This window comes from Salvelinus namaycush, chromosome 25 (assembly GCF_016432855.1).
Source record: "Salvelinus namaycush isolate Seneca chromosome 25, SaNama_1.0, whole genome shotgun sequence".
Lineage (NCBI taxonomy): Eukaryota > Metazoa > Chordata > Actinopteri > Salmoniformes > Salmonidae > Salvelinus > Salvelinus namaycush.
In genome coordinates, this window is record NC_052331.1 from 25049616 (window position 1) to 25121704 (window position 72089).

At 42.5% G+C, this 72089-nt stretch overlaps 2 protein-coding genes across 10 annotated transcripts; one reads left to right on the forward strand and one right to left on the reverse strand.

Annotated features, from left to right (window-relative positions):
• Window positions 1-1530: 1530 nt before the first annotated feature.
• LOC120020394 (ATP-dependent 6-phosphofructokinase, platelet type-like) lies at window positions 1531-39421 on the forward strand. 9 transcript variants are annotated; one of them, XM_038964008.1, is made up of 22 exons: window positions 1531-1738; window positions 14269-14342; window positions 17057-17134; window positions 17775-17964; window positions 18186-18351; window positions 18514-18558; window positions 18798-18906; window positions 19572-19667; window positions 20720-20812; window positions 21167-21292; window positions 21601-21665; window positions 21906-21975; window positions 24963-25109; window positions 27813-27883; window positions 28015-28102; window positions 34170-34322; window positions 35153-35317; window positions 36784-36845; window positions 37155-37266; window positions 37456-37555; window positions 37772-37877; window positions 38071-38868. In XM_038964008.1, exons 1-22 carry the CDS (start codon window positions 1645-1647, stop codon window positions 38210-38212), a joined length of 2352 nt encoding a protein of 783 aa, XP_038819936.1. In that variant the 5' UTR covers window positions 1531-1644; the 3' UTR covers window positions 38213-38868. The 9 variants fall into 9 exon arrangements, with proteins under 9 accessions (XP_038819936.1, XP_038819943.1, XP_038819944.1 ...); XM_038964010.1 differs by lacking the exons at window positions 1531-1738; window positions 19572-19667; window positions 34170-34322 and adding exons at window positions 19223-19318; window positions 23515-23524; window positions 28822-28974 and having other exon boundaries at window positions 14271-14342; window positions 21906-21979; window positions 24965-25109; ... (1 more) ...; window positions 37777-37877; window positions 38071-39421; XM_038964012.1 differs by lacking the exons at window positions 1531-1738; window positions 19572-19667; window positions 34170-34322 and adding exons at window positions 19223-19318; window positions 23952-23961; window positions 28822-28974 and having other exon boundaries at window positions 14271-14342; window positions 21906-21941; window positions 24945-25109; ... (1 more) ...; window positions 37777-37877; window positions 38071-39421.
• Window positions 39027-59084, reverse strand: LOC120020393 (presequence protease, mitochondrial-like). The gene is made up of 27 exons (XM_038964006.1): window positions 58892-59084; window positions 55625-55730; window positions 55346-55452; window positions 54969-55120; window positions 54730-54844; window positions 54546-54642; window positions 54233-54393; window positions 53372-53498; window positions 52991-53079; window positions 52669-52797; window positions 52350-52463; window positions 52168-52264; window positions 50919-51053; window positions 50504-50642; window positions 47175-47291; window positions 45592-45721; window positions 45107-45227; window positions 42780-42856; window positions 42445-42610; window positions 42191-42291; window positions 41966-42086; window positions 41689-41745; window positions 41285-41397; window positions 40813-40935; window positions 40318-40463; window positions 39823-39925; window positions 39027-39636 (listed from the first exon to the last, which is right to left on the reverse strand). The coding sequence occupies exons 1-27, from the start codon at window positions 58936-58938 to the stop codon at window positions 39543-39545; spliced, it is 3084 nt and encodes a 1027-aa protein (XP_038819934.1). The 5' UTR covers window positions 58939-59084; the 3' UTR covers window positions 39027-39542.
• Window positions 59085-72089: the final 13005 nt, after the last annotated feature.

Here is a 72089-nt window from a genome sequence, read left to right on the forward strand (position 1 = left end):
GATGTTTACTCAATATGAGTATTTATGAGTAGCACCCAGAACCTAATCTTGGGTGAGCACTAACAGCCTGTCAACGAGAGACTGCTCATTGTGACATGCAGGACCAAAACTGCTCGGTGCTGTATGTGCAATATCAAACAATGGCATTCCAAGAGCTGTGTGGGTTCTCCCCCCTCCTCTCCCTCTCCATCACCCCCAGCACCAGCCTGACCCAAGGCTACTCTATATTTAGAAGTTCTGCATCACTGCTTGTCATATCGACTCAGAGTATAACATACACACGAAAGGCTCTACTACTACCCCACCTGGACTTTCATTAATATTTTAGGGCTTTGTAAGGAGAGGCTTTCCAGGAATAATATAACATTTAGGCAGACAATAGCTTTGTGTCAGTATGGCTGTGTTCACACAGGCAGCCCAATGTGAACTTGCTCACTAATTGGTATTTTTACCAGTAAGATCAGCTCTGAAAAAGAGTTGATGTGAAAAGATCTGATATGATTGGTCAAAATACCAATTAGTGGAAAAAGTGTCAACATTGGGCTGCCTGTGTAAATATAACCAATTAGGTAATGTGGTGTGGGGCAGAAGAATATTGCATGCTACTGACATATTATCCTTGTGTCTGTTCTTCATCATCCATGTCCTTTCTACCAGTAGGTGTGCCCCTCTCTCTTTTCTGGCCAAGCAATTGATTCTTCACATAAACATTCTATAGCCACCCCTCTCCAGAGTAGTATCATTCCAGTCTGGACGAAATCTGAAAATAAGGATGCCTGGATGGTAACAAGCTTGGTGGGGGCTATGTGACCATTAGTGACATCATTATTAGTATGACAGCGGATAGTCTGAGTCTCTGAGATGCCATCTTGGTTTCTTGCTCATGATGGGGCTGTGGCCTGTTATGTAATATGATGCAGTAGGTCTAGGCTGAAGGAGTGATGCAGGACAAACTAGTTATAATCAGACAATATTAGAGACTATATTTCATTACATAGTAAATTCACTTTGAGGTTAAAACTCAACTATGCCTATGGACAGATTTATAAAAAATAAAATAAAAACTAGTGAAATGCCAGCTTCTTCATTGCTCCCTGTTTAACTGTTCCTAGTCCCTACCTCGTCGTTGTCCCTACCTCATCGTTGTCGCGCTAGTAATTTCTACCGGCCCAATTGGTCAGAATAGTTGGAGGAATATACGTGATGCAGCATTCTATTGGATGACACCGCTGTCAATTAATTACAAGAGGATCACTTTATAGGCTCTCCGCTGGGTTTTGACTAGATGGGATACAGTTTATATCAGAATTGAACAGATTTTGTTTAAGCAGCAAGTTAAGATAATTAACTTATCAGGTTATGATAATTAGGTTAAGGTTAGCTAAACCCCCCCCCCCCCCCAAAAAAAAATAATACTTTAGACGTTAATTTGACACAAACTGTATCCCATCTAGCCGTGACCTCACTGGTGCCATCGGTGACTGTCAGAAACGAGTCAGCGAAGCAGGGAAAGGAAGGGGGCGTTAACCACTGCATTCATTTACAGTCGGTCTCTCAAATACCGACACCTATTTAATTGAAAAACCTACATACCAACAACAAATAAGACTTTTCGTATATAATCTTGTGAAGGATAGAAGAGCCATGGCGAAGCGGCAGGACACCAAGAAATTCTTTGAGAATCTTTCCGGTGCTGGAAAATCCATCGGCGTTCTGACAAGCGGAGGAGATGCTCAAGGTATCAGTTACTGTTAGGCTACAAGTGGATTAGAGTGATACTGTAACAAACGCTGGAATTGTGTAATCATTACGATACTAAAAGGGAAACAAAGTGTCGAATTATTATCAGTATTAAAAGTGCTGTCATTGTGTTTAGCCTAAAGGAACTCAGTATTTTGTTCTCATATGTTTGTCTTAATTATTCAAAAGATAATGTAGGCTAGTTGAGTATTGACCCAAAAAAGCTGTTCAACATGAAATAAAAATTCATAATACCATTATTTGTGGAGTATGTAGGCAATTGGTAGGCTATTTTTGGTTAGAATTGTCACACAATTGGAAAAGGGATATGATGCATTATTGTAATCAACAAAAACACGGAGCAAAAAAGTGTATCATACTGAAGGGTCGGTGCTATCCAGTAAGGGATATTTATGGTTAAGGTTAGGGTTAGGGTTAGGGTAAGAGTGTGGACGTCCCAAGAATCCCGGATAGCACTATTCGACACTGAAGCCTGCATTGCGGAATTCCATTCGTTGATAACCTATGGCGCAGATATGTCATCACGTCTGCAGGCGCACGCCCTGGATGTTAAACTCAACATGCCAATTGCAGAGAGCTAAGCATATGTGCATAGTAGCAGTTGCGATTTTAGCATGTAAATCTTGGTGGGGCAAACTCAACAACAACAGAAAATTGGGATCCATGCCAGCAAAGCCACAACACAACACTAAACAATACATGAATTGCACTATAACCGTGACAAACGGTGCCCACAAACTGGTAGGGCCTACATAAAGCTGTCCCAACAGCAGAGCTTTCTTTTCAGCATCATGGAGTGAATCCTTACCACTGCTACACCTGGCTATCAGAGGAGCCTTGTCTGGCAGCTAAACAGTTAATTCTGCCTCATTTACTGCCTTAAAAAAAACAGCTGATATAGCTGACTTGCTTAAACAAATGTGGTTTCTACTAACAATTGAGATGTACAAACTATAGCATAAGGGGACGACAAGCGGATAAGAGGCGATTTGTAATTTCGATTAAGACATTAATGAGCGAGCTAGGACGGACGTAGTCAATATAACTATTTGTTCAGCACTTTTGAAATGTACATTAATAGAATTAAGTTCACGGGCCATTCTTACAGTATTTTCCCTGTACACCAAGACAGAACCGTGGGATAAATGAAGGGGGCATATAAGCAGACAATGAAAGCTCTTAAAATATTCAATGATTACATTTCTCTAAAACAGGGTATAGGCTACATGTGCACCACCAAGTAAGAACAGTAGGCTAGGCTATGAGGGGGAAAGGGACCAAATTAATAGGGTGAGCCACATGGGCTACTAATAGCTTATTACACAACATACACATAGTATTACTTTCTTAGCTACAGTATACATATCTCCCTGGCATATTACATAATTTATGTAGCAGCATACAATATATTTTTGGACTCATCTTGTTGTGCTGTGCTCACTTGAACAGGAAGGTGGCACGGCGGTCCTTCTTGTGGGCAAATTTTGTCATCAAAGTCTGGCATTTTCTGGAATTATGTTGCTTTCAAGACAACTGGGAACTCAGAAAAAAACAAGGCCGATTCATGACGTCAGTGATCTTCAGGTCGGAGCTCTAGAAAGAAGCCAGAGTTCCTGACATCCGAGTTGGATAATCGTTCAAAATATATTTTCCCAGTCCGAGCTAGTTTTTTTCCAGCGTTCCCATTTCTCTTGCATGTGCATTTGTATCCTTTTAAGCTTGGAAAAGAGACCCTTAAACCCAGACTTGGACAACACACCCACTCCACTGAATAGCAGGCTAGTGATTGCTTAGCAATGCTTGCAGTTAGCCACTGATTCCTTCGAAGCCTCTCATTGTTGAATTTCCATCTTGTTGTGTAATGTTTATGTTCAATGGCCGATGAGCACCGATACGTTTTATCTATAATTTATCTTCATATGAAAAGGATTTGCCAGTAGATTGTTGACTTGATTCATGAGGATGACTGCTTGTCTAGCTTGCTAGCTAAGATTTTGAAAGTTTGATGTTGACATGATCAGTCCAATCAAAGCTACAGTAGATATAACGTGATTTGATGTAATTTTATCTGTGGTCAATGACCTTGAGCCTTTGATGGGCACTTCTAATGTAACTGTATGTCAGCACCAAAGGGGTTCGAATTTTAGAGTTCTCTCCGTAGATTTTGCGGTGACGTAGTGTCCCCGTGAGTGACAGAACACTTAGCCAATCACGGCGCAACAAGTGAACATTACCAACCCCTACGCTCCGTATTTTCCGCTGGCTCAGTGCTTTCACCACAGAAAGCACTGAGCTAGGCTGAAACACCTTCATTTTGGAGCTGCCTTACTCAAGAAAGCAAAAAACAGACCATGTTTGTGTGCGGCTTTATTAACTCAATGATTCTTTTTTTTTTTCTTTTTTACATTGTTTGCTATCTGATATTAGCACGTATTAATGCCACAATAGCATGCAAAACAGACATTTTTTTGGGCTCTGCCCCACCTGCCCTGAATGATGGGTTGCCACTGCATACTAGCCTATCAATATTATAATGTATTTAATTTTATATCAGCCTATTTCAATGTGACTATCATTATAAAGTTCCCTGTGCATTAAAACCTCTGAGGATAAGGTTAACATTTGTGCCAGCCTGGCAGGAAGTGGCGGGGGGCTGTGTCCCAAATTACCAATATAGCGTACTACTTTTGACCAGGGCCCATAGGGCTCTGATAAGAATTGGTGCACTTTACAGGGAATATGGTGCCATTTGGGACACAACCACAGTGCACCATATCATGGGACACAAGGAGAGGTGGCTGCCAATTAAAACACATCTTGACTATTGTAGCGCGCATGGCATGACTAATCGGCAGACAAGCATGTGAAGAGGAGGATGGGGATGAGAGTAGGGTAGACCTACGTGAGGCGCAGCAAGTAGCGGAGTTTTCCCCTGGGTTTCTCAACTCCGAAATGTAGCCTACATCTCACAGAGTTGAGACATTTGGCTACCTCTATGCGTCACTATAATGTGGAAACACAACTGACATCTCAGTAAAGGACTGTGGTAGTAATAAGTGTGACTCAGCCCTTCATTGTTCCATGCCTGGCCCTGGCTGTCATTCACTAATAATATTGTACTCTCTTTACATGGACTATCTTATTGGCAGACTACAGCAGGCTGAGATTTCCACTGAATTTATGATACTGTAGTACATTTGCAACAATAGCCTACTGTATCTGTCATTAAAGTGTGACATAGTGGGGAGTAGAGTAGTAGGCTACTCCCTTTCTCATCAGAGTACTAGTTCTAAAAAGCCTACACGTGTAACCATGTAATGACGCGTTATCTCTTCACAGCTTTAAAGATTGTTACCTGCATGGCCCAAATATTTTCACCTTGCTCAAAGCCTTCAAACACACTGTTGTGTCGCTGTGTTTCATTGGCCTGCTGTTCTTTACTTTCCTTGATCCTATCTTGAAGGGTCAGTAGTGCTGGAAGGAAGAGGTTGTATGCATATGTCTGTTTTGAGAAATACACTGCATCCTGTTGCTGTAGAGCAGGGATCATCAACTAGATTCAGCCGCGTCCAAATCATTTTTTTTGAGTGGCTGGTCGGTGGGCCGGAACATAATTAGAAATAATTTTTTGACTCCAAATTGACCACAAGAAGCCCAGACAGAAATAATATTTAACTAAAACATAATTTCAAACCTTGCTTACATTTGTATACGATATCTCTATTATGTGTAGGAATACATGGGAACAGATTACCAAAATTAAAATCACTAGGGACGATTTCCTGGTGTTGTTACTGTCTTCTATGTCCAACAATTAAAATGCAAAAAAAGAAACTTGGGTGGGCCAAATAAACTACCAGTTGGGGAACCCTGCAGTCAGTTGCGTGCGTGGGTAAAATCACTGGGGAAGTCAAGCCCCCCCCCCCCCCAAAAGCGATATTATAACCTATGTGTTGTGATAATTGTGTTGTTTGCTGTAACGGCTTTCGTCGGTGGAAGAAGGAGAGGACCAAAGCGCAGCGTGGTTGGTTAGTGTCCATCTTAATTTAATGATAATCAAAAACTGAACACTACAAATTACAAAACAACAAACGTGAAAACCGAAACAGTTCTATCTGGTGCAGACACACAAAGACTGAAGACAACCATCCACAAAACCCAACAGAAAACAGGCTACCTAAATATGGTTCCCAATCAGGGACAACGATAGACAGCTGCCTCTGATTGAGAACCATATCAGGCCAAACACAGAAAACCAACACAGAGATAGAAAACATAGATTACCCACCCAACTCACGCCCTGACCACACTAAAACAAAGAAAATACAAAAGAACTATGGTCAGAACGTGACAGTACGGAGGGGAGGGGGGGGGGGGGGGGGCAAGGTGCGGATTCCGGCCGCAAAACCTGAACCTATAGGGGAGGGTCTGGGTGGGCATCTGTCCGCGGTGGCGGCTCTGGCGCTGGACGTGGACCCCACTCCACCACAGTCTTTGTCCGCTTTAGTAGCCTCCTAGGAACGGCGACCCTCGCCGCCGACCCTGGCCTGGGAACCCTAATAAATGGGCCCACAGGACTGAAGGACGCCTCTGGACTGAAGGACGCCTCTGGACTGAAAAAACTCCTCCGGACTGAGGGGCAGCTCCGGACTGAGGGGTAGCTCAGGACTGAGGGGTAGCTCAGGACTGAGGGGTAGCTCAGGACTGAGAGGTAGCTCATGACTGAGAGGTAGCTCAGGACTGAGAGGTAGCTCAGGACTGAGGGGTAGCTCAGGACTGAGGGGTAGCTCAGGACTGAAGGGCAACTCCGGACTGAGGGCAACTCCAGACTGAGGGCAACTCCGGACTGAAGGGTAGCTCAGGACTGAGGGGCAGCTCAGGACTGAGGGGTAACTCAGGACTGAGGGGTAGCTCAGGACTGAAAGGCAACTCCGGACTGAAGGGCAGCTCCGGACTGGCGGGCGGCTCTGGCAGCTCCTGACTGGCGGGCGGCTCTGGCAGCTCCTGACTGGCGGGCGGCTCTGGCAGCTCCTGACTGGCGGGCGGCTCTGGCAGCTCCTGACTGGCGGGCGGCTCTGGCGGCTCCTGACTGGCGGGCGGCTCTAGCGGCTCCGGACAGACGGGCGGCTCTAGCGGCTCAGGACAGACGGGCAGCTCAGGCGGCGCTGGACAGACGGGCAGCTCAGGCGGCGCTGGACAGACGGGCAGCTCAGGCCTGCTGAGGCGCACAGTAGGCCTGGTGCGTGGTGCCGGAACTGGTGGTACCGGGCTGGGAACACGCACCTCAGGGCGAGTGCGGGGAGCAGGAACAGGGCATACTGGACCCTGGAGGCGCACAGTAGGCCTGGTGCATGGTGCCTGGAACTGGTAGTACCGGACTGAGAACAAGCACCTCAGGGCGAGTGCGGGGAGCAGGAACAGGGCATACTGGACTCTGGAGGCGCACAGTAGGCCTGGTGCGTGGTGCCAGAACTGGTGGTACCGGACTGGGAACACGCACCTCAGGGCGAGTGCGGGGAGCAGGAACAGGGCATACTGGACTCTGGAGGCGCACAGTAGGCCTGGTGCATGGTGCCGGAACTGGTGGTACCGGACTGGGAACACGCACCTCAGGGCGAGTGCGGGGAGCAGGAACAGGGCACAGTAGGCCTGGTGCGTGGTGCCGGAACTGGTGGTACCGGACTGGGAACACGCACCTCAGGGCGAGTGCTGGGAGCAGGAACAGGGCATACTGGACTCTGGAGGCGCACAGTAGGCCTGGTGCGTGGTGACGGAACTGGTGGTACCGGACTGGGAACACGCACCTCAGGGCGAGTGCGGGGAGCAGGAACAGGGCATACTGGACTCTGGAGGCGCACAGTAGGCCTGGTGCGTGGTGACGGAACTGGTGGTACCGGACTGGGAACACGCACCTCAGGGCGAGTGCGGGGAGCAGGAACAAAACATCCCGGGTTGTGAAGGTACTCTGGAGACCTGGTGTGTATAGCCGGCATCAATTGTTCCGGAACTTTAACACATGTTTCAGGATGAGTACTAGGAACTGACACAGGTGGCATCAGACAGCTAACACGCTCCTCAGGGCGAATGCCGTGCATACTACGCCAAACCAACAGCTCTCTCTCTTCACTCTCCTCCAATTTCATCAACAACTCCTTGGCTTTGGAGAGGACCAAAGCCCAGCGTGGTTAGTGTTCATCTTAATTTAATGATAATCAAAAACTGAACACTACAAATTACAAAACAACAAAAGTGAAAACCGAAACAGTTCTATCTGGTGCAGACACACAAAGACTGAAGACAACCACCCACAAAACCCAACAGAAAACAGGCTACCTAAATATGGTTCCCAATCAGGGACAACGATAGACAGCTGCCTCTGATTGAGAACCATATCAGGCCAAACACAGAAAACCAACATAGAAATAGAAAACATAGATTACCCACCCAACTCACGCCCTGACCACACTAAAACAAAGAAAATACAAAAGAACTATGGTCAGAACGTGACATTTGCTCTGTAACCTGTTAGTTCATATGCCTTGCGACCAATATATATATATAGACCTAAAGGCCGAGACAATAAGACAGTGGCAGAATAAATTCAACCACACCTTTGTTTTATCGCAAAACCGGATAGCAACCTCCTGGCGCACCTAGGGCTGCGGGGGTCACGAAAATAACTGTCGGTCTCACGGTAATTAACATAAACACATTTACCATCTCCTGGCTTTCACAAGCCACTGATGCTGACCTTCTGAACATCTACATTTTAAAAAGTCTAATAAATACATGTAATATAGCCTACACCTCCACAATAAATACATTATTTAATTTAGACAGGTCTAAAGAAGCATGATATGAAGAAAATGTTGTCTATTTCAGAAGAACAGAATAGCATACTCTGAGTTGTCCTTATGTTAGGTCCTGATCTGGCTAAGCCAAATGGCTGTGGGCTACAAAAGTGAATTTAGCAGACGAGATTTGCTTAGAATTCCATGGCATTATTTTATAGTATGAAGAATACAATTGAACAAAGCTGAATAAAATAGAAACTATCAGGAATCAAGGTAAGACCCAAGTGCAGACTGTGTGAAGTAACAATGTTTATTGTAACCACAGGGACAGGCAAACGACAGGTCAAGGCAGGCAGGGGGCGATAATCCGGAGTAGGAGCAAAGGTACAAGACGGCAGGCAGGCTCAGGTAAGGCAGAGTTCAGTAATCCAGAGGTGGAGCAAAGGCACAGGATGGCAGGCAGGCTCAGGGATAGGCAGAGTGGTCAGGGGGGTGGGTACTTGGTCAGGACAGGCAAGGGTCAAAAACCAGGAGGACAAGAAAAAGAGAGACTAGGGAAAAACAGGAGCTGAGAAAAAACATTGGTAGGCTTGAACAAACAAGACGAACTGGCAACAGACAAACAGAGAACACAGGTATAAATACACAGGGTATAATGGGGAAGATGGACGACACCTGGAGGGGGGTGGAGACAATCACAAAGACAGGTGAAACAAATCAGGGTGTGACAGAAATAATATTTTCTCCAAATGATTTGAGGGAGTGCGCACATGCAGCTATTCTGTGTTGAGCGGTTAACAAAGAAATAGGTATTATTATATGCTTAATTTAGAGTTATTAATGTAACTTTAGTTGTTCTACAAAAGTTGGGCTATATGTTTTGATTTTTAACAGATTGTAAGGCTGCATGATGCGACTCTAATGATGATTTGAAAAAAGTTGTTTGAAAGGCATGATCTCTGATTTGTTTTTTGCCTAGGCTGTACACACTACATCAATCACTCATTCACAATTTGACAAGCACTTGATCATGTCTAGAATTTCATGGCGGCATCCCCTTTGTGTGGCCGTAATGCACCCTAAAAGAATCCATGCCTTTTGCGGCCAGTGAGTGCTGCACACTCAATCACGTGATCGGGTCTTTCTCACAGGCTACAAGTGAAGACCGACACATCGGGGACGCAACTGCGCGCATCCTTATCCAATTCCGAGGTGAACATTGAAGATATTGGAAGAACTGTCCACATTTACTTTTGTCAGCCAACAAGATGAGTAGGCCTAACAAACAGCAAAAGCGCTAGCCTATGTCAATCTACCATCCCCATAGTAGAAAGGTCGACCTATTCTATTCTGTGCGAGAAAAAAATATTCCAACCATAGTCTGGGACAGTTGTGGGATGCGATAGATCCCAAATTAATACAACCACTAGCATCAACATTTTGTTTTACACAATGTGGCTGATGCAACAGATCAGAAAGTTTAGCTTAAAATGTTGATAAACTATTAGGCTATTTCTTCACATTATAAGCGCAGCAATGCGCACATGGTAGTAGGCTATAAGCACAAATGTTCCATTAGCGGAAAACACCATTATTAAAAGTGACCGCAAATGCAATTATGCATGTAATGCTTTTATTATAAAGGTGCATTTTTATGGTGAAAATGATCTCTCCCCAAACTTGAAACTCACACGCTGCTTATGTATAACAATTAGGCTCTACACCCCTTGTAAAGCAGATTAATGTGCTTAATTTTAAGAAGTTATTTGGCCACTTTAGTTGTGATACAAACCTTAATAAAACATATAGGCCTATGGGCTAGGCTACATGAGGTGTTCGACTATGATTCAATTTTTTTTTTTTTCTTATGCTGGGAATCATTCACAAGTGATAATATGTAATTCACAAGTGATAGGCTAATATAGTCACCCATCAGAATATTCTTGATTTAATCTTGTCCTTACGTATATTAAATAATATATGTGTGAAATTTGTTTTGATTTAGAATGGACCATTATCATTCACCTGTATCGAAACAGGAGGATGCTTCCAAATAGCAAATGGAGGATGCAGCATCAGAGCTTGGAGAAGCCTAATTACCGTGACTTTGACTGCCTTCATGACTCATGACCACCGTTGTAGCGGTGATACGGTCACCACAAGAGCTCTAGGCGCACCCCTACATTGCCTTCAATGCTACGGGCGGCAACAATGTTATACTTGTTTGTACCAGACAACATCAGATACAGTTGAAGTCAGAAGTTTACATACACCTTAGAAAAATGCATTTAAACTCAGTTTTTCACAATTCCTGACATTTAATCCCAGTAAAAATTCCCTGTTTTAGGTCAGTTAGGATCACCACTTTATTTTAAGAATGTGAAATGTCAGAATAATTATTTCAGCTTTTATTTATTTCATCACATTCTCAGTGGGTGAGAAGTTTACATACAATTAGTATTTGGTAGCATTGCCTTTTAAATTGTTTAACTTGGGTCAAATGTTTCAGGTAGCCTTCCACAAGCTTCCCACAATAAGTTGGGTGAATTTTGGCCCATTCCTCCTGACAGAGCTGGTGTAACTGAGTCAGGTTTGTAGGCCTCCTTGTTCGCACACGCTTTTTCAGTTCTGTCCACAAATCTTCAATAAGATTGAGGTCAGGGCTTTGTGATGGCCACTCCAATACCTTGACTTTGTTGTCCTTAAGCCATTTTGCCACAACCTTGGAAGTATGCTTGGGGTCATTGTCCATTTGGAAGACCCATTTGCGACCAAGCTTTAACTTCCTGACTGATGTCTTGAGATGTTCCTTCAATATATCTACATCATTTTGCTCACTCATGATGCCATCTATTTTGTGCACCAGTCCCTCCTGCAGCAAAGCACCCCCACAACATGATGCTGCCACCCCCGTGCTTCACGGTTGGGATGGTCTTCTTCGGCTTGCAAGCATTATGGCCAAACAGTTCTATTTTTGTTTCATCAGACCAGAGGACTTTTCTCTAAAAGGTATGATCTTTGTCCCCATGTGCAGTCGCAAACCGTAGTCTGGCTTTTTCATGGCAGTTTTGGAGCAGTGGCTTCTTCCTTGCTGAGCGGCCTTTCAGGTTATGTCGATATAGAACTCGTTTTACTGTGGCTATAGATACTTTTGTATCTGTTTCCTCCAGCATCTTCACAAGGTCCTTTGCTGTTGTTCTGGGATTGATTTGCACTTTTGCACCAAAGTACGTTCATCTCTAGGATACAGAACGCGTATCCTTCCTGAGCGGTATGACGGCTGCGTGGTCCCATGGTGTTTATACTTTAGTACTATTGTTTGTACAGATGAACGTGGTACCTTCAGGCGTTTGGAAATTGCTCCCAAGGATGAACCAGACTTGTGGAGGTCTACAATTATTTTTTCTGATGTCTTGGCTGATTTCTTTTGATTTTACCATGATGTCAAGCAAAGAGGCACTGAGTTTGAAGGTAGGCCTTGAAATACATCCACAGGTACACCTCCAATTGACTCAAATGATGTCAATTGGCCTATCAGAAGCTTCTAAAGCCATGACATCATTTTCTGGAATTTTCCAAGCTGTTTAAATGCACAGTCAATTTAGTGTATGTAAACTTCTGACCCACTGGATTGTGATACAGTGAATTATAAATGAAATAATCTGTCTGTAAACAATTTTTGAAAAAATTTCTTGTGTCATGCACAAAGTAGATGTCCTAACTGACTTGCCAAAACTATATTTTGTTAACAAGACATTTGTGGAGTGGTTGAAAAAAGAGTTTTGATGACTCCAACCTAAGAGTATGTAAACTTCCGACTTCAACTGTAGATGGTTGTCATGTAGAGATACAGAGGAGTACTGTTTTGATCGCTCGGATGCTTTCTCCTGTGAGAAAATTATGAAACACAGAGAGATGAAAGATACATTATGTTATGTGTTTTTATTTTTTTATTTGTACAGTTTGGGGGAAGCCTGGCTTCCCTTGGTATTCATGAAAACACGGCACTGCCTGCTGTAGAGAAATCAAACATACCTAAACATACCTAGTCGATAATCTCTACGAACACTACTTGGCCGTCGTAAAGATACATTTGTCCCTCGCTATCAAATAAACACCTGAATCAAACTTTTGTCACAATCACACTACATTCCTGCTGTGTCAACAGTGGGCTACCATCAGACCAAGCACTTTGTACGAGACTACCTACCACGAAATCTACCATTGTCTACACAGCAGGAATATAGTGCGATTCGGACAAAAGTCCCGCCAGAATCCAGTTGCGGTCAAAGCTAGAAAGCATCCTGTAGCCTACCCTGAAGAGTAGAACATTCAATATGCATATTTTCTCACATGATGTAAGTAAAAACTACTTACAAGTCTTACCTGCCAGAAAAGATCAGTTGGTTCTGTATATAGGGTGATTCCTAAAATGACTTACAGAACCATTGGCCATGCTTCAGGAAATCTTCCAGTGGGATTAAGTGTTAGCTTAATTGTTAGCCTACATTCGATAATATATGTACCATTTTCTGTGTACACACAGGTCTCCTTCATCTTATATTGTTACTGGTCTCCTAGCAACAATGACTGGCACCAGCCAACCCACAGTACCAGAATCAGTGCTCGTTAGCATCGACCCAGACAACAGACCCTTAATATCTGTGCCAGACCAACCATGCACTCTGGTCTCTCTACAGTCTGTTTACTGTGAAGGCATGCTGATTCTGAAATGAAACTCTATATCCTATATAGTGTACCCTATGTGGGCCCTGGTCAAAGTAAGTGCACTATATAAGGAATAGGGGTAAAAACTAGTGCACTATAGGGAATAGGGTCCCATTTCAGACACACGTGAGTCCATTGTTGTGGGCCTAAGAAGCTCTTGGAGGCTGACACTAACAATAATGACATCCAAGGCAGCGCCTGCTCCCGCCCACACTCAGAGTGCTCTGGGAAGCCAGTGAATAGCAGCCTTGTTGTGTGGTGTGGGAGAAGTGGAAGGACATCAGCATAGAGCAGTGTTGGCACCACAGGGCTGCCCTACTGTTCTTGGCTGCGTGTACAGACTAATGAGAATGTAGCTGTAAGCAGTAAGTGCTACACTCTTAGAAAAAAAAGGTTCTAAAAGGGTTCTAAAAGGGTTCTTTGGCTGTTCCCATAGGATAACCCTTTTTGGTTCCAGGTAGAACCATTTTGGGTTCCATGTAGAGCCCTCTGTGGAAGGGGAACCAAAAAGGAACCAAAAAGGGTTCTTACCTGGAACCAAAAATGGTTCCTTAAAGGGTTCTCCTATGGGGACAGCCAGATAACCCTTTTACTGTAGGTACTAGATTAGAGTGTATTTTCTTGTCCGTAATAAGGTGACCAAAGATACTGCATTCAAAATTATTCCCACACTTGTATTACAATATTAACGTTGTTTTGGTGCAACTAAGATGCAAGTCTTTGTAATCATTATGACCAATTTCCACACTGTCAATGGAAAAGGTATTAGATACTGAATCAAGGTCAATGCCTATGCAAGTATCTTTCTCTGCTGGACGGAGCACACCATGTTAACTTGATTTACATGATTCATCCCATCTCCCTGATTAGTATTTTCAGCCTGTAACCTACCAAATATAACATGCATTGTCATATAATGAATGTACTTTTCATTCTCTCTGTCTCTCTCTGTCTCTCTCTGCCTCTCTGTGTTGTTGTTGTGCAGGTATGAATGCTGCTGTACGGGCTGTGGTCCGCATGGGTATTTATGTGGGAGCTAAAGTCTACTTCGTCCATGAGGTGAGATCATGATAGACACTTGTACTTGTACTGTTCTACCACTGACACTGAGACAAATCAACACCGACAAGCTCTGTGCTCATAGGGCAAAGCTTTTTCTTTGAGCAGTAGTGGTTTGGATAAACAAAATGTTACAGAATGAAATAGAACACTAAATTAAATTGGTGATTAAAAGGATCTCTATGCAAAATGTGTAATGTTTAAATAAAACAGAGGAGGAGTGATTCTTCGGTATAAATGTTCAACGAGATGACTTTTATTTCATTTAAGGGTCATGGAAATGAGAAGTAGAGTATTTGAATTGGAAACTTTTGAAGTCATGGTGTTGGTAGCGGGAACAGTTTCCCATACATAAGCAGCTAATTAATATGCTGAGGAAATCATACTTCTGACTCTGGAGGTTATCTAATAATGTTCCTGTCCACTGGGGTCAAATAAAATAAAATTGTATTTGTCACATGCTTCGTAAACAGGTGTAGACTAGAGTGAAATGCTTGCTTACAGGCACTTCCAACAATGGGATCAAATAAAATAATTCCAGGGCTTAAGAATTAAATTAGGTGTGATTCTGTCTCTACAGTTTTCACTTAATGCTTTTATAAGGATGACTTAACGCCTGGTCAGAGGTCTGGTCAGAGGTCATGAGGTCATGATGGAATACTGTATGAGAATATCAAATCAAATCAAATTGTATTTGTCACATGCTTCATAAACAACAGGTGTGGACTAACAGTGAAATGCTTACTTACGGGCCCTTCCCAACAACGCAGAGAAATAATAGAAAAATAATAACACAAGGAATAAATACACGAGTAATGATAACTTTGCTACTGTATATACACGGGGTACCAGTACCAAGTCGATGTGCAGGGGTATTTGAGGTAGATATGTACATATAGGTAGGGATAGAGTGACTAGGCTACAGGATAGACAATAAACAGTAACAGCAACGTGTGTGATGAGACAAAATAGTTAGTGCAAAAAGGGTCAATGCAGGTAGCTAATTAGTAAACTATTTTAACTATTTATTTAGCAGTCTTATGGCTTGGGGGTCGAAGCTGTTCAGGGTCCTGTTGGTTCCATACTTGCATTGGTAGCACTTGCTGTGTGCTAGTAGAGAGAACACTATGACTTGGGTGGCTGGAGTCTTTGCTTAAGTGTCGTCTATTGTTAGAGACTCCAGTGTTTGATGACTGATGAAAGTTATTCCGTTGAGCAGGCTCACAGCACACTCACTGTCTGTGTCTCAAATGGCACACTAGTCCCTCTATAGTGCACAGCTTTTTACCAGAGCCCTATGCACACCAAAGGTAGTGCACTATATAGGCAATGGGGTATGTGTTACGTGCCTCTTAATGAAGGGAGGTGCAGGAATCAGGAGCAGGAGAGCAAGGAAGTCCCAGTGGCAAAATAGTTTATTAGGCAGTCCCAACTCAACTACAACATGGGACTGAAACACGCCCAAATGAGTTCGCCACACACACAGCGAAATAAACGCTACACACGGGGGAGAAACCTCTACTCCTAAACTCATACCTGTTACGATCGTCTAAGGGAGGAGACCAAAACACTGAAACAACCAAAAACAACAAAGAGAGAGAACGAAACAAAACAGTTCTGTCTGGTGCAACAACATAAAACATAAAACAACTACCCACAACAAACAGGTGGTAAAAGGCTACCTAAGTATGGTTCTCAATCAGAGACAACGATAGACAGCTGCCTCTGATTGAGAACCACACCCGGCCAAACACACAGAAAAAGAAAACATAGAACACCAGACATAGAATGCCCACCCCAACTCACGCCCTGACCAAACCAAAATAGAGACATAAAAAGGATCTCTAAGGTCAGGGCGGGAAAATACCAAACGGCACAACTGCCGTGAGAAAAAGAAAACCCCGTGGTGCAGACACGCACCCCTGATAACGTAACCACAGAAAACAATCCCCCACAAAGACTAGCAGGCAGCGGAGGTAAATATACCCACCAAAATCAACTAATAAGACACAGGTGTAAACAATACAGACAGACACAAACGAAAAGGAAAAATGGATCGGTGGCAGCTAGTAGGCCGGTGACTGCCGAACAGGGAGAGGAGCCACCTTCGGTGGAAGTCGTGACAGTATGGGCGCTGGTCAAAAGTAGTGCACTATACGGAATAGGTTGGAATTTGGGACATACGCTCTGCAAGAGGCTAACTGTAACATGTTGTTATCTGCTCTGTCTGACTCAATGGAGGAGGGAGGATATGAGCTCTGGTGTCAATGTCTAAATAATTAGATTACAGGAAGCTTCAAACGTCCCTGTAGTGCCATTGCCATGAGTCTTGAATAAACAACAGTATGCTGTGAGATATATCAGTGTACCTTTAATAAGTGGGCATCATTTGTGCTAGTGTTAAAGGGATGGTTCATCTAATTTTCATGTTTGGGCCAAATTGATCTTACCTCGAGTTGTCTATGTATGCCAGCAGAGACAGCATCCATGATAATATGTTGTTTACTTTTGCTACAGGTAGCAGTTAGCATGATTTAGCATTGTCCTCTCAAAATGAATGTAAGTCAATATCCCTGATGTTATCAAAGATGCGTTGCAGAGTCAACGACTGTTACTATGTAACAACATTGTAATTCATGAATATGTTCATATTAATATTAGGAAATATAGGCCTATGCTGTGAGATAATGTTAATATTTATTTTCTCTATGCAGGGTTACCAGGGTATGGTAGATGGTGGGGATAACATTGAAGAGGCATCATGGGAAAGTGTCTCAAGCATGCTGCAAGTGGTAAGTAGTGCAATGAATGCCTTTAGGCAAAATACTATGGATTTGTTTAACATTATCATCACAGTCACAGGCTATATATATAGTATACGTAGTGGTTAATGAATATTTTGGCCAGAGGCTACAGTATATTATACAGTATATGATGGTTAATGGTTTGAATATATTTGTGGTCCCAGAATTTACAAATGCATGTGACAGATGAGCGCAGCTGCATTTCTGGCTGATGCTAAACAGAGTGGAAGGTGCCCTGTCATTGTGGATTCTGCATGAACCTGATAGTTAATGACAACAAAACACACAACACTAAAAAAATATGTGCGATGTTGAATTAATGACACCTATCAATGTGCTCAATTGTGTCAGATAATATCATCCATTGGTTTGGTCTAGAGCTGTTTTGTTCCATTCATCCTACCTTCATCCACATTTATCCGTCTATCCTTCCAACATTAATTAATTCAATCATCCATCCATCCATCCCTCCATCTATCCTTCACCCATTCATCCAATCTTCATTCATCTATCCACCAACCTCAACCTATCCATCCATCAATTCAGTTGTCATCCATCCATCAATCCATCTTTTCAACTGTCATTCATCCATTCATCTGAATTCTTGGCTGTTGTATTTTCCTGTCAGGGTGGCACAGTCATTGGCAGTGCCCGCTGCAAGGAGTTCCGCAGCCACGAGGGGCGTCTAAAGGCTGCCCACCACCTGGTGCAGCGTGACATCACCAACCTGTGTGTGATTGGAGGGGACGGCAGCCTCACTGGGGCCAACCTCTTCAGAGAGGAGTGGAGCGGACTACTGGAGGAACTGGTCCAGCAGGGTATCTCAATGTTGTAGTCAATGGAGTGGACCAAATGTTCACAGTAATCTACTCCATCACTAATTTCTACGCAAAAAAATGTATTTATATGCCTGACATGTTGTAGTAAAACATTTATTACTATGTATTACCAAAGCCTGTATACAGCCATTCCATCTATGAGTGTACATTACTCAGTAGTGAAGCCAGTAGGTTCATATTACGTTGCATTGTGTATAAAGGTCTGATTGATGAGGAGGCTGCCCAGAACAACTCAGAGCTGCACATCGTGGGAATGGTGGGTTCCATCGACAATGACTTCTGTGGCACTGACATGACAATCGGGACAGACTCTGCCCTGCACAGAATCATAGAGGTGGTGGACGCAATCATGACTACAGCCCAGAGGTACTGACATAGATGATTGTTGTTGAATGGTACATTTCTTAACTTTTAGATGAGCCAACATTTACACAGATAGAGGTACTGACAGATACAGTGGCATATTTATCTCAGTGGTGTTGTTTGTACACAATCAACATTTACACAGACTTCTCTCCTTTCCCTCAGCCACCAGAGGACATTTGTGCTGGAGGTCATGGGAAGACATTGTGGGTATGGAATGGCATTTCATTTCTGCTTTCATTTCCTGCTTTATTCTTGTACTTGCTACAATTTAGCAATGGACTCTCAGCAGTCCTGTTTTGAAAATGTTTGTACATACACAAATGGGTTTGTATTGCATGTATTTATATTTGATATTTTATTGTATACTAAATGTACAGTGTGTGTGTGTGTGTGTGTGTGTGTGTGTGTGTGTGCGTGCGTGCGTGCGTGCGTGCGTGCGTGTGTAGGTACCTGGCCTTAGTAAGTGCTCTGGCCTGTGGGGCTGACTGGGTGCTGATCCCTGAGATGCCCCCTGAGGACGGGTGGGAGGAACAGATGTGTCAGAAACTGTCTGAGGTAACAACACAGACACACACACACACACACACACAGACACACACACACACACACACACACACACACACACACACACACACACACACACACACACACACACACACACACACACACACACACACACACACACACACACACACACACACACACACACACACACAGGTAACATCTGACATATGCAGATCTAACAAATACATTTCAATCTATACCTCACATTGAATAGGATTTACTGCTTAGTGATAACACGTTGTAGTGTATTTTATTTCCTTCAACCATAGCAAAAGCAGCAGTGTTCATTGTGTTTCTTAATGTCCAGAGCCGATCCAGGGGTTCAAGGCTGAATATAATCATTGTCGCTGAAGGAGCCATTGACAGACAAGGAAAGGCTATAACTGTTAATAATGTCAAGGATGTGAGTACCTGAATATGCAACGAAGGGGGAACCAAAAGCAGGTCCTACAGATGTGTGAATAGCTTCATGCTTTACAGATGAAAGGACTCTGTTAAGTGAGAAATGGACAGAGGTAGTAGGCAGATCTGTTCTTTCTCTCTCTCTGGTAGGCATGCAGCTGTTTCAGCATAAACCGGGTCCAGCTTTTGAAAAGCCAAATGCAAAAATGTTCTGTCATGTACTGTATATCTGTGCTTTGTTTGTATTCTTATAGAATCGTGCAGATAAGAAACGGCTCAATATCATTATTGTAGCAGAGGGGGCGATAGATTCTCACAACAAGCCTATCACTACAGACCATATTAAGGAAGTAAGTACTCAGCTGTCCTGTACTGGTGGAGTACTCCTCTGCAGACCTGGGTTCAAATCCTATTTGAAATCTTTTTGCGACTTTTCTATTGGTTTAATTGCGCCAGACAAGCTTAATCAAGCCCACATTAAGTATTTGAAATTATTTCATATTGTATTTGAACCCAGGTCTGGTACAGTACTTCTGTGTGCCGTGGTTACTTCTGGCTGCACATCGTCATCTCTCCATCTCTCTGTCCCATTAACAACATGCTGTCCATGTTTTAACTCTTCATCTAAGTATTTTATTGGATCTTTCTTAGTAATGTGAACTTCTGTGAATTATACTTCTTCCTGTTTGTGCCTTGCAACCTTGTTCTTCATCAGCATACCTAACCTGGTAAGCATAGAAATACATATATAACTAATAGGATCTCTGTTCTGGTAAGAGTCTTATACAGTACAGTTTACTTGGCAGAACAAACGAACAAGGGTTGAGTCCAAAATGGCACCCTATTCTCTATTAATATACTGTACTAGTTTTGACCAGCTCTGGTTAAAAGTAGTGCACTATATAGGGAATAGGGTGCCATTTGGAACACACAGGTGTAAGTGTTGGAGACTCACTTACTATGTACATGACAGGAACTGTTTTGCATGGGTGTACATTGCTTGTGCTTTCCCCTACTGTCTTTCTTCCTAAGGTATAGCATGCCATTGTCATTCTCTTTCTACCATACAATACAAATAGACAATTTTTGCATTCCAAATGGCACCCTATTCTCTATATCCTGGTCCTGGGGACACAAAAGGGTGCACATTTTGGTTTTTGCCTTAGCACTACACAGCTGATTTAGCTCATCATCAAATCTTTGATTAGTGGAATCAGATGTGCACTCCTTTGGGTCCCTAGGACCAGAATTAAGAAACACTGATCTATATAATGCATTACTTTTGTAGTAGTACACTATATAGGGAATAGGGTTCCATTTGGGACATAAGTGTTATTGAATTACTCTGCTAATTGGAGGAAACGTACATTGCTCAATACCTGGCCTTCCTCTCCTACTATAGTTGGTTGTTAGCTGTCTGGGCTTTGACACCCGAGTCACCATCCTGGGTCACGTCCAGAGAGGAGGAACCCCCTCTGCCTTCGACCGGATCCTGGTGAGTGTTACCCACATACTCACATACAATAAAAAGGCACTTATAGACTGGGTTGCTTCCTAAATGGCACCCTATTCCCTATATAGTGCACTACTTTTCAGTTAGAGTCACAGCCCTTTGTGCTGCCGTCTGTCTAATAGCTGAATAATATCCCTGGTTTGTTTGTTTTGGTTAGTAACCATGAGGCAGTTTCAGAATGGTAATCATAATTTAAAGAGCATGTCATTTCATACTGTTATGCAATTTCTAACTTGAACTTGAAGTTATTTTCCCAATGTCCCAGATCACCATTAATTCTAAGTTGACCCCAGTATAAATATGATTTGACCTTTGCCCTCCACCCTGTCTGTCCAGGCCAGTCGTATGGGAGTGGAGGCGGTCCTGGCCCTGTTGGAGGCGTCAGCCAGCACCCCGGCCTGCGTAGTGTCTCTGTGTGGGAACCAGGCTGTCCGTCTGCCCCTCATGGAGTGTGTTCAGATGGTACACTTACACTGTGTGTTCACATGCTACACAGCCCTGCTGGGACCCTGGATTAGTATTCTGTACAGTGTACAGATGGGGATGGCCGCCAGCCAAGATAGTGTGTGTGAGATTGCTTTACTCAACAGTAATGAACACGTATGAAGTGATAGCCTACCCCTTTGTGATGTTTTCAGGTTCTACACCATTTACAGGATGCATCAAGTACTTCTACCTACTGTATACATTATAGATCTATTATGAATAAAGACAATTGATAGGCTGTTGATTCCAGACACATTAACCACTCGTATTTATTTTCTCAATAGACACAAGACGTCCAGAAAGCCATGGACGAGAAGAATTTTGAGGAAGCTGTGAGACTGCGTGGCAGGTATATTATCTGACTCTTGTACCAATTCTACATTCTTCGATAAAATAAAGTGATATCTCTGTATTTCTAAGATGCATATCTTTATTTGGCCAGCAGTCTAGTCTAGCAGGACCATTACAGCTTTACAGGATTCAGATTCATTTTCCTCTTGCCTTTAAAAGTTTATGCAACTTAGTAATGGAGGTTTCTGGACACAAGGTAGATGGATGAATAACAGTATGTTTCATTAATATTTTGCAGGAGTTTCGAAAACAACCTGAACACCTACAAACTCCTGTCTTACCGGAAAGCAGACTCTGAGCTCCCAAATGTAAGTATCCTCAGTAGAGGTCGACCGATTATGATTTTTCAACGCCGATATCGATACCGATTATTGGAGGACCAAAAAAAGCCGATACCAATTCATCGGCCAATTTTTTTTGTTTATTTGTAGTAATGACAATTACAACAATACTGAATGAACACTTATTTTAACTTAATATAATACATCAATAAAATACATTTAGCCTGTTCAATTTGGTTTAAATAATGCAAAAACAAAGTGTTGGAGAAGTAAAAGTGCAATATGTGCCATGTAAGAAAGTTAATGTTTAAGTTCCTTGCTCAGAACATGAGAACATATGAAAGCTGGTGGTTCCTTTTAACATGAGTCTTCAATATTCCCAGGTAAGAAGTTTTAGGTTGTAGTTATTATAGGAATTATAGGACTATTTCTCTCTATACGATTTGTATTTCATATACCTTTGACTATTGGATGTTCTTATAGGCACTTTAGTATTGCCAGTGTAACAGTATAGCTTCCATCCCTCTCCTCGCCGCTACCTGGGCTCGAACCAGGAACACATCGACAACAGCCACCCTCGAAGCAGCGTTACCCATGCAGAGCAAGGGGAACAATTACTCCAAGTCTCAGAGCGAGTGACGTTTGAAACACTATTAGCGCGCACCCCGCTAACTAGCTAGCCATTTCACATCGGTTACACCAGCCTAATCTCGGGAGTTGATAGGCTTGAAGTCATAAACAGCGCAATGCTTGAAACACAGCGAAGAGCTGCTGGCAAAACGCACGAAAGTGCTGTTTGAATGAATGCTTACGAGCCTGCTGGTGCCTACCATCGCTCAGTCAGACTGCTCTATCAAATCATAGACTTAATTATAACATAATAACACACAGAAATACGAGCCTTAGGTCATTAATATGGTCGAATCCGGAAACTATCATCTCAAAAACAAAACATTTATTCTTTCAGTGAAATACGAACCGTTCCGTATTTTATATAACGGGTGGTATCCATAAGTCTAAATATTCCTGTTACATTGCACAGCCTTCAATGTTATGTCATAATTACGTAAAATTCTGGCAAATTAGTTCGCAATGAGCCAGGCGGCCCAAACTGTTGCATATACCCTGACTCTGCGTGCAATGAACGCAAGAGAAGTGACACAATTTCACCTGGTTAATATTGCCTGCTAACCTGGATTTCTGTTAGCTAAATATGCAGGTTTAAAAATATATACTTCTGTGTATTGATTTTAAGAAAGGCATTGATGTTTATGGTTAGGTACACGTTGGAGCAACGACAGTCCTTTTTCGTGAATGCGCACTGCATCGATTATATGCAACGCAGGACACACTAGATAAACTAGTAATATCATCAACCATGTGTAGTTATAACTAGTGATTATGATTGATTGATTGTTTTTTATAAGATAAGTTTAATGCTAGCTAGCAACTTACCTTGGCTTCTTACTGCATTCGCGTAACAGGCGGGCTCCTCGTGAGGCAGGTGGTTAGAGCGTTGGACTAGTTAACCGTAAGGTTGCAAGATTGAATCCCTGAGCTGACAAGGTAAAAATCTGTCGTTCTGCCCCTGAACAAGGCAGTTAACCCACCGTTCCTAGGCCGTCATTGAAAATAAGAATGTGTTCTTAACTGACTTGCCTAGTTAAATAAAGGTGTAAAAATAAAATAAAAATACCGATTTCCGATTGTTATGAAAACTTGGAATCGGCCCTAATTAATCGGCCATTCCGATTAATCGGTCGACCTCTAATCCTCAGATAACCCAAGGCAAACATTTATATTGTACATTGACAAAGTTACTGTGACATTCACATGTGTTTTCCCTAACATTTGTGTCTTTCCAGCGTTTCTCAGATTTGTCTGTTAGGATCAGGTACTTCCTGTTGAGGTGCATTGTGGCTCATACTGAGGTCTTTTTGTGACACTAACAGAGTGTGTTTGTTAAATTGTTTTCTGTCTTGAGGGGATAGGAAGAGGATGAGCTCCCATATAATGTACGTACTGTACTGTAACCTACTATAATATACCAGCTCTAGATCAGTGCTAAGTTCTCCTATATGTACACCGTTTGTGCTATCATGCCAACTTTGTGTGTTTGGCTTGACAATGACAGCAATGGAGTTGGCAAGAGCACAAACGGATCTGGGACCAGGCTTCGTTTGAAATACTAATTTGCTGCATCAATGGCCCTGTAGAATAGAAAAACAAGTAGCTTTTAGGTTAAATTTTTTCTAACGACATCTTTATTTGAATAGAATAATACCTCCATAGGGCCATGATTGAACTAGACAGCTTCTGACGTAGTACATGTAGGATTAGACCATTTTGAACATAAATAGTGTCACAAAATGACAGATGTCTGTTGCTGTAGCCTCATTGCTTATTTCTTCATGGCTCTGCTTAGTAGAAGAACAGTATATCTGTGTTCTAAGAAGTGCCCTGTTCCTGCACGTTCAGTATGCTTGCTGTTGCCATAGTAGCCTACTAGCTAGTTTTGCTGCAGAGAAGTATCAATCAGACACATGCTTGTGATCTGCTCAAAGTAAGAGATTACTTTGAGATTACCACGCCTATGAGGGCACTCATATACGTGGGGTCTATCTGTCCATGAGCACGTTGTGATCATGTGATTGAGCTCAGAGTCAGTGGTCTATGTGAAGTACAACAACAGCCTATACAGATGCAGCATCTTGGAGCCGTAGCATGAGGCCTTGCTAGAGATTGTCTCTGCATGCTGCTCCATTCTCCACGGAGACAACAGCTTTGCCAGGCTTGTAGAGCATCTCTACCCAGTATCAACCACTATGAGCAGGTGTATGTATACAGAGGGGTTTGGTGATATGGGTATCAATGAGCATTTTGAATTTACTGAATAGAAATTGAAATGACCCCAACTCTGCTAGTTTAAAATGTGTATGTATTTTTGTGTGTGTTTTTGTGTGTGTGTGTATTTCTAAATGTGTGTGTGTGACAACTGCGCTGTTGATCCTCAGAGCTCCTTCAACGTGGCGGTGCTGAACGTGGGTGCCCCTGCTGCGGGCATGAACGCAGCTGTCCGCTCGGCCGTCAGGGTGGGCATCACCGAGGGGCACAAGATGTTCGCCGTTAACGACGGCTTCGAGGGATTCTACAAGGGACAGGTACTGGGGTTAAGACACATGATTATAGTCATTTTATTCTTCCCCACTGAGAATTATGGTCTCACTGCCACATGATCAACAGGTTGTTTGCTCACTGTTTAACACATTTGATCATATTTGTCCCCTAGTATTGTTTACACCATTAACCTTGAAAGGAAGTCTACACCATATTTTGAAAGCCATTAGAATAACCAGAACGCATATTTAAAATGATTAATATAAACATGACAGTGAAGCCAGATAAGCTAAAAGTTATAGTGACCTTGTTGACTGGCTTTGCAGAGTAGAAAAGTAGCTGCCTACTGTAAGTCACCTTTCCTCTTGTGTCCGCTGCCACTGACACTGATGGTGTTTTTCAGATAATACTTGTGTGGGGTGATAAAAAGGAGTGCTTAAAGTGCTTACAATTGTATTTTCATTTTTGTTTTGTATTTAACCGCCACTTTAAACGTGTACATGACACTGCAACAAAATGTCCCCTTCCAGGCCTCTCACTCACCCCCTGTCCTTTATCCAGGCCTCTCACTCACCCCCTGTCCTTTATCCAGGCCCTCTTACTCACCCCCTGTCCTTTATGCAGGCCTCTAACTCACCCCCTGTCCTTTATGCAGGCCTCTCACTCACCCCCTGTCCTTTATGCAGGCCTCTCACTCACCCCCTGTCCTTTATGCAGGCCTCTCACTCACCCCTTGTCCTTTATGCAGGCCTTTAATTCACCCCCTGTCCTTTATGCAGGCCTCTCACTCACCCCTTGTCCTTTATGCAGGCCTCTCACTCACCCCCTGTCCTTTATGCAGGCCTTTAATTCACCCCCTGTCCTTTATGCAGGCCTCTCACTCACCCCCTGTCCTTTATGCAGGCCTCTCACTCACCCCCTGTCCTTTATGCAGGCCTTTAACTCACCCCCTGTCCTTTATGCAGGCCAGGCCTCTCACTCACCCCTTGTCCTTTATGCAGGCCTTTAACTCACCCCCTGTCCTTTATGCAGGCCTCTCACTCACCCCTGTCCTTTATGCAGGCCTCTCACTCACCCCCTGTCCTTTATGCAGGCCTCTCACTCAGCCCCTGTCCTTTATGCAGGCCTTTAACTCACCCCCTGTCCTTTATGCAGGCCTCTCACTCACCCCCTGTCCTTTATGCAGGCCTCTCACTCACCCCCTGTCCTTTATGCAGGCCTCTCACTCACCCCCTGTCCTTTATGCAGGCCTTTAACTCACCCCCTGTCCTTTATGCAGGCCTTTAACTCACCCCCTGTCCTTTATGCAGGCCTCTCACTCACCCCCTGTCCTTTATGCAGGCCTTTAACTCACCCCCTGTCCTTTATGCAGGCCTCTCACTCACCCCCTGTCCTTTATGCAGGCCTCTCACTCACCCCCTGTCCTTTATGCAGGCCTCTCACTCACCCCCTGTCCTTTATGCAGGCCTTTAACTCACCCCCTGTCCTTTATGCAGGCCAGGCCTCTCACTCACCCCCTGTCCTTTATGCAGGCCTCTCACTCACCCCCTGTCCTTTATGCAGGCCTTTAACTCACCCCCTGTCCTTTATGCAGGCCTCTCACTCACCCCCTGTCCTTTATGCAGGCCTCTCACTCACCCCCTGTCCTTTATGCAGGCCTTTAACTCACCCCCTGTCCTTTATGCAGGCCTCTCACTCACCCTCTGTCCTTTATGCAGGCCTCTCACTCACCCCCTGTCCTTTATGCAGGCCTCTCACTCACCCCTTGTCCTTTATGCAGGCCTTTCACTCACCCCCTCTCCTTTATGCAGGCCAGGCCTCTCACTCACCCCCTCTCCTTTATGCAGACCTCTCACTCACCCCCTCTCCTTTATGCAGGCCTCTCACTCACCCTTTCTCCTTTATGCAGGCCAGGCCTGTCACTCACCCCCTCTCCTTTATGCAGGCCTCTCACTCACCCTCTCTCCTTTATGCAGGCCTCTCACTCACCCTCTCTCCTTTATGCAGGCCTCTCACTCACCCTCTCTCCTTTATGCAGGCCTCTCTCTCACCCCCTCTCCTTTATGCAGGCCCCTCTCTCACCCCCTCTCCTTTATGCAGGCCTCTCTCTCACCCCTTCTCCTTTATGCAGGCCTCTCTCTCACCTCCACTCTCATCCCCATTTCCTAGGCCTCTAACCCCTACTTTCTCACCCTCACACCCAATCCCTTTCTCTGTCACTCCCTCTTTCTGTCACTCCCTTTTTCTGTCACTCCCTCTCTGTCACCCACTCTCTCTGTCACCAGACCTCAAACAACACTGCCTGGGTCAGTCTTTGTTTCAAGGGCCCTGGGCACTCAGCTGGAGGAAAGCATGAAGGCAGGGATAAGTGATTGAAAATAATGGTGTGCTCCTTCGTCCATGGTCAAATGTTACTTTACCTTGCCCAACACTGAGGGATGAGTGAGACCTTGGTAGAGTACTGTTGGTAGATTAGAGCCTGTGTGCTTCAATGAGCGATAACACAGTACAATCAAACTGTCATACAAAGCAGGATAGATGTTATATGTCTATATCATTGACTGCAAATCTGATGTGCAGGATTGTTTTTTAGAATGTCATTCATTCCTTTAGCATGTTTTGTGTCCCATTGAAATGAACGTAATGAATGAGGATGTTAGCAATTAGGAGAGCTTTATGGAGACTACTCAGAACACATTTGAAACCTCAATCTCAAACGCAGTTTTGTTGTGTTTGTGTCCACACAGATAAAGGAGATCAAATGGGGAGATGTAGGTGGTTGGACTGGACAAGGGGGGTCCATACTGGGAACAAAGAGGTAGGCCAATGAACAGAGCCCATAGAGTGCCATTTGGGACACAACAAGTGTTTAAAAACGTGCAGCATGGAAAGTCAACACTGACATATCGGGTACTGTAGATTAACACAGATTTTCATTCCTAATTTCAGAACCCTTCCAGCGAAGCATCTTGATAAGATAGCTGAACAAATCAGGATACATAACATCAATGCTTTGCTTGTTATCGGTGGATTTGAGGTATGTACAGCACATCACAGCATCAAATGCATTGGACATTGAAATAACAGTTGAATATTATTACAGGTTTATACCACCACTATGCATTACCAAATTGTATATTGTACTTTTTATAAATGTGAAAAGTTTTTAGCATAGTCTACTCTAGTAATCCTCAAATACTTTAAGTACTTGTTAGTTAAATGCATTGTCCGGCACACTGAAAAGATCTTACATTAGAGTCCTATTTGAATCTTAGTAATAGTAAAATTTGAATCTTAGTAATAGTAATACACTCTAATAGTAATACTAATAATAATCTTTGAGAAATACACTGGAATATACTCCTGTCTCATATCTTTTTCTACGTTTGTCACACTGTTGTATTCATTCATTTCACAATCTAAAGTGACAAAATATTCTCCATTATTCCCTCCTATGATTATTAAGAACATATTTCTCCACAATTCCTAGCACCCTTCAGGCTCTCCTCCCTCTGTCCCCCATATCTGTGTCAGTTACACTGTGGGGTGCTTCCTATGTCACACTGTCCATTTTGATAGGCCCGGCTCCCTCACACTGGCTCCGCCCACCTTGTCCTGTCTTTATGGCTGTGTACTAAATGGCACCCTATACCCTATACAGTGCACTACTAAGTAGTGTACTATATAGGGAATAGGGTGCCATTTTGGGATGCTACCCAATTAACTCTAAAGCCCTGGCTCTGCCCTGTACTGTAGGCCTTCCTGGGAGTCATGGAACTGTCCGCTGCCCGGGAGAAATATAATGAGTTCTGTGTCCCCATGGTTATGGTCCCTGCCACGGTCTCCAACAATATACCGGGCTCTGACCTCAGCATTGGCGCAGACACAGCTTTGAATGCTATTACTGATGTAAGTCTGGCTGGGGGTCAGAGGTCGCAAGTTTACGTGTTTTAAGAACACCCTCCAGCCAATCAGAATTGGGGGCTTCACTGATCGCAGCTCGGGCGTGGCATTTACCAGCATCACAACTGGCTGAATGTAACTGAGCGTTACCTAAAGGCACCAAACTGATTTGTGTTGACCAAGGTATGCATGTGCTACTTTATCATCTGAAAGGAAATAGTTAGGTAGAGTTTAAAAAGCCATAGAAGGGCATAGTAAACACTAAGTGAAAGAGTTAGATATAGTATGACAACTTATCCTCTGATCAGTTGCAAGAGACTGTATTGTAAAAACAGCAAGAAGTTAACAGTGATTTTATTAAAGCTCAACCATGTAAAGAGGTACAGTAGTATATGATTAGTAGTGGTAGGAGTAGGATTAGGGATATTAGGGGTAGGGGTGTAATTTGGGGTAGGTATATTAGGGGTAGGGGTAGTATTAGGAGTAGGTACAGTGCCTTCAGAAAGTATTCATACCTCTTGACTTATTCCACTTTTGTTGTGTTACAGCCTAAGTTCTCTAACCAATCTACACACAATACCCCATAATGACGAAGTGAAAACCTGTTTTTAGAATCTTTTGCAGATTTATTGAAAATTAAATACAGGAATATCTCATTTACATAAGTATTCACACCCCTGAGTCAATACTTTGTAGAAGCATCTTTGGCACCCATTACAGCTGTGAGTCTTTCTGGGTAAGTCTCTAAAAGCTTTCCACACCTTGATTTTGCAACATTTGCCTATTATTCTTTTCAAAATTCTCCAAGCACTGTCAAATTGGTTGTAGATCATTGCTAAACAACCATTTTCAGGTCTTTCCATAGATTTTCAAGTAGATTTAAGTCAAAACTAACTCAGCCACTCGGGAACATTCACTGTCTTCTTGGTAAGCAACTCCAATGTAGATTTGGCCTTGTGTTTTAGGTTATTGTCCCGCTGAAAGCTGAAACAATCTCCTGGTGTCTGGTGGAAAGCAGACAACAAGGTTTTTCTCTAGGATTTTGCCTGTACTTAGCTCCATTCCATGTAGTTTTTTATCCTGAAAAACTCCCCAGTCCTTAACGATTACAAGCATACCCATAACATGATGCAGCCACCAATATGCTTGAAGGTATTGAGAGTGGTACTCAGTAATGTGACGTGGTAAGGTTGGACCCAGGTGCAGAGAGAGACCAGACGAGGAATCAGTGGTTAAGGATAAACATAATACTTCACTGAGAAACAGTAGCCGCAGGACCACAGTACACTTGAAAAAATATATAAAAAAATAACACTAAGTCTCAAAAACTCACTCAAGAAACGACCACACACAGTAAACAATTCAAGCTTCTGCAAAGGACCACAGAAAAAAAAAAGACATACCTGAGTCCAATAAAAGTCTCTAGGGCGGTCTCTGCCGCCCTCTGGTGTCAGGAAGAACCATGATAAGTAATGTGTTGTATTGATTTGCCCCAAACTTAACACTTTGTATTCAAGACAAAAAGTGAATTGCTTTGCCAGGTTTTTTGCAGTATTTCTTTAGTGCCTTGTTGCAAATATGATGCATGTTTTGGAATACAGTCTTCCTTTTATTACTCTGTCAATTAAGTTAGCACTGTGGAGTAACTACAAATGTTGTTAATCAATCCTCAGTTTTCTCTTATCACAACCATTAAACTATGTAACTGTGTTAGTCACCATTGGCCTCATAGTGAAATCTCTGAGCTGTTTCCTTCCTATCTGAGTTAGGAAGGACGCCTGTATATTTGTAGTGACTGGGTGTATTGATACACCATCCAAAGTGTAATTAATAACTTCACCATGCTCAAAGGGATATTCAATGTCATATTTTTTTTTTACCCATCTACCAATAGGTGCCCTTCTTTACGAGGCATTGGAAAACCTTGCTGGTCTTTGTGCTTAGGTACAGAGACGAGGTAGTCATTCAAAAATCATGTTAAACACTATTATTGCACACAGAGTGAGACCATGCAACTTATTATGTGACTTGTTAAGCATTTTCCTTATTTTAGGCTTCCCATAACAAAGGGTTTGAATACTTATTGACTCAGACATTTCAGATTTTCATTTTTTATTAATTTGTAAACATTTCTAAAACATAATTCCACTTTGACATGATTGTGTAGATCAGTGACAAACACATCTACATGTAATCCATTTTAAATTCAGGCTGTAACACAACAAAATGTGAATAGTTTCGAAAGGCACTGTATATTAGGGGTTGGAGTAGTATTAGGGGTAGGTAATTAAGGGTAGGGGGAGGCTTAGGGGTAGGGGTAGTATTAGGGGTAGTATTAGGGATAGGTATATTAGGGGTAGGATTGGATTAGGGCTAGGTTGGTTATGGGTAGTATTAGGGGTAAGGCTGGATTAGGGGTATATTAGGGGTAGGTATATTAGGGGTAGGGGTAGTATTAGGGGTAGGATTATTAGGGGTAGGTACAGTGGCTTGTGTAAGTATTCACACCCCTTGGCCTTTTTCCTATTTTGTTGCCTTACAACCTGGAATTAAAATAGATTTTTCGGGGGTTTCTATAATTTGATTTACACAACATGCCTACCACTTTGAAGATGAAAATATTTTTTATTGTGAAACAAACAAGAAATAAGAAAAATAAACAGAAAACTTGACTGTGCATAACTATTCAAGTTATCTAGCCACTGAGATTTTTGCCCATTCTTCAATGCAAAACTGCTCCAGCTCCTATAAGTTGGATGGGTTCCGCTGGTGTACAGCAATCTTTAAGTCATACCACAGATTCTCAATTGGATTGAGGTCTGGGCTTTGACTAGGCCATTCCAAGACATTTAAATGTCTTCCACTCGAGTGTTGCTTTAGCAGTATGCATAAGGTCATTGTCCTGCTGGAAGGTGAACCTCCGTCCCAGTCTCAAATCTCTGGAAGGCTGAAACAGGTTTCACTCAAGAATTTCCCTGTATTTAACGCCATCCATCATTCCTTCAATTCTGACCAGTTTCCCAGTCCCAAATATCCCCACAGCATGATGCTGCCACCAAGCTTCACTGTGGGAATGACGTTCCTTGATGGCCAAAAAGCTCACTTTTAGTCTCATCTGACCAGAGTACCTTCTTCCATATGTTTTGGGAGTCTCCCACATGCCTTTTGGCGAACAACAAACGTGTTTTCTTATTTTTCCTTAAAGCAAGGGCTTTTCTCTGGCCACTTCCGTAAAGCCCAGCTCTGTGGAGTATACGGCTTGGTTCTATGGACAGATACTCCAGTCTCCGCTGTGGAGCTTTGCAGCTCCTTCAGGGTTATCTTTGGTCTCTTTGTTGCCTCTCTGATTAATACTCTCCTTGCCTGGTCCGTGAGTTTTGGTGGGCGGCCCTCTCTTGGCAGGTTTGTTGTGGTGCCATATTCTTTCAATTTTTTTATAATGGATTTAATGGTGCTCCGTGGGATGTTCAAAGTTTCTGATATTTTTTTATAACCCAACCCTGATCTGTACTTCACCACAACTTTGTCCCTGACCTGTTTGGAGAGCTCCTTGGTCTTCATGGTGCCGCTTGCTTGGTGGTGCCCCTTGCTTAGTGGTGTTGCAGACTCTGGGGCCTTTCAGAACAGGTGTATATTTACTGAGATCATCTGTGAGATCATGTGACACTTAGATTGCACACAGGTAGACTTTATTTAACTATTTATGTGACTTCTGAAGGTAATTGGTTGCACCAGATCTTATTTAGGGGCTTCACAGCAAAGGGGGTGAATACATACTGTATGCACGCACCACTTTTCCATTATTTATTTTAGAGAATTTTTTTAAACAAGTTATTTTTTTCATTTCACTTCACCAATTTGGACTATTTTGTGTATGTCCATTACATGAAATCCAAATAAAAATCAATTTAAATTACAGGTTGTAATGCAACAAAATAGGAAAAATGCCAAGGGGGTGAATACTTTTGCAAGGCACTGTATATTAAGGGTAGGGGTAGTATTAGAGGTAGGGGTAGTATTAGGAGTGTAGTACTATATTAGGGCTAGTTCTTTCAGTCTGAGGCCTCTGGTGTCTGTTGTTTTTGCTGGTAAATGTCATAGTGGAGCTCTCAGTTAGGTCCCAGGTAAGTGATAGATAGGGGCATGCACTAGTGACGTGGCATGTTTTGGACCCTGCGACTTCCATTGTTCTCCCTGCACCTTGTCTACTAAACATGATGAGCTGTCTGGTCCCTGGTCTGGTTTAACACAACCCTTAGCTCTACAACACTCCTATCCTGCTATCCAAATGGCTACAAGCCAGGTGGATGAGGTGGATGAGGTGGAGGTTTGGAAGAGAAGGGTATGAATGAAGTAGAAGTAGTAGTACTAACATTTAGATGTTTTCTCTAACCAATCATTTTCCATTCACCCGTCTAGTTGATTTTATTTCTATCATCAACCAAAACTAGATTCTCACTAAGCATCTGAAACGAATAGTCACTATACTCTATTGGAGAAAGAAGTGAATTCACTTTAATAACTTACTTGTTGTAAACAAATACAGCATTTTAATTTGAGTTTACTGACAATCTGTTGCTGATATACAGAAAAAAAGGGAGATTAAGTGATTCATAGAACAGTAATAGCCTATCTAATTGTTGTCTTCAACCAGAACAGACCACCATTTTGTTTTGAACACGATTGTCTGCATGGGTAGTGGACCTTACAGATAACGACCAGCATTTTGCCACTTGCGTACAAACGTTCCCTCATGTCGTGAGGTCAAGTGCAGTGTCGCCAGGCTGCATTGTGACTGACTGAGTCTACTGTTGTTTCCACGACAACACTTCTGTCTGTCTGCCAGCTAGGGTGACCAACCAACCCCACCCCTCTTCTGTCTCCTCTTTGCCAATGGGATGCCAAGCCAACCCCTCTCTTACACGGAAGAGCCTTACACACACAGCTACTACATGGTGTAGGGTGTAGATCAGGCCTTAATAGGGTAACATGTAGTATGATCTGCCTCCCAAATGAGAGCCTATTCCCTTTATAGTGCACTACTTTTGACCATAGCCCTATGGGCTGTATATTGCACTACATAGGGAATAGGGTGCCATTTGGGACACAGCCCATACTAGGGTACCGTGTAGTAGGGTCTCTCTGAGTATGAGATGCTCCACCTAGTGGTGTAACGCGTTTGTGCCGCACCACTTCACCAGGCGTTTGAGTGTTTGCTGCAGCTCTATGAGGCCCGGACCAGCCATGAGGACTTTTGCATCCCGATGTGTGTGCTGCCTGCCACCATTAGTAACAATGTGCCCGGTACTGATCTGAGTATCGGGGCAGACACTTCCCTCAATGCCATCGTGGAGGTAAGGTAGAACTCACATAGCCTGGTCCCAGATCTGTTTATGCTTTTGCCAACTTCATTGGTGTCATTGTCAAGCCAAGCACGACAAGGAGTGGCAATGAGTTGGCATGATAGCACAAACAGACTGGCACTCAGGCTAGAACACAGCTTTTAACAGGGGTGAAATGATACTGTACCATTTGAAGTTATCAGTGATCACTAGATTTGTATTATTATGTGGTCTGCTTTCCTAGACATCTACAAGTCATAATTATTAGCTCAAAAAGTAGTTAACTTATTGGACAGATGTGCGACCCTAGTTGACATTGTGAAACTATTGTGGGAATATAGACTGACAACAGACAGATATTTCCCATGATTTCTCTTCCACATTCACTCACACACGCACACAATGTAAACAACCCCATTTGTGTACACTTAGAACATACATGCTTCACTAGTTAGAATTAGACTTCCTGTTCCTTTACTAACTGGTTTCTGGTTTGATGTTTTGGAAGAATTATTTGAGACTAGATCTGCATCCTGGTAAATCTTGAAATGCTGTTTGTATTTTATGATCGTATTATATTGTGACCTGGAGCATGTTTTGGGTAATTGTGTGAGCATGTTTGATACCAATACACAGCATTTTGTATGTACAGTACCTACTACCCAACAAAACAACATTGTCTGCATGCTATTGATAATTGTAAAATGGGTTGTGTCACAAATGCCACCCTATTCCCTTTATAGTGAGCAACTTGTAATGCACTAAAAAGGGAATAGGGTGCCATTATGGACACAACCTGTGTGTCTATTTGATCTGACTATGAGCATCTGTGTGTGTGTCAGACATGTGACCGCATCAAGCAGTCTGCCAGTGGGACCAAGCGGCGTGTGTTCATCATTGAGACCATGGGGGGGTACTGTGGGTACCTGGCCAGTGTCGGGGGGCTGGCTGCGGGGGCTGACGCTGTCTACATCTATGAGGAACCCTTCGACATCAGAGACCTCCAGGTGAGGGATATTGTTTTACATAAGGTAGAAAAATTAGAGTAACTTTCCTGAAATTCCCAGGTTTTACAGAAATCCTGGTTGGAAGATTCCCGGGATCAGGAGGGAATATTTAGGATAAGACTGCTAAATAGCTACCCGGACTACCTGCATTGACCCTTTTTTCACTAGCTCTTTTGACTCATCACATACGCTGCTGTTACTGTTTATTATCTATGTAGCCTAGTGACTTTATCCCTACCTATATGTACATATCTACCTCAATTATCTCGTACCCCGGCACATCGACTTGGTACTGGTACCCCGTGTATATACAGTAGCAAAGTTATCATTACTCGTGTATTTATTCCTTGTGTTATTATTTTTCTATTATTTCTCTGCGTTGTTGGGAAGGGCCCGTAAGTAAGCATTTCACTGTTAGTCCACACCTGTTGTTTATGAAGCATGTGACAAATACAATTTCATTTGATTTGGAATCCTCCAACCAGGAATTATAGAAAACGTGGCAATTTTGAAATCACAGTTTTATACAGTATACAGTTATAAACCTAAATATTTACATCAAAGTTAATTCATCATTGGAATCCATAGTAACTGATGTACATATAATCACTGATGTACATATAATCCCTCAGTGCAACGGGGCCTCTATTTTAGGAGTGCTCAAGTGACCCAGATTACAGTACATTACAGTACGTAGCTATGGTGGTTATTAATAGGTAGAACGCATCATCATTCCAGGAGTGTTAAGCTCTGATCAAGACAGATCTCATTGTTATAGTTTGAGGAGGCCTACTCAACAGCACTAGTGTTGTTGTCGTGCTAGTTGTTATTGTCTGAGAGACATTCTGCTGTTGTCAGGTACACAAATGTTGTAGAGCCCTTCAGATCATGGATAAAATATGCAGTCTCCTTCTAAGACCAGACCAATGACAGATGAAATAATTTGTATTATTTAATGCAATGAATATTATATATATGCTACATTATTATTTAATGCAATGAATGTTATATATATGCTACATTATTATATAATGCAATGGATGTTATATATATGCTACATTATTATTTAATGCAATGAATATTATATATATGCTCCATTGTGGAACAAGGTGATGTCGATATTTACACATGTGTTGCAAAGAGCACACACTCATTATAAACAACAGATAATGTTGAGTGTAATTCAGTGGTCTAGCATATGTTCCATCGGCATGGTGTATACTGTAGCCTACTTTAATTGGAGTGAATGGCGACAACTCATCTAAGTAGGGGACAGAACAGCAGTAAGAAGTGTGCCACCTCCTGGTCACCAGAGCACTCTGCAGTACTCTGTCCCTGAGACACAGCAGAGAAATGAGCTTCGTTCTGCAGCTCGGAAAGCTCATGTAGGTTACAGATAGAGGTGGAATACTCTAGAATACTTCAGACTTATCACAGATAATGTGAGGCTGTTCTCTCTGCTTCAGTCCAACGTCGAGCATTTGACAGAGAAGATGAAGACGGGTATCCAGAGGGGCTTGGTGCTGAGGTGAGGCAGAGCTCATGTCTAGCATGATAGCCTCTTTACAAATGTACAGTATGTTAGGAATAAAGGCATACATGTACGTAGCCAGCTATGTATGATAGTCTTACTATCTTTATGCCACACTGTGTAGGCTATTAATACAAATTGTTATGTGTATGTTAAAATACTCTACTTTTTGTGATGGTCTATCGAGGCTCTATAGCGACCACTCAATATTTCTCAGTATTACTGAACACAGTAGGAAGAATCACCCTGTAACGCAGCAGCAGGACAAATGGAACCTTGACATTGTGTGTGTGTGTGACGTTACAGGAATGAGAACTCCAATGAGAACTTCACCACAGATTTCATCTACCAGCTGTACTCTGAGGAGGGGAAAGGAGTGTTTGACTGCAGGAAGAATGTCCTTGGACATATGCAGCAGGTGTGGTTACAGACACACACACACACTCACTGTTGCCCGATTGCAACTGATACCAACCAGTCAGATGTGAATTGAATGACGGCATACTGTATATTGATCATGTTACTGTGTAATCCACATATTACCTTACAGTTTATTATGACATGAACCTGACCTGAGTAAAACAGATTATTTATTTTATTTCCAAAGGGAGGTGCTCCTTCCCCATTCGACAGGAACTTTGGAACGAAGATTGCAGCCAAAGCGATTCAATGGATTTCAAGAAAGCTCAAGGAGTCATATAAAGAAGGTAGAGTACATGTTCTGAATTTAATACTAAAAATACAACAACAAAAAAATACAAAAAAGATGGGGCCTTTTTAGTTTGCATATTGGTTAATATACATCCGAAATGGCACCATTTCAACTATATAGTGCACTACTTTTGACCATGGTCCATAGGGGGAATAGGGTGGAATTTGGACTCAAATAAGTGTGCCCGACTGTATTTCTTCTCCTTGTGCAGGGAAGGTGTTTGCTAACACAGAGGACACTGCCTGTTTGCTGGGGATGCGTCGCAGAGCCATGGTCTTCCAACCAGTGGTGCAGCTCAAAGACCAAACAGACTTTGTGTAAGACAACTTTTACATGTTGTGTAGACCATGGTAGCACAAGGTTAAAACATTCTTCCTTCAATTTAACTGACAATGTCCACCCGTATAAAACAAAGTGCCAAATTGAGTGCATTAACTAAAGCTTCAAACTGTTTATTTTATGTCATCATGGTCTCGTGTGTGTGTGTTTTGTCCTATTCTACCCTATCAGCCACAGGATCCCTAAGGAACAGTGGTGGTTGAAGCTTCGCCCCCTGATGAAGATCCTGGCTAAATACAAGACCAGCTACGACGTGTCTGACTCTGGCCAGCTGGAGCATGTGACCCGGGTCAGGCCCAAGAAGGTGGACTGAGCTGACCAGCTAGCTTCGCTGACCAGCACCTAGTCTGGGTAGGCTAGACCAGCACATAGTCTGGATAGGCTAGTCTTTAGCTAGGGCTGCTCTGAGCTGATCCATTCAGTGTAACTTAGCTCCAATCATGGTAACTCTTACCAGCACTTTCACTCTGTCCCATACTCATGTCCCCTCAGAAGCTACTTAGGGCTCAATTGTCCACCCTTCTTCTGAAGTATGCACTTGCACACTTTCTCATATGGATTTTACACTGGTAGAAACTGCTTTCAGCCAATGCTTACACCAATCCTATGCTTTTAAATTCATGATGGGGAGTGTGCAAGTGCACACTTTTGGAAAAGGGTGGAGAACTGGGATGTAGCCCTAGTCTACTCCCATAGATGCTTCTTCTTCCCTCTCCGCCTTCTTCTAAAGGGAGAGCTGTTTATCCCACCACCTACTGTAGGTCTACTCCAGTGTTATGTTGTGTTGTCACTCCGTACTTGCACTTTGTATCAAACCTGGGTTGGCATCTAAGAGTAGGTCATGTTAGTTCCGCTGCTGTATTTTGTGGCTTAGTTGAGGATGTGTTTGTGAAACCCATTTTAATGTTAACTCACTGTGTGATCCGAGTGTTTTCTCCAAGTATTAAAGAATATTTATTGTGATGACAATTGTGAAACCTCAATGTGAAGTTCACGTCACCTCTCCTCACCACACTATTCAACATTTGAGGTCAGAGGATGGGCATGGAAATCTCACAGGATAAAGCTGCATGTAGCATTGTGTCTGGTACGGAAGGTATGAGTTCAGGATTAGATAACACATTGTATTACAACATCATGATAATTTAATGGTCATATTTTCATATACATATGTACTCTATAGAAATACAATATTTCAGTAAACAGAAGCCATCGGTGTACATACTTGTACACATTCTGAAGCCAGAGGTAGGGTTCTATGCCATAAAGAAATTCTGACGTATTGAATGAAATGTACGTTGTCATATTTGATACATTATGAATATGGTATTCAGGTGAGGTTAGACGTGATATTATTTATGAGATTATCTGTTTACTGTTGTGCGCATTCAGTTTGCCTACAAAATAGCTTTACACACATACCTCAATGGAATATTAAACTTTGTGTAACACAGAGCCGTAACAACATCAAAAACCAAAGCAACTGTCTGGTTAATTCAATAATAAATGTATATTATAACACTGTAGCAACAGTCCAGTTTTTTAGGACAATCAAGTACCACTGATGTTTACCATCAAACACAGTGCATCTGAAGTCTCTTAATTGGAGAAGATACATGTGGATACTTTTCCCTGATGTCCTGTTATTTTACCACCCATGACGGATCTTTCTTGATGGTGTCATTCTCAGGACCAAGAATAGCAACTCCACATGTCCTCTGTCCAATGCCAAGGTACCTGTGTAAAACATGGATACAAAATATTAAATGGCCATTCTCTTCATATTCACTTTCATTCAAAGTCCAATAATAAGGCATGCTCAGAAAACTTCCAAAAAGGACTAATTCATGGTAAACAGGAGTTGGAGCACAAAAAACAGATTCAACAACACCTGAAATAATATTAAACCAAAAACCACATTACCTGCCAGCCACATTGACCAGGCTCTTGTCTGTGACAGCGAAGAGTCTCTCTCTGTGGGCCTGTTTCAACTCATCTGTGATTCCACTCAGGAAACGGCCCATACCTGCAATATGATATTACATGTCAAGACAAGGATTGACACTTGGTCTTTTTCATCTCTTATCATGGTCTATTTATAACACGTCATTTAGAAGACAGTCATGTTTCTTTCCAAAGTGAGACCCTGGTAAGGGACAACCTCTCTAAGTAAATGCCTGTCTCTGTAGAGCTGTCCTCATGTCATACATGCGTTATAATAACAAGTTACTACAATAAAACTTAACAGGACATACAATAACAGCATGTTAAATGTCAGGTGAAGGGCTCTGGTAGCATCCCAAATGGCACCCTATTCCCTATATAGGGCACTATCTTTAACCAGGGCCTGCAGGGCTCTGGTCAAAAGTAGCACTATATAGGGAATAGGGTGCCATTTGGGACACATCCTCTGTTCACCTTTATTGGAGGGGGCGACGGGGGAGTCCACGGCTGAGAACACAGACAGCTTGGCCTCGTCGATGTCCTGCTGGGTAAACTGTCCTAATCTGACCCAGTCCACACTCTTACGGAAGGTTGACAGAGTCTGCACCGAGTTGGGGTCTCTGAAATCAACACAGGGACATGGAACAATGGGCTAAAGCTAATGAAATATGCCAAGAAGTGATCTAATACATGTATTCAAACAGTACAGTACATTAATTAAAATGTGTAAGTCCCCTTAATGTACTCTGAACATTTCATGACTCGAGGATCAAGAAAATGTATTCAAAATAGCTTGTGAAGTTTTGTGATTGTGTGTTCAATGATAAAATATGGCAGTTTCTTCAATTTCCTGAAAAGTTCTAGTTTTGGAGATTTTCCGCAACATATCTTTCTGCAGCTTTGTCATGTCTTAATCTGTATGACTACTGTTAAAACAGTTGTATTACAGTACATTAATACACTACACACCTGTATGAATAGAAGGTGAATAGTCCTCCTCCCACCCTGGCCCCTCCACCATAGGCCCCACCCTTCTCTCTGATCTCGCCGTGCAGGTACTTAGCAGTCATCATCCGGGACAGGATATTCAGGCTGAGGGAGAGAGCGGGGACGAGCATGGGTAAATACGGGGTTACAACATTTGTAACCTTCAGAAATATCCTAAGTTTTCCAGACATCCTGGTTGGAGGATTCTGGAGTTTGTGCGTATTCCCTCCTGATTCCAGGAATATCCAAACCAGATTTCTGGAACATCAGGGAATTTGGGGAAAGTACGCTTTTTACAACCCTAGTAAATATGAACATGGATCTACAGAAACAGCTAGCATTTGCGCTAATGCTAGTTAGCATAAAAATGGTATCCATGAGTTCATCTGACTCTAGGGAAGTAGATAAAGGGTATCATTGCCAAAATCCCAAACTATCCCTTTAAGACAGTCACCTCGCATAGTCCTCATGGGTGAAGGGCACGGTTCGTATACATTCGCTGACAAAGTTGATTGGGAAGGGCATTGGGAAAAATGTCTTCATCTGGCAGGGCTTGAAGTTGGGCTCCTGTGGGGTGATGATCAAACACACTTACATTAGCTCAATGGTAGATTAAGAAGGTCAGAAACCAATGATAAAAGTGTTACTCAACAATAATAAAAGGAAGACCAAACTAATGTTCAGAGGCCGTATGGATCAAGTGTCTCAGAGTAGGAGTGCTGATCTAGGATCAGGTCACCCTGTCTAACATGTAATCTTATTCATTGCGATCTTAAAAGGCAAAACTGTTCCTCAATCAGTATTCCTACTGAGATGCTTGATACATAGGTCTAGTTTAAAAGTGGAGGCGGTACGCACAGTGATTAGTTTTCTACTTGGGCCAGATCCAGGAGCTGCCAGTGGGTCAAGAGGTCTCTGTTAAGATTAAAAGAACACCTGTCAACTCACAGCAAGATTCAGGTTTTGTCCCAAATGGGACCCTATTCCCTACATAGTGCACTTCATATGAGCCATGGTCAAAAGTAGTGCACTATGTAAAGAATAGGCTGCCATTGGGGACATATCCCAAGTATTTATTTCACTGTGTTACAGTGCAGTCTCAGTACAGTACTAAGATAGTTTGACAAATTCATACCTCAGTGATATCGGACCGGACGGGTTTGCGATCCTTCTTATTGGAAGCAACGTTAGACATGAAGTTATCCAACTGTCCAGCGGCATCAGACATCTTCTGAGGCGTTGAGTTGACCGCACATCTGTCCGAACAACGAGAAGTTGTAATATACTTTACCCTCAAGTCAAAATAGAGAAATTATAGTAAAATCTTGAAGTAGCTGTCAAGTGTAAAGACTATACCCACCTCATGTTCAGTGGGTTGAGAATGTGTCTCTTTATTCTAGGAAGTGTCCGTAGAACTTGGGTGAGGTCTGGCATCTCCGCAATCCTTTTCATGAACTTGACCTGATATTCAAGATACACAAGAAAACTGAGATGTATTTAATTTGAGTGTACAGAAGTGCATTATATTCTCATTCAGATGTTACAATAACCATTTTCCTTCATCATACAGCTTTTTCTTTGCTTCCAAACCCTCATTGTCCTCCCCCCTCGCACCTGCTCCATCCCTCCGAAGATCTCCTGTAATTCTCCTGTTGGGGTCAGGCTGCGAGCCGCCCTCGTCATGGCGTACATGTGACCAGAGTAAGAGATCCCATTGGCTAGTTCCTGAGCCGACATCATGACCAGCACACGCAGACGCTCCTCATCATCAAAGTGCGGGCTGTAGGTCAAGTTAAAGGTTCAAAGGTCAGAGCACAGAGAGAGAAGGGCTTAAATAATATCAATCAAATGAGTCATTAAAAAACAATGGACATGTGGTTTATTAGCGACCATGCGACCATCGATGGATTATGTGCCATGGTATTATTCTGATGGACATGCGAGCCTACCTGTTGAATATGTGACTCCACAGGTGAAACATATCAGGAAGATTCCTCTCCAGACAGGAAGATGAGAGGAGGACTCCCTGTGAATCAGACTGTGAATGAACAATGCTCTTTCTTATAGCTAATTGTGCTATACTTACGTAAAGGTATACATTAGGCTTTATTATGACTGACTGGCTGGGGACTGAGCTAGGGCTGGGCGATATGGCCTAAAAATCATATCTGGATTTTTTCAAATTTATGGGCGATTCACAATATATCGCAATTTTTTGTTTTCTCTAAATAAGCATTGTTGTACAATTAAAGGTCAAATACACTGCATTTCAAACAGTCAGCAATAATCTAATGAATTCAGGGCTTGTGAATTTATACCTAGGCTGAGAATCTAAGCCTTCCAGAAGAAGACCCACTAATAATTTCATTATTTTATCAAAATACACTGAAAACAATATAAACGCAACATGTAAATGGTTGTTCCCATGTTTCATGAGCTTAAATGCAAAATCCCAGAAATGTTCCATACCCCAAAAAATCTTCTCTCTCTCTCAAAGTTTGTTTACACCACTTTTAGTGAGTATTTCTCCTTTGCCAAGATAATCCATCCATTCCAAGTGTGGAATATCAAGAAGCTGATTAAACAGCATGATCATTACACAGGAGCACCTTGTGCTTGGGACAATAAAAGGGCACTTTAAAATGTGCAGTTCTGTCACACAACATAATGCCACAGATGTCTCAACTTTTGAGGGAGCGTGAGATTGGCAAGCTGACTGCAAGAATGTCCACCAGAGCTGTTGCCAGAGAATTTAATATTAATTTCTCTACCAACAATAGGCTGCCCCCAATTTCGTTTTTAGATAATTTGGCAGTACGTCCAACCGGCCTCACAACCACAGCTCACATGTAACCACACCAGCCCAGGACCTCTTCATCCATCTTTTTCACCTGCAGGGAAAACTCATAATGATTGGCTGGGCCTAGCTCCCGAGTGGGTGGGCCTGGCTGCCAAGTGGGTGGGCCTGTACCCTCCAAGGCCCACCCATGGCTGCACCCCTGCCCAGTCATGTGAAGTCCATAGATTAGGGCCTAATGAATTTATTTCAATTGACCGATTTCCTTACATGAACTGTAACTCAGTAAAATCTTTGAAATTGTTGCATGTTGCGTTTATATTTTTGTTCAGTATAGTTTAACCTGCTTTTTTTTCTTCAATATTCACTGATCTGGCTTTCAAGTCTGTCTATGAAAATGTCCTTTTTGTTACAAATGTAACTATAACCATGCATAATGCAAATTCACTAATAATGACTAAACTCTTGTAGCAGGCATTAGGCTACAGAAAATTAAGACAGGTCTCATCAACAATCTCTCAAGCCCACGTGCTAGTAAGTAGCCAGCTAATGTTTATATTCCAAGTTCAGCCAACTTGGATCTATTTGCTAGCTAACAAGGTTGAACAGTTGAATTGCTATGAACACACCCTTCTGTCTGCCTCCAACTGTTTGAAAAGCATGTTAGTCTGTCCACTTTGTTCAAATGTTGAACTCAAGCGGCCTACCTTATTTCTCAGAATGAGAACGAGTTGCCAATTCCTCATATAATTGAATGCTTATTGCACATTTATAAAACACAGACTAGACAGCTAGTATAACAGTCTTTGGCTAAAATGCTGCTAGCAGTACGTGGTACCCCAATGCTGCATGCGACAAACTGAGCATTCATTTGACAGAATCAATGTTCATTGATATTCTCATTTTAGTAGTGTCTGCTCTGTGTGCAATTTAAGTAGTTGAGACATAAAAAGGGTATCGTTAGAAAAGTTTCAATAAGGTGTCAATGTAAAATAATGTGTCAATGTGTTTGTGTCCATATGACCGATTATGTTGGACCAAACCTCAAATGGAAAAGTGAGTTGAAACCGCATGTCAGAGAGGACGATGTGATCTCTCAACTTTGTTGGCGTGAGCGGCAGGGGGAGGGGCTTGGTGTGTAAACCATAGAAGAAGAGGCGAAGCGAAAGGTTTCGCTCTCGATAATGCGTTTGTTTCACCAATGCGTTTCTATGGGCTTATTTTGGACCTAAACTTGTAGCTTGCCTTCCCGCCTTTGGGACAACGTCTCCCATTGTTGGGGCGGAGACGTACATCTCGTCATTATATACAGATCTCTGGTGTAAATGGGAAGTTGCTCACAGCACAGAAGGAGCGAAGGAGACACTCATAAAAATGAAAAATAACAAAACTTTGATTCTTGTGATACAGGCATTTGGAATATCACGCAAAAAAATACATTAGAATGAATCCGATATATCGCCCAGCCGTAGGACAGACCTGTTCATACATATCCATGTTAGAGTAGTCAGGGTTGACTGATGTGGAGATGGACATGCCTCCTGTCTTCAGCTCCATCTGCTGGGCCTGCTGCCTGTAGTCCAGCCCTCCACAGCCCATCCTGGTAACAACACACTTCCATTAGCATGTCTCATCTCACAGCCTGGACCAACACATACGCCTTATCAATCACACCTTACACCCCATCCTAAAATAACACACACCTCCATTACCTGATCACAATTCACACGGCCATCATTAACTGATCACAAATACTACATACCGGTAGCTCAACCTGGACCGACGCAGCACGCCTTCTCACAATCACCTCAGTAACCCAGTCGGACACACATTCTCAAGACAAAAACTCAATACTCATCACAATTGCAACTAACTCCATTACCTTCAAAAGATGTTTATGAAACCAAACCACACGAGCTATGCCTTCTAGACAATTGGTCATATTATATGGGGTCTGGACTCACTTGGTGATGACACTGCAGAAGAGGGGCACATATAGTTTGAGGTCTTCAGGGAGGGTGTTGAGACTACACATAGCCCTGAAGTAGACCATCCCATTGGTTGGCTGCTCACAGTACTGCACTGGGACGCCTCCTAGTGGGGTGAAGAGAGTAGAACAGGACAAATGTCAGAGGGAGACAAAACCATGAGTCCAAGAATTTCTGTCTTGACGTGTGGACCAGTTTATTTGCCAGTCTACCAATACTTGGAAATTGTACATCAAAACATATCTACATTTTGTCAAGTTACAGCCTTATTCTAAAATGTTTTAAATTAATTTTTTTCCTCACAATATCCATAATGACAAAGTGAAAACAGGTTTTGAGAATATTTTTCAAATTCATTAAAAATAAACAGAAATACCTTATTTACATAAGTATTTAGACCCTCTGCTATGAGACTCAAAATTGCGCTCAGGTGCATCCTGTTTTCATTGATCATCCTTGAGATGTTTCTACAACTTGATTGGAGTCCACCTGTGGTCAATTTAATTGATTGAACATGATTTGGAAAAGGCACAAACCTATCTGTAAAAGGCACAAGACAGCCTGTTTGAAGTTTGCCAAAAGGTACCTAAAGGACTCTCAGAACATGAGAAACAAGATTCTCTGGTCTGATGAAACCAAGATTGTACTCTGGCCTTTTTTAAAAACCTTTATTTAACGGCAAGTCAGTTAAGAACAAATTCTTATTTTCAATGACAGCCTAGGAACAGTGGGTTAACTGCCTTGTTCAGGGGCAGAACGACGTAGATGTAGTGTCGGATGTAGTGTCGGGGGTACTGGAGGAGATGTAGTGTCGGGGGTGCTGGAGGAGATGTAGTGTCGGGGGTGCTGGAGGAGATGTAGTGTCGGGGGTGCTGGAGGAGATGTAGTGTCGGGGGTGCTGGAGGAGATGTAGTGTCGGGGGTGCTGGAGGAGATGTAGTGTCGGGGGTGCTGGAGGAGATGTAGTGTCGGGGGTACTGGAGGAGATGTAGTGTCGGGGGTACTGGAGGAGATGTAGTGTCGGGGGTACTGGAGGAGATGTAGTGTCGGGGGTACTGGAGGAGATGTAGTGTCGGGGGTACTGGAGGAGATGTAGTGTCGGGGGTACTGGAGGAGATGTAGTGTCGGTGGTACTGGAGGAGATGTAGTGTCGGGGGTACTGGAGGAGATGTAGTGTCGGGGGTACTGGAGGAGATGTAGTACTGGAGGACAGGAGGACATGTAGTGTCGGGGGTACTGGAGGACATGTAGTGTCGGGGGTACTGGAGGACAGGGGAGGAGATGTAGTGTCGGGGGTACTGGAGGACAGGGGAGGAGATGTAGTGTCGGGGGTACTGGAGGACAGGGGAGGAGATGTAGTGTCGGGGGTACTGGAGGACAGGGGAGGAGATGTAGTGTCGGGGGTACTGAAGGACAGGAGGAGATGTAGTGTCGGGGGTACTGAAGGACAGGAGATGTAGTGTTGGGGGGACTGGAGATGGGAAACACTATTAGAGTGTAATCTCGGAGCCTAGAGTAACTAGAGTGTAGCGTCAGCGTGTACTACAGGTAGTACTGTACCTGCAGTGCCCATCTCTACAGGTGTGACTGCTATCGTTGGCTCAATGTCAGACACATTCAGGGCAGGGAGACATGAGGCATCCTGGATCTTGCTCTGAACCGATAGCAGCTCAAGACCTGAATAGAAAGTCATAAATTAGTGCAAGAATACTGAAAAACGTTTTGATCATGAATGGTTTATAAAGTTTTCATAATGAAGTGAATGAGTATTCTTCATTCTCCTTAAAAGACGGGTGGGTTGTTTAGCAACAAAACCAATGAGTGCCCAACTTTGGGGCAAAACAAGGATTTGTCACGTTCCTGACCTGTTTTCTGTTAGTTTTTGTATGTGTTAGTTGGTCAGGACGTGAGTTTGGGTGGGCAGTCTATGTTTTCTGTTTCTATGTTGGTTTAAAGGGTGACCTGATATGGCTCTCAATTAGAGGCAGGTGGTTTTCATTTCCTCTGATTGAGAGCCATATTAAGGTAGGTGTTTTCACATTGATTGTTGTGGGTGGTTGTCTCCTGTGTCTGTGTAAGTGTATGTTACGCCACACGGGACTGTTTTCGGTTTTGTTTGTTCGTTCGTTTTATGTAGTCAGTTTTCCTGTTATTGCGTTCTTCACGTTATATGTAAGTTCGTGTCTAGGTCTGTTGACTGCGTTTGTTATTTTGTAAATTCTCTAGTGTTTCGTGTTCGTCGTGTTTTCTGTTTTGTTTAATAAATAATATGTCGAACTACAACGCTGCAGTTTGGTCGAATCACTACTCCTCCTTTTCGGATGAAGAGGAGGAGGAACGCCGTTACAGGATTATTGAAAAAGTGAATTATATTTAGTCTCCAAATGTGTATTGAAAACATAAATACATTTGCACAATGAGCACTTGGTGTCCCTCAAATACATCGTTACAGATATTGGTTAGCTAGCTAGCACATTTTAGCCCTAGATATGACATCAGTCAAAACACCTCAAAACAAGACCTACACTACATATACAAAAGTATGTGGATACCCCTTCAAATTAGCGCATTCAGCAATTTCAGCCACACCCGTTGCTGACAGGTGTATAAAATCGAGCACACAGCCATGAAATCTCCATAGACAAACATTGGCAGTAAAACAGCCTTAATGAAGAGGTCAGTGACTTACAATGTGGCACCGTCATAGGATGCCACCTTTCCAACAAGTCAGTTTGTAAAATTTCTGCTCTGCTAGAGCTGTCCCGGTCAACTGTAAGTGCTGTTATTATGAAATGGAAACGTCTAGGAGCAACAACGACTCAGCCGCGAAGTGGTAGGCCACACACGCTCACAGAATGGGAACACGTGTAGCGCGTAAAAATCATCTGTCCTCAGTTGCAACACTCACTACCGAGTTCCAAACTGCCTCTGGAAGCAACGTCAGCACAAGAACTGTTCGTCGGGAGCTCCATGAAATGGGTTTCCATGGCCGAGCAGCCGCACACAAGACTAAGATCAACATGCGCAATGCCAAGCGTCGGCTGGAGTGGTGTAAAGCTCGCCGCCATTGGACTCTGGGGCAGTGGAAACGCGTTCTCTGGAGTGATGAATCATACTTCACCATCAGGCAGTCCGACAGATTAATCTGGGTTTGGTGGATGCCAGAAGAACGCTACCTGCCCGAATAAATAGTGGCAACTGTAAAGCTTCGTGGTGGAGGAATAATGGCCTGGGGCTGTTTTTCATGGTTCGGCCTAGGCCCCTTAATTCCAGTGAAGGGAAATGTTAATGCTGCAGCATACAATGACATTCTAGACAATTCTGTGCTTCCAACTTTGTGGCAACAGTTTGGAGAAGGCCCTTTCCTGTTTCAACATGACAATGCCCCTGTGCACAAAGCGAGGTCCATACAGAAATGGTTTGGTGAGATCAGTGTGGAAGAACTTGACTGGCCTGCACAGAGCCCTGACCAAGTTCCAATTGTAATTTTCCTAAGTCCCTCTTTGTGGCACCTGACCACATGACTGAACCGTAGTCAACAAAACAAAGGAGATGATTGTGGACTTCAGAAAACAGCAGAGGGAGCACCCCCCATCCACGGGACAGTAGTGGAGAAGGTGGAACGTTTTAAGTTCCTCGGCGTACACATCACGGACAAACTGAAATGGTCCACCCACACAGACAGCGTGTTGAAGAAGGTGCAACAGCACCTCTTCAACCTCAGGAGGCTGAAGAAATGTGGCTTGTCACCTAAAACCCTCACAAACTTTTACAGATGCACAATTGAGAGTATCCTGTCGGGCTGTATCACCGCCTGGTACGGCAACTACACCACCCACAACCGCAAGGCCCTCCAGTGGTGCGGTCTGCACAACGCATCATCGGGGGCAAACTACCTGCCCTCCAGGACACCTACAGCACCCGCTATCACAGGAAGGATCATCAAGGATAACAACCACCTGAGCTACTGCCTGTTCACCCCGCTAACATCCAGAAGGCGAGGTCAGTACAGGTGCATCAAAGCGGGGACCGAGAGACTGAATAACAGCTTCTATCTCAAGGCTATCAGACTGTTAAAACAGTCATCACTAACACAGAGAGGCTGCTGCCTACATAGACTTGAAATCATTGGCCACTTTAATTAATGGATCACTAGTCACTTTAATAATGCTACTTTAATAATGTTTATATATCTTGCATCACTCATCTCATATGTATATACTGTATTTTATACCATCTATTGCATCTTGCCTATGCCGCTCTGTAAATTGCTCATCCATATATTTATATGTATATATTCTTATTCCATTCCTTTACTTAGACTTGTGTGTATTAGGGAGTTGTGTGGAATAGTTCGACTACATTTGAGATATTACTGCAATGTCGGAACTAGAAGCACAAGCACTTCGCTGCACTCGCAGTAACATCTGCTAAGCATGTGTATGTGACCAATACAATTTGATTTGATCCCCATCGAACACCTTCGGGATGAATTGGAACGCTGACTGCAAAACCAGGCCTAATTGCCCAACATCAGTGTCTGACCTCACTAATGCTCGTGGCTGAATGGAAGCAAGTCCCTGCATCAATGTTCCAACATCTAGTGGAAAAGTGGAGGCTGTTATAGCAGCAAAGGGGGACCAACTCCATATTAATGCCAATGATTTTGGAATGAGATGTTCGACAAGCAGCTGTCCACATACTTTTTGGTCATGTAGTGTAGTACCAAGAACAAGATACAACTAGCTGAAACAAGCCACATGGCAGCTTCTTGTCATTGTTGCTAGCTATCTGACCGTTCAGATTCATAACACACAACCTTCTGCCCCATCGATGAGAACGCATCTTTTTCGTGATGTTGTCAGGCAACCCGTTGGCGTATAACTTACCTTTCTCATAGATGTCTTTCTTGTCACTCTCAGACAAAGCCTGTACCTTCTTCTGGAGTTTCTCCTCCTCTGCTTTGACCTGTTTCTCCAGGTACGCCTCATCAGGACTCATAGACAGAGTCAGCCTGTGAGTGTTGTCCTGCATGGGCACAAACAAGATGCTAATGTGACATGACATTACCATGACATGACATGACCAGTAACACTGAACAGTCTCCTACTCAGTGACATGATTAAACTGAAGTCATTTTCTTCTTTCAACAACCCCCTGGTCTATGACCCCTGCATGATGACATCAACTTTCTTGATTAGACTGCTTTATCCCATTACAACTTACTGTTAACATAGGCTATTCAGATGCTATGTATACTGAAAGAAACTCAACTCAACTTATTTCTCCTGTCTGGTCTCTCACCTTGAAGTAGTGTAGGACTTTCTCCTGGAGGAAGCGAGGGTTGTCCTTCAGGGCTTGTCTGAACTGGGCCACACTGTCGCTGATCTTCAGCAGCTGGACCGGGTCTCCATCATGGTTCCAACAGGAAGCTATGTACTGTTAGCAGAGAGACAACACACAGGGTAAAATGTCATACTAATTTAATGAGCAGCACCTAGGTGTGTGTGTGTGTCCATTGTAGTTCCAGCAGGAAGCTACTGTATGTTCTGCAGAGACAAGTATAAAGCATGAGTTGACGACACGCACCCAAAATATACTGAACAAAAATACAACAATTTTACTTAGTTGTCAATTGAAATAAATTCCTTAGATCCTAATCTATGGATTTCACATGACTGGGCAGGGCTGCAGCCCACCCACTGGGGAGCCCAGCCAATTAGAATTTGTTCCCCCCCGCAAAAGGACTTTATTACAGACTGAAATACTCCTCAGTTTCATCAGCTGTCCAGGGAGCTGGTCTCAGACAATCCGCAGGTGAAGAAGCCAGATGTGAAGGTCCTGGGGTGGAGTGGTTACATGTGGTCTGTGGTTGTGAGGCCGGTTGGATATACTGCCATACTGAGAAATGGACATTCAATTCTCTGGCAACAGCTCTGGTGGACACTCCTGCAGTCAGCATGCCAATTGCACACTCCCTCAAAACTTGAGACATCTGTGGCATTGTGTTTTGTGACAAAACTGCACATTTTAGAGTGGCCTTTTATTGTCTCCAGCACAAGTTACACCTGTGTAATGATCATGCTGTTTAATCAGCTTCTTGATATGCATACCTGTCAGGTGGATGGCTTATCTTGGCAAAGGGGAAATGCTCTCTAACAGGGATGTAAACTAATTTGTACACAACATTTTAGAGAAATAAGCTTTTTGTGCGTTTGGAACATTTCTAGGATCTTTTATTTCAACACATGAAACATCAGACCAACACTTTACATGTTGAGTTTATATTTTTGTTCAGTATAGTTAGAGAGGTGCTGACTAATGGAATAGTAAACTTGCCAGAGGGTTAATATGGTCATACTGTATACAGGAGATGCTGCTCCCAGGACAATCACTATGGTATATTTATATTCTTAAGTCTGTCTTCATATACAATTCAATTCCCTTCACATTTCACCTCTGTTTAGAGTGTGTGTGTGTGTATAGAAAACAAAATGTTCATGGTTAAAACATCACAGTGGAGACACCAGACAAACTGTGGCCTTGTACTCACTGAAGCCAGTGACAACCCGAAGCTGGTAGACTGATGTTTCATCTGGATTTCAATCTTATGAAGCAGGGCCTCTATCCTCTCCTCCTCAAATCCATAACTGCATCGTTAGGAGAGAAGTACAGTTAGATTACATTATTGTGATGATAGTGTTACTGTACATAACACATCAGCAGTATACTTACGCAATGATCTCATCAATGGTTTGGACAATGATTTGCTTGACTTTCTCAGTGTCTTCTTCAGCCATTCCTTGCAAGCCTATGCTGAATGATGCCTCTTTGGTGCTCCCATCATATCTGGAAAATAACAGATACTGGTAAATAAAGCATTTTACTGTTCAGTATATATCAACATTTCAAAGAGCTATGCCAATGTGTACCTCACAAGTTCTTTAACTTCATTGAGATAAAGTGCCTGTATTCTGGGACTTTCTATGTCTTTTTAAAGTGTTTTATCAATGTTCATTTGCTTCTAAATCCATCTCCAAAGAGGTTAACCCACCCTACGACAGAGGAGAAGTCTGTTCCTATCTTGGGTTCTATGAGGGTCTTGTAGAAGGGAGAGTTGGGTCCAGAGATCATCAGAGAGGACAGCAGGCTCAGGGTGAAGCCCTCAAATGTGTCTGTGATACTGCAGAGAGAAGGACACCTGAATGAGACCACTACTGCATCGCTTACTGATTTTAAATGACCAAAATGCATATGTAAATCATGACATGCAACAATTGAGGTTAAAGTCACTTTAAAACAAATCAATGTATACTATCCCAGAAACAATTTTAGAGAAACAACTAATAGTGTTGCAGTAGCTCAGTATTACGTACTCTCCTAGCAGGTAGCTCATACACAGCGTGTTCTGTTTGGCTGCATCAGGAGCCATAGCATCGGGACTGCAGGTCACATGGTCCTCTCTCTGTGGAAAAGTCCATTACAATTAGAAACACTTCTGTCCACACAAATGTGGAAATGTCTTTGTCGTCACACATAAAAAAACGGACATTAAAACATCATCAAACAGGACCTTATCAAGATCATTCAAATAAGCATTACGGTGAAATTAATTCAAACTTCCAAACCATAGACCTTGCCAATGTTGCTCAAGTGGAGTGCATAGATTTGTAATATCTGGGAGCTGATGATGAATAAACTAATATCTGACAGCAGGTACTGAAAGAACTACAGTGATACTGAATGGGCAGACGCACAGGCCTGTCCCAGTGGGGTTGGTTAGGGACAGCAGTGTCAGGCTCAGTGCGCTCAAACTTGGACAGAGCCTCCTCCTGGATCTGTTTCAAGTGCTGCTCTAAGGGCAGATCCCCGTAGGTGAAGAACCTGAGGAGCAGAAAAGGGGAAACCATGTTACTGCCAAAGCCCAACAGAGTTGTGTGACAAGACACAGTGCTACTGTACCGAGTATATAATATTGGGGTGTGTGACAGTGTGTTGTGCCGTGCATTGCTAAGTGGTAATGTGTGACAGTGTACTGTACAGGTCATGGTGTATCACAATGAGCAGTAGCTAGTGTTGAAGCATGGTGGTGGTGGTGTATTGTGCATGTCACAGTATACTGTACAGGTCATGGTGTATCACAATGAGCAGTAGCTAGTGTTGAAGCATGGTGGTGGTGGTGTATTGTGGATGTCACAGTGTACTGTACAGGTCATGGTGTATCACAATGAGCAGTAGCTAGTGTTGAAGCATGGTGGTGGTGGTGTATTGTGCATGTCACAGTGTACTGTACAGGTCATGGTGTATCACAATGAGTAGTAGCTAGTGTTGAAGCATGGTGGTGGTGGTGTATTGTGCATGTCACAGGTCATGGTGTATCACAATGAGCAGTAGCTAGTGTTGAAGCATGGTGGTGGTGGTGGTATTGTGCATGTCACAGTGTACTGTACAGGTCATGGTGTATCACAATGAGCAGTAGCTAGTGTTGAAGCATGGTGGTGGTGGTGTATTGTGCATGTCACAGTGTACTGTACAGGTCATGGTGTATCACAATGAGCAGTAGCTAGTGTTGAAGCATGGTGGTGGTGGTGTATTGTGCATGTCACAGTGTACTGTACCTTGCATTGCTGGGGTGGTAGTGTGTAGCGTGGAAGTGCTTCAGTTGTTCCCAGGAGAGGTCAGGGATGGCCAGGGGTTCCCCTCCAGACACCACACCGTATGTGTGGTCAGGATACAGCTTGTTCTGGAGGTGCTGGGAATATACCCTCTCATTGTCTGACTGAAATCACAAACAGAGAGGAAATGTAAGATTCCAATGTGACTTCTATTTGTCCATCTCCTGACCAAATTATTCTGTAATTCTCACAAATGAATCACAATAAATCTAAATAACAAATCTCTAAATAAATAGTTTGGAACGAAGTAACTCACAAAAGCGCCCTTCATTTCATTGAAGACAACTCCTTTGAAGACCAGCGGGGAAGTAGGATCTGTAGGGTCTTCATTCTCCAGTCTCCATCCCTCCTGCCTTTAACAAAACACAAGGATATGAATGCAGACTTCTGATGTCACTGATTTTGATTAAAGAGGCAGCTATTTAAAACACCACACTTACCAAAAATCAAGTTCTCGTAGACAAGGGAAAAACACTGCATCCAGATACACGGAGAGGAGATTCTGGAAGTCTTTCCCGTTTTGTGTGGAGAATGGATACATAGTGAAATCACTAGCTGTGGAGAAAAAAAACAATGACATTTCAGACACCATGCGTGCACACACACACACACACACACACACACACACACACACACACACACACACACACACACACACACACACACACACACACAGTACCTGTGAATGCGTTCATGAAGGTGGAGAGGGATCTGTTGAGCATCTTGAAAAAGGGGTCTCTGCAGGGGTACTTCTCTGAGCCACACAACACTGTGTGTTCCAGGATGTGTGGGACCCCTGTGTTGTCCATTGGGGTCGTCCTGAGCTGAACACTGCAGAGGTGTTACGACAAGAGATGGAAACACTGTCGTTAGAAAAAGCACAGACTTAGAATAAGTATTTTATTACTAAACTAGAACATTTAATTTGATCTAATCTCTTCAACCAGCCGGCTCTCTATCTCTGTCAGGGAAGCAATTGAGTCTGGGGACGAGGTTCCATTTTAACATACAAACTTAGTCAAATAAAGCATACTTCCGCAAATGTGGGATTATTACCTAAAGAGATTGTTCTTGTCATCTCTAGCTGCGTGTAGATACTGGGCGCCTGTGTTGTCATGGGTCAGTTTGACAGCTGTAAGGAACAGGTCAGGGACAGTAACCACCTGCAAAAACACAGGAAGATAAGATCCCATTTATCCTGACTTTATGCTAAACCTTGACTAGAAGTGTATGTGAATTTATCAGATCAGGATTTTACTCTTGTTGTGGGTCTGTGTTTTCCAATCCTATTGACCCAAAGGGATTCACATTTTAGTTTTTGGCCCGGCATTTTACCTCCTTAACTGTGAAGCCATGGATCTTCTGTCCTGCCTGGTACTGCAATGCCCTCTCTGTTGCTGAGGTGCTCCTGAACCTCCATGAAGGATTCTGCCCCTGGAAACTGGATTTGCCAAGAGAGAGATCATTGCTGGCTTGCATCAAATGATACCATTTGAAAGGAAACACTTTGAAGTTTGTGGAAATGTTAAATTCATGTAGGAGAATAAAACACATTAGATCTGGTAAAAGATAACAAAGAAAAAAACATGTATTTTTTGTTTTTGTACCTTCATCTTTGAAATGCAAGAAAAACCATAAGGTATTATCCCAGTCAGACGCCATTTAGATGTTGGCCACTAGATGGCAGCAGTGTTTGTGCAAAGTTTTAGACTAATTCAATGAACCATTGCATTTCTGTTCAAACTTTTGCATCAAGACTGCCCAAATGTGCCTAATTGGTTTATTAATACATTTTCAAGTTCATAACTGTGCACTCTCCTCAAACAATAGCATGGTATTATTTCACTGTAATATCTACTGTAAATTGGACAGTGCAGTTAGATTAACAAGAATTTAAGCTTCTGACATTATCAGATATGTCTATGTCCTGGGAAATGTTCTTGTTACTTACAACCTCGTGCTAATCACATTAGCCTACGTTAGCTCAACCGTCCCGCAGGGGACCCACCGATCCTGTAGAGGATTTATTAACTATATGATTCCATAGGTGTTATTTCATAGTTTTGATGTCTTCACTATTATTCTACAATGTAGAAAATAGTAAAAATAAAGAAAAACCCTTGAATGAGTGGGTGTGTCCAAACTTTTGACAGGTACTGTAGTTTACAATAAATACATCAAATATAAAAAAAAAATCAAAATTATACCACAATTTAAAGAAATCATAGACTGCTTGGAAATGACTGACAAAAAAATATTCTCTACACAAGCAATATTTACCTAGATATTTCTTCAACTTTTGGACATCACATCTGGAACAACTGCCCACTGCAGCCATTTTTCATGGTAACTAAATGAACATGCTCTTGACAAAACTATATTAATGAGGAACTTGCCCTCAGTGGTGGAAATTACACCATTACCAAAGGACAGGTATATTTTGTGTAAATAACAATATAAAGGGCATACTCACAATACATATTGATATAGATTTTATTTAATTGACTCTTTCTCTAGTAGATAACATTATATGTGTAATTATTAATGTTTTCTCATAGAAAAACATAGTAGAAGCTCAAAAGTCTGGGTAAGGGACAAGGGCAAAACAGTGAAATGTAGGTCAAAAAAATGCAACTGAAAAGTAGATAAAATACTTGATAGATGTGTTAAAAAATATGGGGCGATTGTAGTATGAATTTAACATATATTTAAAAAAAGATTTGACCCCGAGGACATAGAAGTGCCCGTAGTTGCAGAATCACCCATATATACAGTTGAAGTCGGAAGTTTACATACACTTAGGTTGGAGTCATTAAAACTCGTTTTTCAACCACGCCACAAAATTCTTGTCAACAAACTATAGTTTTGGCAAGTCAGTTAGGACATCTACTTTGCGCATGACACAACTAATTGTTCCAACAATTGTTTACAGACAGATTATTTCACTTATAATTCACTGTATCACAATTCCAGTGGGTCAGAAGTTTACATACACTAAATTGACTCTGCCTTTAAACAGCTTGGAAAATTCCAGAAAATTATGTCATGGCTTTAGAAGCTTCTGATAGGCTAATTGACATCATTTGAGTCAATTGGAGGTGTACCTGTGGATGTATTTCAAGACCTACCTTCAAACTCAGTGCCTATTTGCTTGACATCATGGGAAAATCAAAAGAAATCAGCCAAGACCTCAGACCTCATTGTAGACCTCCACAAGTCTGGTTCATCCTTGGGAGCAATTTCAAAAAGCCTGAAGGTACCACGTTCATCTGTACAAACAATAGTACGCAAGTATGAACACCATGGGACCACGCAGCTGTCATACCGCTCAGGAAGGAGATGCGTTCTGTCTCCTAGAGATAAACATACTTTGGTGTGAAAAAGTGCAAATCAATCCCAGAACAACAGCAAAGGACCTTGTGAAGATGCTGGAGGAAACAGGTACAAAAGTACCTATATCCACAGTAAAACGAGTCCTATATTGACATAACCTGAAAGGCCGCTCAGCAAGGAGAAGCCACTCCTCCAAAACTGCCATTAAAAAGCCAGACTATGGTTTGCAACTACACATGGGGACAAAGATTGTACTTTTTGGAGAAATGTCCTCTGGTCTGATGAAACAAAAATAGAACTGTTTGGCCATAATGACCATCGTTATGTTTGGAGGAAAAAGGGCGAGGCTTGCAAGCCAAAGAACAGCATCCCAACTGTGAAGAACGGGGGTGGCAGCATCATGTGGGGGTGCTTTGCTGCAGGAGGGACTGGTGCACTTCACAAAATAGATGGCATCATGAGGAAAGAAAATTATGTGGATATATTGAAGCAACATCTCAAAACAGTCAGGAAGTTAAAGCTTGGTCGCAAATGGGTCTTCCAAATTGACAATGACCCCAAGCATACTTCCAAAGTTGTTGCAAAATGGCTTAAGGACAGCAAAGTCAAGGTATTGGAGTGGCCATCACAAAGCCCTGACCTCAATCCTATAGAATATTTGTGGGCAGAACTGAAAAAGCGTGTGCGAGCAAGGTCTACAAACCTGACTGTTCCACCAGCTCTGTCAGGAGGAATGGGCCAAAATTCACCCAACCTATTATGGGAAGCTTGTGGAAGGCTACCCAAAACGTTTGACCCAAGTTAAACAATTTAAAGGCAATGCTACCAATTACTAATTGAATGTATGTAAACTTCTGACCCACTGGGAATGTAACAAAAATAAAAGCTGAAATCAATCATTCTCTCTCCTATTATTCTGACATTTCACTTAAAATAAAGTGGTGATCCTAACTGACCTAAGACAGGACATTTTTTTACTAGGATTAAATGTCAGGAATTGTGAAAAACTGAGTTTAAATGTATTTGGCTAAGGTGTATGTAAACTTCCGACTTCAACTGTACGTTTTTTCCCCCCACCAGGTTATAGCCTATATCCACATAGAAGGTCCCGTAAAAAAAAACATCCACCCTATGGAAATCAAATGCCCGTTCAACGGATTTGTTCTGGTGCCGGCCGTGAGATTTACTCATAAAGATCATACGGTTATGTGCAGTGTGATGTAACTGAGTCATGATCAAGGGCTAGCTGGCTAGCTAATGTATACTCACCGTAGATTTCGAAGTTTCTGGAGAACTGTTTTACTCTGCCTAAACATTATTTCCTTAATTTAGCGACAATATATCTAATTGGTATTCATCCATGCACGTGCATATCATAATACTATACGCTGAACAGCTTTACTATCATAACGTTAGCTGCACATCCATATCCTCTCATGCTGTAAGTAGTTGACACATTGAAATTGAATTGGACATGTTAACGTGGCATCTGCGCAGATTACAGACAAACCAATACATGCAATGGGCCAAGTCACTCACTGTTATAGGTATGAGTGGGTTCATGCTGTTTATAGATCTACACAAGCTGCGGTTTGCTATTTAGAATTAGCGGACTATTCATTTTAGTGTTGTACAATCTATTTTTTTATTGGCTAAACTGGTAATAACACCAAATATGATTGGGTAAACGTGGTATGACGATTATGACACATCCAAGACGTCGGGAAGTTTTCGAAGGGCAAAACATGGACCAAGATGGCGTCGTTGTGAAGCGGGATTGTTTAATTGTGGAGTTTGTGAGTAATTCTCGCAAATTTGATGACTGTTGTTATTATTTCACCCGTTTTAATTTGTTGCAACAAAAGGTGATTAAGACGAGTCGTTGGTCGCAGTTTTCATGGGCACAACAGATAATATGCGCGCAACACAGGAACACCTTCCTAAAATGAATTAGATGTTTAGACAAAGATTGTGGATGTACCGTCAAGATACTTTTCTCTCCACCCAAACTATGGGTAGTCGTTTTCCACAAATCCACTCTGCAGAGTTTCTAGATCCCGTTTATTATTTCACTGGATTGGTGGATACATCGCAATATTTGTATATATATTTGAATATTCGATGAGAGTTGTTGACGTCAGCCACCTGTTTTCAAGATAGACAGAGGGACTTTGATTACTAGCCTCATTCATAGCCGTCTCAAGACAACTCTGATATAAAGTGTTTTTTTCTCAAAGTTGTGGAGATGTCACACTCGTAACAACCTAAGCATTACGAAACTTCGATTCAATCAAATAAACCTCACTTAGTAAATAAGACATTATGTTGTTGACCAAATTCGACACTCCAAACAAAAAGTCCTTGCTTGATGGGCTGGAGGGAGTCACATGCAAAGGGTCGTCACTAGTTACCACAGCCACAAAGTAAAAACCTCGACTATTTATACAATTTCTCTTCTTAATTTCTGATTTTAGACTTAAGGTTAACCATACCTCTAACCTTATGCCTAACCTTAAATTAAGACAAAAAAGCAAAATTTTGTTTTCATTACATTTGATGATATAGCCAATTGTGACGTGTATGTGGAAACTCAATGCACAGGGTAGAGATGTAATTGCAGGGTACAGTGACATTCTTGAGCTCCAACAGTGCAGGTCAAAAAGAGAAGTGAATTAAATAATAATACATATTTACAACTGTAACAATTTTGAAATGACCCTTGTTGGGTGAGGGCGGGGGGCTAGTCTTGGCTATTCGTGGCTATTCAGCAGCCTGATGGTCTGGGGGTAGAAGCTATTGGCCAGTCTGACAGTTTTTGCCATGATACTCCTATACTGTCTGAGTGATGAAATCAGGAAGCACAGGCCATGGCTCGGGTGGCTGAGGTAGCTAGATAAACAGTCTTCTTTTCCCATTTCTCAGTCTGGCTGTAAATTGCTCTTTCTACCAGCAGATGAAGGCAGAGGGTCATGTCTGTCAGTTCGTGTGACTCTGCAATGTAGCAATTTCAGTCCATTTCTGTATTATGAAGTACGCAGAACATGTTACTTTGTAGCCCATGCTCAATTGTTGCTTTACTGTTTACAATATCTCTGCAGTATGTAATGTTGAAGTGTGTGTCTTTATGCAAATGAAGGTCACAAACTAGGCTATTTGCTCATACACTACAAATATTTCAGTTTATTTCTTGGAGAAAATAAAGTACTCTTCATCACAGCCCCTAATGATATAATACCCTACTGTATTCACTAGGTCTGAATGTAATGCATGGACATGATGGACATGATGGATGCACTCAGGGTTATTCAGAATAACTTCAGTTTCCATTGACAGCAAACTGAAGTTATTCCACCATCAGCATGAGGAGACCTTGAGCTGGTGGCATGGAGCCACTGCCAGTAGCCGAGTGGACCCCTGTGAGTAGTATACCTTATCATACAAGGAACTCTGACACACAAGACATCTACTACACATGAGCTATCCCATTGAAATACCACAGTATCAGTACAACAGAGGTTGTTGTATGTAGAGGAATCAGATTGTATATTTTGAATCTTGACAAATTAAGCTAAACTTGTTCAGAAAAGTGGGCCTTTAAAGATTATGTAGAAGCAGGGGTGCAACTTTCACTGGGGATGGGGGGGGACATGTCCCCCCACATTCTGAAATAGCATTTTCCCCCTTCCAGTTTTATCATTGGAATGTCATGGAATGTGAATGAGGCAACGGTGTGCTTTAGGACCATGTGGACGCCTCCGAGCGGTCGGGGAGGCTGTTTGGAGTGTTTTGGATAAAAATAAATTAATAGTTATGTACTCCCCCATTTCTAAAACCAAAGTTGCCCCCCTATGTAGAAGCATACATAGTAGTGCATCACATTCAGTGTCTGTAGTGCAGCATTTTCAAACACAACCCAATAATTATTGGTGTGCTTAACAGTGTGCTCTCTAGGCTAGCACAGTCTGCTTTTATGGCCAGTGTTATGCAGGACAGGACTGTCTAGACTCAAGATCTTCATTCAGGCATCTGCGCAGTATAGTGCATTGATCAGAATTCTGATATTGTCTTCCTGTGAGGTATAGCTGTTTGTGCCACATCTAGTCCGCCCGCAACTATATAAATGAAGAGAATCAACCATTTTAGGTTATCAAGTATGCACTTACTTGCACTGTGCACACACACAAGCCGAACGCATCTCTCTCGCGCTCTCTCTCTCTATATGATGTGTTTGGGTTGAAATATTATAGTTGATCTCAGTGTGACATTTATCAGGACAGATATCCTCCCACAGCCACTCAACACATATGGACCTCAGATGGCTTCTCTCTCTGACGAATGGCCCTGGGTCCTGTTCTCTTTCATTTGGACGCAGTAAAAACCATACTGTGGCGCTATATAGAAATCTGACAGATTGTAAGAGCACAATGAACAGCGCTTGTAAGATTGAGATTAAATGGAGAGAGCATAGAGGTCGATAGCATGTGAAGTAACTCAGTTCGACTCCAACACCATCATTAAACTTGCCGATGACACAACAGTGGTCGGCCTGATCACCGACAACAACGAGACAGCCTATAGGGAGGAGGTCAGAGACCTGGCTGTGTGGTGCCAGGACAACAACCTCTCCCTCAACGTGATCAAGACAAAGGAGATGATTGTGGACTACAGGAAAAAGAGGACCGAGAACGCCCCCATTCTCATCGACGGGGCTGCAGTGGAGCAGGTTGAGAGCTTCAAGTTCCTTGGTGTCCACATCACCAACAAACTAACATGGTTTGAGCAGACCATGACAGTCGTGAAGCAGGCACGACAAAACCTATTCCCCCTCAGGAGACTGAAAAGATTTGGCATGGGTCCTCAGATCCTCAAAAGGTTCCACAGCTGCACCATCGAGAGCATCCTGACTGGTTGCATCACTGCCTGGTATGGCCACTACTTGGCTTCCGACCGAAAGGCACTACAGAGGGTAGTGCGAATGGCCCAGTACATCACTGCGGCCAAGCTTCCTGCCATCCAGGACCTCTATACTAGGCGTGTCAGAGGAAGGCCCTGAAAATTGTCAAATACTCCAGCCACCCTAGTCATAGACTGTTCTCTCTGCTACCACATGGCAAGCTGTACCGGAGTGACAAGTCTAGGTCCAAGAGGCTTCTAAACAGCTTCTAACCCCAAGCCATAAGACTCCTGAACATCTAGTCAAATGGCTACCCAGACTATTCACATTGCCCCCCCCCCCCCCCCCTCCCCTCTCCACACCACTCCGACTCTCTGTTGTCATCTATGCATAGTCACTTTAATTAACTCTACCTACATGTACATACTACCTCAACTAACCGGTGCCCCCGCACATTGACTGTGTACCAGCACCCCCATGTATATATTGTTATTTTTTACTGCTCCTCTTTAATGACTTGTTACTTTTATCTCTTATTCTTATCCATATTTTTTGAAGCTGCACTGTCGGTTAGGGGCTCGTAAGTAAGCATTTCCACTGTAAGGTCTGCACCTGTTGTATTCGGCGCATGTGACTAATACAATTTGATTTGAGTTCAAAACCTAATAGGGTTAGGTTAGAACTGCGTAGCCCGAAAATATTTTTGGCATCTCAGGTTGTTCAGTTTGTTCTGGCAATTCTCACATGTAAACGTCATTGGGAGGAAGGATGTTTGACATGCTTATTACATTTGTATCACAACACTCGTTTAGGATTGTACATTTAGCAAATCACCAGGAGAACAATCTGACATACCAAAAATATTTTTTGCCCAGTATTCAGTAATCAAGTCGTTTTTTGGGGCGTATGTTACTTTACTTTACTATTTATATCTTTGACAACTTTTACTTCACTACATTCCTAAAGAAAATAATTTTACTTTTACTCCATACATTTTCCCTGGCACCCAAAAGTACTCGTTACATTTTGATTGCTTAGCAGGACAGGAAAATGGTCTAATTCACGCACTTATCAAAAGAACATCCCTGATAATCAATACTGTTTCTGATCTGGCGGACTCACTAAACAGATATGCTTCGTTTGTAAATTATGTCTGAGTGTGCCCCTAGCTATCCGTAAGTTAAAAAAACAAGAAAATTGTGCTGTCTGGTTTGCTTAAAGGAATTTGAAATGATTTATACTTTTACTTTTGATACTTAAGTATATTTTAGCAATTACATTTACTTTTGCTACTTAAGTATATTTAAAACCAAATAAAACCAAATACTTTAGTGATAATGGTGCCGGAGGAGATGGCTGCCGTTTTACGGTCTCCTAACCAATTGTTCTATTGTGTGTTTTTTGGGGGTTATTTATAACTTTTTTTGTACAAAATGTTTCTGGCACCATCTCTTATGACCGAAAAGAGCTTCTAGATATCAGGACAGCGATTACTCACCCCGTACTGGACAAAGATTTATCTCAGACACCCGACAAGTACCAAATCCCTGTGATTCGCATGAGAAAGAGATGGAGATATTGAGGACGTAGGTTGGGGTGTCTTGTAAGGATCTGACGGCGAGTGGGTAATCTGCCTCTACCATCAATCCTATTAGCCAACGTACAATTATTGGATAACAAAATAGACGAGCTACGATCATGAATATCCTACAAACGGGACAATAAAAACTGTAATATCTTATGTTTCACAGAGTCGTGGCTGAACGACGACATTAATAAAATACAGCTGGCGGAGTTTAGGCTGCATCAGCAAGATAGAACAGCCGTCTCTGGTAAGACAAGGGGTGGTGGTCTGTCTATATTCGTAAACAACAGCTGGTACATGAAATCTAATATTAAACTTCTTATGGCTGCAGGGGCAGTATTGAGTAGCTTGGATGAAAGGTGCACAGAGGTGCCCATAGTAAACTGCCTGCTCCTCAGTCCCAGTTGCTAATATATGCATATTATTATTCGTATTGGATAGAAAACACTCTGAAGTTTCTAAAACTTTTTGAATGATGTCTGTGAGTATAACAGAACTCATATGGCAGGCAAAAACCTGAGAAAAAATCCAAACAGGAAGTGGGAATTCTGAGGTTGGTCGATTTTTAACCAAGACCCTATTGAATACACAGTGGGATATGGATGAGTTTGCACTTCCTACGGCTTCCACTAGATGTCAACAGTCTGTAGAACCTTGTCTGATGCCTCTACTGTGAAGTGGGGCCGAATGAGAGGGGATTGAGTAAGGTCTATCATGACCTGACCATGCTCTGACCATGCACGTTCACATGAGAGGGAGCTCTGTTCCATCGCACATCTGAAGTCAATGTAATTCTCCTGTTGGAACGTTACTGAAGATTTATGTTAAAAACATTCTAAAGATTGATTCAATACATCGTTTGACATGTTTCTACTGACTGTTACGGAACTTTTTTACATTTTGTCTGCTTTTAGTGAACGCACTTCCTGACTTTGGATTTGTTTACCAAACACGCTAACAAAAATAGCTATTTGGACATAAATGATGGACATTACCGAACAAAACAAACATTTCTTGTGGAAGTGGGAGTCCTGGGAGTGCATTCCAACGAAGATCAGCAAAGGTAAGTGAAGATTTATAATGCTTTTTATGAGTTTTGTTGACTGCACAATTTGGCGGGTAACTGTATGGCTTCCTTTTGTGGCTGAACCCTGTTCTCAGATTATTGAATATTGTGCTTTTGACGTAAAGCTTTTTGAAATCTGACACAGCGGTTGCATTAAGAACAAGTTTATCTTTAATTCTATGTAAAACATGTATCTTTCATCAAAGTTTATGATGAGTATTTATGTTATTTGACGTGGCTCTCTGTAATTTCTCTGGATATTTTGGAGGCATTTCTGAACATGGCGCCAATGTAAACTGAGGTTTTTGGATATAAATATGAACTTAATCGAACAAAACATATATGTATTGTGCGCCACCCGGGGCCTCCGGAGTGGTCTAGGGCACTGCATCGCAGTGCTAGCTGCGCCACCAGAGTCTCTGGGTTCACGCCCAGGCTCTGTCGCAGCCGGCCGCAACCGGGAGGTCCGTGGGGCGACGCACAATTGGCATAGCGTTGTTCGGGTTAGGGAGGGTTTGGCCGGTAGGGATATCCTTGTCTCAGTATGTAAAAATGTATGCACTCTACTGTAAGTCGCTCTGGATAAGAGCGTCTGCTAAATGACTAAAATGTAAAAATGTAAAAATGTAACATGAAGTCCTATGAGTGTCATCTGATGAAGATCATCAAAGGTTAGTGTTTAATTTGATCTCTATTTCTGCTTTTTGTGACTCCTGTCTTTGGCTGGGAAAATGACTGTGTTTGTCTGTGATTTTGCGGTGACCTAACATAATCGTTTGTGGTGCTTTCGCTGTAAAGCGTATTTGAAATCGGACACTTTGGTGGGATTAACAACAAGATTACCTTTAAAATGGTATAAGATACATGTATGTTTGAGGAATTTTAATTATGAGATTTCTGTTGTTTGAATTTGGCGCCCTGCACTTTCACTGGCTGTTGTCATATCATCCCGTTAACTAGATTGCAGCCATAAGAAGTTAAGGAAGTCTCAAGGTTTTGCTCGCCTGAGGTAGAGTATCTCATGATAAGCTGTAGACCACACTATTTACCAAGAGAGTTTTCATCCATATTTTTCGTAGCTGTCTACTTACCACCACAAACCGATGCTGGCACTAAAACCTCACTCAATGAGCTGTATAAGGCCATTAGCAAACAGGAAACGCTCATCCAGAGTTGATGCTCCTAGTGGCTGGGGACTTTAATGCAGGGAAACTTAAATCCATTTTACCTCATTTCTACAAGCATGTTAAATGTGCAACCAGAGGAAAAAAAACTCTAGAGCACCTTTACTCCACACACAGAGACTCGTACGAAGCTCTCGTTCCCTCTCCATTTGGCAAATCGGACCATAATTCTATCCTCCTGATTCCAGCTTACAAGCAAAAACTAAAGCAAGAAGAAGTGGTCAGATGACGCAGATGCTAAGCTACAGGACTGTTTTGCTAGCACAGACTGGAATATATTCCAGGATTCTTCCCTTGGCATTGAGGAGTACATCACATCAGTCACTGACATCATCAATAAGTGCATCGATGACGTCGTCCCCACAGTGACTGTACGTACATACCCCAACCAGAAGCCATGGATTGCAGGCAACATCCGCACTGATCTAAAGAGTAGAGCTGCCGCTTTCATGGAGCAGGACTCTAACCCGGACGATTATAAGAAATCCAGCTATGTGGGATAAATCCCGACGAACCATCAAACAGTCAGTGTCAATACAGGACTAAGATTCAATCGTACTACACCAGCTCTGACGCTCGTCGGATGTGGCAGGGCTTGAAACCTATTACAGACTACAAAGGGAACCACAGCCGCGAGCTGCCCAGTGACACGAGCCTACCAGACAAGCTAAATTACTTCTATGCTCGCTTCGAGGCAAGCAACACTGAAGCATGCATGAGAGCATCAGCTGTTCCGGACGACTTTGTTATCACGCTCTGCGTAGCCGATGTGGAAAGACCTTTAAACAGGTCAACATTCACAAGGCCGCAGGGCCAGAAGGATTACCAGGATGTGTTCTCCGAGCATGCGATGACCAACTGGCAAGTGTCTTCACTGACATTTTCAACCTGTCCCTGACCGAATCTGTAATACCAATGTTTCAAGCAGACCACCATAGTCCCTGTGCCCAAGAACACTAAGGTAACCTGCCTAAATGACTACTGACCCGTAGCACTCATGTCTGTATCTATGAGGTGCTTTGAAAGCCTGGTCATGGCATGTCATTATCCCAGAAACCCTAGACCCACTCCAATTTGCAAATCGCTCTAAGAGATCCACAAATGATGCAATCTCTATTGCACTCCACACTGCCCTTTCCCACTTGGACAAAAGGAACACCTACGTGAGAATGCTATTCATTGCGTTCATCACCATAGTGCCCTCAACTCATCACTAAGCTAAGGACCCTGGGACAAAACACCTCCCTCTGCAACTGGATCCTGGACTTCCTGACGGGCCGCCCCCAGGTGGTAAGGGTAGGTAACAAGACATTTGCCACGCTGATCCTCAACATGGGGGCCCCTCAGGGGTGCGTGCTCAGTTCCCTCCTGTACTCCCTGTTCACTCAGGACTGCATGTACAGGTATGACTCCAACACCATCATTTTATTATTATTATTATTTTATTTTTTGTGAATATTTAAAACATACAATATACTTGCAGTGAAGCCAAGTCTAGGTCCAAAAGTCTTTGTAACACCTTCTACCCCCAAGCCATAAGACTCCTTAACAGGTAATCAATTGGCTACCCAGACTATTTGCATTCTCCCCTCCCCCCTCTGTTACACTGCTGCTTATTTTCTATTTTACTAGTCAGTTAAGAACAAATTCTTATTTACAAAGACAGCCTAGGAACAGTGGGTTAACTGCCTTGTTCAGGGGCAGAATGACAGATTTTTACCTTGTCAGCTCAGGGATTCGATCTAGCAACCTTTTGGTTTCTGGCCCAACGCTCTAACCACTAGGCTACCTGCTCTATGCATAGTCACCTTAACTCTACCTACATGTACATATTACCTCAACTAACCGGTGCCCCCGCACATTGATTCAATACCGGGACCCCCTGTATATAGCCTCGCTACTGTTATTTTACTGCTGCTCTTGAATTAACATTTTTTACTATCTATTTTTTTAATATCTATATTCCTTTTTTCTGAAAACTACATTGTTGGTTAGGGCTTGCAAGTAAGCATTTCACTCTAAGATCTACACCTGTTGTATTCGGCACGTGACAAATAAGATTTGATTTGATTTAAACTTTTACTCAAATTGTATTTTACTGGGCGACTTTCACTTAGAAATGTTCTTTTTTTAAAAAAGAAAGCTACTTTTTTGTCCATTAAAATAACATCAAATTGATCAGATTGTTGATTGATTGTTAATGTTGTAAATGACTGTTGTAGCTGGAAACGGCAGATTTTTAAGTGAATATCTACATATGCGTACAGAGGCCCATTATCAGCAACCATCACTCCTGTGTTCCAATGGCATGTTGTGTTAGCTAATCCAAGTTCATCATTTTAAAAGGCTAATTGATCATTAGAAAACCCTTTTGCAATTATGTTAGCACAGCTGAAAACTGTTGTGCTGCTTAAAGAAGCAATACAAAGTGGCCTTCTTTACACTAGTTGAGTATCTGGAGCATCAGCATTTGTGTGTTCGATTACAGGCTCAAAATGGCCAGAAACAAAGAACTTTCCTCTGAAACTCGTCAGTCTATTCTTGTTCTGAGAAATTAAGGCTATTCCATGCGAGAAATTGCCAAGAAACTGAAGATCTCGTACAGCGTTGTGTGCTACTCCCTTCACAGGGCAGCGCAAACTGTCTCTAACCAGAATAGAAAGAGGAGTGGGAGGCCTGTGATTCACTCTGTGTGCAAGAATAGTGCTTACCATGATATTTTAGTTACTAATAAGATTGTACACCACACATCAAATGATCTAAAAGGTCCGTTAGTCGAGTAGTGAATTTCAAGCACAGATTCAACCAAAAAGACCATGCAGGTTTTCCAATGCCTCGCAAAGAAGGGCACCTATTGGTAGATGGGTAAAAATAAACAAAAGAAGACATTGAATATCCCTTTGAGCATGGTAAAGTTATAATTAGGCTTTGGATGGTGTATCAATACACCCAGTCACTACAAAGACACAGGCATCCTTCCTAACTCAGATGCCAGAGAGGAAGGGAACCGCTCAGGGATTTCACCATGAGGCCAATGGCGATTTTAAAACGGCTTCAGAGTTTAATGGCTGTGGTAGGAGAAACTGAGGCTGGATCAACAACATTGTAGTTACAACACAATACTCACCTAAATGCCAGAGTGAAAAGATGGAAGCCTGTACAGAATATATATTCCAAAACATGCATCCTGTTTGCAATAAGACACTAAAGTAAAACTGCAAAAAATGTGGCAAAATAATTAACTTTATGTCCTGAATACAAAGTGTTATGTTTGGGGAAAATCCAACACAGCACATGACGGTGTACCACTCTTCATATTTTCAAGCATGGTGGTGGCTGCATCATGTTATGGGTATGCTTGTCATTGGCAAGGACTAGGGAGTTTTCTGGATAAAAAGAAACAGAATAGAGCTAAGCACAGGCAAAATCCTAGACGAAAACCTGGTTGTCTGCTTTCCAACAGACACAAAATCACCTTTCAGTAGGACAAAAATTGAAAACACAAGGGCAAATCTACACTGTTGATTACCAAGATGACATTGAATGTTCCAAAATGGCCTAGGTACAGTTTTTAAATCTGTTTGAAAGTTCATGGCAAGACTTGAAAATGGCTTTCTAGTAAACAACTAACTTGACAGAGCTTAAATAATTTTTTAAAGAATAAATGGTCAAATATTATACAATCCAGGTGTAACGTGTATGCTAATAATCGGGAAGCAAGTACAGGGAGTCTTTTACAAGTCAGTTAAGAACAAATTCTTATTTTCAATGACGGCCTAGGAACAGTGGGTTAACTGCCTTGTTCAGGGGCAGAACGACAGATTTGTACCTTGTCAGCTCGGGGATTTGGCTCTGGGCTTCCTTGCCTGCTGTTCTGGTGTGAACTTTCTCTATTGTACAATTATGAACACATGTAGTGTAGCCTTTTTAATAGTAGGCCTTGTGTACTCTACATCTCCACGTGGTTGCCAACAGTTGTTTTTGAAATGGTAATCACAAAGAATAGTATATGTGATGTGATCTGACATTGTAACCTTGATGAATGCCAGTGTTTGTTTGTGTCACATTTGAAGTGACACATAGACATTTTTAGGAATAGTTGACAGCGATATCAATTTAACATGCCATGGTCATGAAAGGCAAACCTTTTTTGGCAGTTTCTAAAAAGCTCCCTTTAATTCAATGTGTTGTCATAAATGTAAATTATTCATTAGAGTTATAATAGACAGGAATATCATTATATACTTTGACATTGTTGCCGAAAAATCCCCAAATAAATGTTCATCTCTCCAACATTCATGCATAATTAATGGACAGCGCCAAGAACTTCACAGAACAATATTAATCCCAATATGCAGACACTCGTTATCACTGTTATATGCAGTAATTCCTCGTACCACTTTGGAAACCAAACAGCATGTGTCTCGTATAAAAAAAGCTAGGGCTCCAAAGTCGAACCCCAGAGTTTGAATTCCCTGGGTGTTGTTCTTTGTTCTCTGCAGCCCTATTGACAGGCGACGTTAACTCGGTGACAGTCCTTGATTGGCTCCTTGTTCTCCTCAGGGGCTCCATTGCCATGTAAAGCCATCACAGACATCACAAAACAGCTAGAGTTTTTTTAGGAAGGGGACTAGAAAGTGTGGCTATAAACAAATAATACAGGAATGAATTCCCTTGCTTTACTTGGTAAGTTTATCTCCCTCTCAAACAAAATGTATTTCATCAAAGGTGCGCCTGCCAAACAAGCCATGAAATTACTTTTGTTTTGTGCAGACATTTTTTATTGAAGACTGTCAGTGTGTCCCCTGTGACTTTAAGATTGCATGAGTGATCAGAAAATATCTACTACAAAAAGATGTTCAATAATGTAGCTAACCACCATCAGGAGAGCCGTAAAAATGCAAAATGAAAGACAACAGAAAGACTACGTGCCACATAGACAGCAGCACACTCAATAAAACTCCCTCACAGGGATAGAAAGCCAGCAACATAAAAGGGGCCAACACTATTTACCATGACTTCTTGATTTGCATCTTAAAGGCAAGGTTTTTATTAACATTTAATGGGAGGAGAGGGGAAAGATGTTCTTGTCTATGAAGCACAAATAGAGTCAAAGTGCCAGAGAACATCACACAGGCACAAGTCTCATCGCAACTCCCCTCATAGATCATTCATTAGGCTCCTGGTCAACAGGTAATGCTGCAGCCTGAATAGTAGTGCACTTTATAGGGAATACTCTAGAGTACCATTTGGGACGCAGCCATGGTGAGACCATACCGATGTCTTTGAGAGCCACCTGTTTTTCATGAGTCTCTGGTGGGCTATTTGTGTCCATTCATAAAACTGCTGGCGCATTTAAAAATGTCAGGTAAATTACAGACGTCGACCTCGACCTGACGGCCATATAATGTGAGACGCGCATAATTAACTAGAGATCGTTTATTACCTTGGATAGACGCAACACAGCACTGTAGCTATGAATGCGTCCCAATCGGCACCCTATTCCCTATAGTGCACTACTTCTGACCTGGGCCCTTAGGCTTCTGGTCAGAATTAGTGTCATATGTAGGGAATAGGGATGCAGCCTGGGTGTTGATTTGTGTCTGTCTATTGTATGATGGAATTTAAATGGGTGTTTGTTGATGTTGAAATGAATTCACTGTGACCTCAGGCGGTGGCCTTGCATTGATGTTTAAGATGGGTTCGGGCTACGGAGCTACAGCTACGCCATAGAAATG

Bases quoted from the DNA above. Each gene is read 5' to 3' on its own strand.
- LOC120020394 (XM_038964008.1), top strand. From the start codon at position 1,645: ATGGCGAAGCGGCAGGACACCAAGAAATTCTTTGAGAATCTTTCCGGT. The intron at 1,739-14,268 runs GTATCAGTTACT...GTTGTTGTGCAG, and splicing joins AAGCGGAGGAGATGCTCAAG to GTATGAATGCTGCTGTACGG. The intron at 17,135-17,774 runs GTAAGTAGTGCA...TTTTCCTGTCAG, and splicing joins TCTCAAGCATGCTGCAAGTG to GGTGGCACAGTCATTGGCAG.
- LOC120020393 (XM_038964006.1), bottom strand. From the start codon at position 58,938: ATGTTTAGGCAGAGTAAAACAGTTCTCCAGAAACTTCGAAATCTACG. The intron at 54,845-54,968 runs GTACTGTGTGTG...TTTTCTCCACAG, and splicing joins CTTCATGAACGCATTCACAG to CTAGTGATTTCACTATGTAT. The intron at 52,798-52,990 runs GTACGTAATACT...TTCTCTCTGCAG, and splicing joins ATGAGCTACCTGCTAGGAGA to TATCACAGACACATTTGAGG.